The sequence below is a fragment of the Hyla sarda genome, chromosome 6, assembly GCF_029499605.1.
Source record: "Hyla sarda isolate aHylSar1 chromosome 6, aHylSar1.hap1, whole genome shotgun sequence".
Lineage (NCBI taxonomy): Eukaryota > Metazoa > Chordata > Amphibia > Anura > Hylidae > Hyla > Hyla sarda.
Window position 1 is genome coordinate 47,041,996 of NC_079194.1, and position 72,089 is coordinate 47,114,084.

Sequence of the window (72,089 nt, forward strand, 5' to 3'; positions counted from 1 at the left end):
CTATAGGGGATGGTCTTATTTAGGCCTACTTAAAAGGAAAACTGTCACCCTGATCACCCACACTAAACCCAATACACAGGGTTATAGTGCAGGTGACCAGGAATCCAAAGAGGGGTCACTTATCAAATTCCATCTAGTGGCTCCTGTGATATTGTCCAATGAATGTCCCGTTCTCAATTCAGTTACCTACGTGCAGGAGGCGGGGCCCCGATGGCTGTCTGCCCCCTGCAACAATCTGCCTCTATTAATATACTCACATTCTGCACTCTGAGGAAGGAGGGCAAGGGCAGTTAGTTTTCAAACAGCTCTCACAGGCAGAAAGCAGCGGGCGGGGGTATAGGCGGACACCCATCAGGGCCCCACCTCCTGCGCAGGTAACCGAATTGACATTCATTGGGCAATATCACAGGCGCCACTGGATGGAATTTGGTAAGTGACCCCTCCCACACTATAACCCTGTGTATTGGGTTTAGTGTGGGTGATCAGGGTGACAGTTTTCCTTTAAAGCGATACTCCACCCCTAGACATCTCATCTCCTATGCAAAGGATAGGGGATAAGATATCTGATAACAAGGGGTCCGCTGGGATCCCTGGCAATTTCCGGTCTGGCACCCCGGCCTTCTGAATGCTGGGTTCAGCTGGCCTTGACGTCATGGAAGGGGCCGTGATGAGAGACTACAGCCATCATGCCCCCCTCCTATAGACCTCAATGGAGGGGGTGTAGCGTGATGACCACGGCCACTAGAACCCGGCGTTCTGAACTTTACCCTGGATTGGGGATAAGATGTCTAGGGGTGGAGTACCCCTTTAAGGCCCTCTGCTCTAACAGCTATAAGTCACAGCCTTGTTGGAAGTAAGGACACTGATATTGGAGTGTTGTGCTTCTGTGAGGGAGGGGGATTCCAGCAGGACACAGGATAGACGACTGACTTCTTGCCTCTGTAGGGCATTTTGGTAAAGTCAGGGCTATAATACACAAATATCTGTTCACAGATCACCATCCCTAAACTTATCAGAATGAGCTTTAAGATATTCATGTACGTGGTGCAGGAACAACCCTATTCACATGTGTGATGCCGGTCCTTCAGTTGCTGCCTGGTGTGAACTTACATTTAGGCTATGTTGACATGACAGAATGTCTGCATGGAGAATCTCCGTGCGGACATTCCGGACACTGCGGGCACCGACATAAAATGCCAGAGATAGGATCAGACAGGAATGCGCCATCTCATAGATGACAATGCATTCGGCGCAGACGCCGCACCAAGAATGAACATCAGCGTCAGATCAGCAAATCGCCAGTCGCAGCGATGTCGCACCTTGGTGTGAGTGGCAGTGTGATGCATTGACCAATGGCACTGGTCTTTCTGGTGTCAAAGCTCAACGCATCACACTGACACTCACCCTATGGTCAGCCGAGACAGGGCACCGCTGTAGCAGCTGATTTTCTGATCAGCCATGTGACGCACCAACCAGAAGACTGCACCTGAGGACTGACACAGCAATACCGGGGCACAGACGGAGCAGCCAAAGTCCAGTTTGTTGTTTTATATGCCGGCAGCTCAGAAATGATGGCTGCCAGTATGTGTCTGTGAGGAGACATTGGGAGGAAAAAAATTATTTATTTAAGTCTTAATTCTTCATGTCAGTATGATTAGCATACCCAATTTCGTTTTTATTGTGATTTACTTGAGACAATGCGTACATTTTCTAAAACAAAAATGCAAGTGGAATCCTAGCATCTCTTTTATAACTTATGAATCCGCCTATCAAGCTCTGTGTGTTTTTTTTTAACCACATTTTATATTTGTTTTTCATTCCCCCCCCCCCCCCCCAAAATATGGAATTTTTTGTCCCCCATTTACACCATGCATATTTACTTTGAACAGTTCAGCACTTGGTTATACCAAATATTTATTTCGTTTTTTTCATTAGAATAATGCAAGGGTTCTTTTTAGATTTGCATTTTTTTTTTATTTTTTACTTTTTACGACTTCCTACAGGACTTGAATAACCAATCATTGAATTGTGGCGCTGATTTTATTTTTTGAATAATCAGCTCTTTCTAATCCTGGATAACCCTTTTGAAGGGTTAAATAGTTTTACAGAGAGGACACAAATCACTATTAAAATGAGTTGGATGATCTGAAACTTTTTAATGTGGAAAATTAGCAAAAAAAAATTTAATAAAAACTTAGATTGAGGCAAACACTCACTGTCATAGCTCTGGATAGGTGGTTTTACCACTACTCTTGATTTACCACCCACATACGCTGGAAGTTTCAACCATCTACTACCTTTTCAGTAAAATAATTTATTAATGGTGAACTTTTGGTGAACTTCAACTTTTATGCCATGCAGTTAGTTTAAAGGGGTCCTCAGCCCCTAGAAATCTTATCCCCTATCCAGAGGATGTGGGGATAAGATTCCTGATCGTGGTGGGTTGCCTCCCAGTATCTGCATTGCTATAACGCTGCTGTGCGCGGTGGAGGCAGGGACCCGGTTTGCCGAGCTGCCCTGCCTCCTCTTTATACAGACACTATGCCGCCCATCAATATTTACATTTCTTCACTCTCACATCCGGAAGACGCAAAAGCAGCATCTGCGCTCTGCCACAAGATCAGAGCGCTCACGTGCCCGCAGGCTCTCAACACTAGGATGTGAGTGAAGAAATTAGAATATTCATTTTAGGGGGCTGACATACATCACGTTAACATTTTTTCAACCTTTCTTGGCACAACCATGTTATTACATTACAGGTCGTGATACAGAAACTCAGTTTATTCAAGTAAAATTTTATTTAAATTTTTTTTTTCCAATGTTGGTACTTTTTTCATATTTGTGGCACCCAGATAGCAGATCACATAATAACTTGATCCATCTAAGTGTAGATGTCTGTAAGAATCAAAAAATCATCAAAAAGAAACAATATCACAGGAAAAAGTAAATACAATAAATATCTGCCAACTTCAAATATAAATGATAAAAAAAAAAAAAAAAAAAAAAAAAAAATTCCCCTGTCCACACCCCTGGCATGTGAAAATGGGGCAAGATTTTTGGTCTGCCAAGTTGAGAACCATCTTACTTTACATACGGCTGGGTTCACACTGTGGAATTTCTGGACAGAATCTCTGCCGGAGATCAAGCCGGCGGCACTAGGACCGCGCGGACTGCATTGCCATATCTCCATAGATGTCAATGTATTTCTTAGCAGATCTCCCAAAAGATCCACCCAGAAATGCATTACCGTCTATGGGGATGGCAATGCAGTCCGTTCGGTCTTCGTGCCGCCGGATAAATCTCCGGCAGAAATTCTGCGCAGAGATTCCGTAGTGTGAACCCAGCCTAAGACAACCCCAGTCTAAAGCCTCAAAACAGAATCTAATGGAACTTTCAATGCCTACTCAATTCCAAGTAAGACCCAATACATGCTCGCCATTTCCCCCTCAATGAACACTTCGAATGCCGAACCTCTGAAAAACACTTTTGTGGCAAATAACTGAATTGTACAGAAATTTACAAGGAGACGAAATACAAATAAATGGAGATGCACATAGTCACTGTAAAAAGTGTTCAAGTTTTGATAACCGTAGCCACCAATACCATTCCCCCAATTTAGTTAAAAAAAAAAAAAAAAAAACAACAAAAACAAAAAACACCCATCTGCGTACTAAGCCGCTGATATTTAACTCCCGCACAGACACCAGCAAATTCCAGCAGGTTCGGTTCTAGTTGCAGTAGTCAAGTAACACTTGTCTTGCGGAGCACTTCTCAGCACGTAAATATGCTGTAGGACATTTTGTTTGCTCCAAATAAAAAGCCTCAATCCTAGTCTCTCTCCATGGTACGGCTGCAAGGAACATGTATTGTTTTAGGTGTAATACAGATTCCATTTTTCGCTGGGCACTTTAGTGAGGTCGGCTGCTGGACTCTGAGGAATGCCTGCTCCGGTGCTGGATGCTGTAACCGTTCGTGTAACCGCTGGTCTGCCGCTTCGATAAACCACCATTCAAAATATCCTGGATGTGCTGGACTATCAGGTTGATCGCAACTGAGAAAAGAAGATGACAAAAACGTCTTTAAAGAGTTATTATTGCAATAATATCTATACAACAAATAGATCAGCGTTTCCCAAAACAGGGAGCCTCCAGCTGTTACTAAACTAGAACCCACAGCATCCCTAGACAGCTGAAGGTCTTTTTTTTTATTGCCCCTCTCCCCCTAAACTGAACAAAATACAAAATATTGGTGTTTTCTTGGGGTTAGAGTACTAACCTTCACTAGGTACTGTGCCTGGAGGCTCTAAGGCCAATTCCTCCCGACCACGGGGGTCGGAAGATCGTGACATCATGACTCCGCCCCCTGTGTGTTGTCACGCCCCGCCCCCTCAATGCAAGTCTATGGGAGGGGGCGTGACGTCCACCACACCCCCTCCCATAGACTTGCATTGAGGGGGTGGGGTGTGATGTCACACGGGGGCGGAGTCGTGATGTCAGGATCTTCCGTCCCCGTGGTCGGGAGGAATTAGCCTGAGAGCCTCCAGCGTTTCCGGAAGCAGTTACAGGTGGGTGCAGCTTGCTATATTGTGGTGTCCCCAGTGGCGGGACCCCGGCGATCTGACATCTTATACCCTATCCTTTGGATAGGGGATAAGATGTCTAGGGGCGGAGTACCCCTTTAAACTGTGGACCTCCAGATGTTGCAAAACTTCAACTACCAGCATGCCTGGACAGCCGTTCTACCTTAGGGGCAAGCCATGGCACGGAGATTCGAGAAATATCGAAAAACCCGCAGAATGTCACATTACGTTGTGGAAACTCTGTGGAGTTCCCTGAAAAAACTTCAATGGAGAAGACTACATTGGCAAGAAATCCAACGCTGTGGAGGATTCTGCATCAAGCACCATTCTGCGAATTTTACTTTATATTTGCACCAAAATCCACAGTGACAGATGTGCAACAGAATTCACACAATTCATGAGAATTTGGGGTGTAAATGCAGATCTTTTCTGAAAAAAATCCACAACATTTCCACTATTTGTGCCCATTCCTTAAGGGTTCTAATAAGTACTTCAAGACTAAAGGGGAGTTTCACGAGCGCTCTGCACATCAGCAGATTCCAGGCGACAAGCTGCCGTCCCCACACAGTTCATTGTTTTATCAAAGATTTTATGTTGAAGGCAGATCTTTTAGACAAGGCATAATTATGTCATACTCCTGATTTTTCTAAGAAGTAAAAGAAATAACTGAAATCTTATGGAACGTGGGCTGTAAACTAGAAAGAAAAGAAAAAGAAAGAAAAAAGGAACAGAAAGCATCTGTGGAGGATCTGCCCCATCCCTTTATCGCATGGTTGCCAGATATGGTGTATCCAGATATGGCTTCCCTCAGCATTACGCGCCCCCCCCGATGAAGCGACTAGACTGTCAAACGTATTATGTTGGGATACGTATGCGGTGGGTTTGTGGTACTATACATGGCTGGCAAGTTGATGGACGCATGTCTTTTTTTTTTAACCATACTAACTATAACTATTTGTGTTTTTAACCTGCGACTTTAAAAGAGTACTCCGGATTAGGGAAATGTATCCCTTAGCCTAAGGATAGGGAAAAGGTGTCTGATCGCAGAGGGTATGACTGGGGCCATCTACAATCTCCGGTACAGTGACCAGGCTCTCCTCATCAATGAAGCTGTGTCGACCAGCGCAGGAAGCGGTGGATGACAAGCCCCCTCCATGTATCTCTATAAGAAAGCTGGAAATACCGAAGTACAGTGTTCCGTGTGAGGTGCAGACCTGCGACCTATGCAATTCTGAATTTGCTCCTCCCCTCAGATGTCCGGAGATTGCCAAAGATACATACAGCGAGGGGAGGGGTAGGCAATGCTGGGCAGGACACAACTCTACACCTCCCTCAGCAGGAGGGACGAAGATCTTCACACAGCCCCGCTCCTGTCAGGGGGACGTAGATCTTCACACAGCCCCGCTCCTGTCATGGGGACGTAGATCTTCACACAGCCCCGCTCCTGTCATGGGGACGTAGATCTTCACACAGCCCCGCTCCTGTCATGGGGATGTAGATCTTCACACAGCCCCGCTCCAGTCATGGGGACGTAGATCTTCACACAGCCCCGCTCCCGTCATGGGGACGTAGATCTTCACACAGCCCCGCTCCCGTCATGGGGACGTAGATCTTCACACAGCCCCGCTCCAGTCATGGGGACGTAGATCTTCACACCGCCCCGCTCCTGTCATGGGGACGTAGATCTTCACACAGCCCCGCTCCAGTCATGGGGACGTAGATCTTCACACAGCCCCGCTCCTGTCATGGGGACGTAGATCTTCACACAGCCCCGCTCCTGTCATGGGGGACGTAGATCTTCACACAGCCCCGCTCCTGTCATGGGGGACATAGATCTTCACACAGCCCCGCTCCTGTCATGGGGATGTAGATCTTCACACAGCCCCGCTCCAGTCATGGGGACGTAGATCTTCACACAGCCCCGCTCCTGTCATGGGGACGTAGATCTTCACACAGCCCCGCTCCTGTCATGGGGACGTAGATCTTCACACAGCCCCGCTCCTGTCATGGGGACGTAGATCTTCACACAGCCCCGCTCCTGTCATGGGGATGTAGATCTTCACACAGCCCCGCTCCAGTCATGGGGACGTAGATCTTCACACAGCCCCGCTCCCGTCATGGGGACGTAGATCTTCACACAGCCCCGCTCCCGTCATGGGGACGTAGATCTTCACACAGCCCCGCTCCAGTCATGGGGACGTAGATCTTCACACCGCCCCGCTCCTGTCATGGGGACGTAGATCTTCACACAGCCCCGCTCCAGTCATGGGGACGTAGATCTTCACACAGCCCCGCTCCTGTCATGGGGACGTAGATCTTCACACAGCCCAGCTCCTTTCATGATAGGAGGGACGTAGATCTGCACAGTCCCGCTTCTGTCATGGGGACGTAGATCAACCTCCTGCTGAGTGAGGAGCCAGGAGTGAGCTGTGTACGGGGCGGAGGAGGTGCAGAGTTGCCTAGCTCAGCCTTTCCCTCCCCTCACTGTATCTTCGGCAATCTCCGGACAGCTAAGGGGAGGCGCGAACACAGAATTGCATAGGACGCACTTCTGCACCTCACACCGGCTCTCCCATAGGGATGCATGGAGGGGGTTTGTTGGCCACCACTTTGTGCGATGGTCTACACTGCTCCATTCATGAGGAGAGCTGGGGCATTACCTGCGAACCCTGGGAGACCGGATTTATTTAGGTAAATAAAAAGGGCTCTCGATATTCCATCACTTTATGAGATTGGAAAAGCTCTGAGATCTTTACACTTACTGTGTACTTTTAGAGCAATACAATGTGTAATTAGTCATGTGTTTTATACACAAACTTGACACAAGTGGAGATGAATGGCTAAGTAAGCTGTAAAAAAGAATGAGTCATAAAAACAACAAAGACTGTGGATTAACGCTCCTACCTCCTGAATTCACCCTGTTCGCCCCGTGCCACTTACCCAGGTTGTCAGCACCTCTGGGAATGATCACATCAGCATATTTCTTGGTCTACAAGACAATGGAGGGGAAAACCGCAGTGATTAGAAAGCATTAAGGGCTCTCGTGCTCGCATTCTGTCTGCGGCTGCTTTCTTTGGGGCGTTCTAGGAAGGCAGACGCTAAGTATACAGGGCATCTGCTATATAAGCAGATTCCAGTATTTCTGATACAACGGACTTATTTAGGCCAGAGAATTTAATGACCTAAAACAGCATATTACAGTTGGGCAAAAAAGTATTTCGTCAGCCACCAATTGTGCCAAAGTTCTCCCACTTAAAGATGAGAGAGGCCTGTAATTTTCATCATAGGTATACCTCAACTATGAGAGACAGAATGAGAAAAATCCATAAAATCACATTGTCTGATTTTCAAAGAATTTATTTGCAAATTATGGTGGAAAATAAGTATGTGGTCAATAACAAAAGTTCATCTCAATACTTTGACCTCTGTCATTGGCAACAAAAGGTATAGAACAAACGCTTTCTGTAAGTCTTCACAAGGTTTTCACACACTGTTGCTGGTATTTTGGCCCATTCCTCCATGCAGATCTCCTCTAGAGCAATAATTGCTCCCACAGTTGATTTCTTCACACCAAGCTGCTTGCCTATTGCAGATTCAGTCTTCCCAGCCTGGTGAAGGTGTACAATTTTGTTTCTGGTGTCCTTCGACAGGGCTCTTTGGTCTTTGCCATAGTGGAGTTTGGAGTGTGACTGTTTGAGGTTGTGGACAGGTGTCTTTTATACCGATAACCAGTTCATAACAGGTGCCATTAATACAGGTAATGGGTGGAGGGCAGAGGAGACTCTTAAAGAAGTTACAGGACAGTGAGAGTCAAATCTTGCTTGTTTGTAGGTGACCAAATACTTACTTTCCACCATAATTTGCAAATAAATTCTTTAAAAATCAGAATATGATTTTATGTTTTTTTTTCTCATTATGTCTCATAGTTGAGGTATACCTATGATGAAAATTACAGGTCTCATCTTTTTAAGTGGGAGAACTTGTACAATTGGTGGCTGACTAAATACTTTTTTGCCCCACTGTATAATAGGAATTTTCTTACTGTAAAAAGCAACAGGATATGTCAGGATATGCCATTGCTTTCTAGGAATAAAGAAGCATTCGTGCAGTCGCGCTTAGGCCAGTGTTTCCCCAATAGGGAGCCTCTTGCTGTTGCAAAACTACAACTCCAAACATGCCCAGACAGCCAAAGGCTGTCCAGGCATGCTGGGAGTTGTAGTTTTGCAACAGCTATGGGCACCGTGGTTGGGAAACACTGGCTTAGGTTTAGGTTGTTACTCACTAGGCCATGCAGATTCTTTACTTGTTTTGTTAAAGGTGTCTAGCTTCTTTATTTGGCTCACAAATCCCTCTGTTCTACTGCTCACTCATTCTGACATCCACTGCTAAGGAAGAGGAGTGTCCGAGGCAAGCACTGAGCCCACCCTTACTCACCATGAATTCACTTCCTCTCTAAATCTGCTGTGCTGGGTCTCTTCATCCAATCATTGAAGGCTTTTCTGTAACCCCCTCCTCTCTGTTTTCATGCTGCAGTCTGATAGGACAGGAGTGAGCACAGAGGAGTGCTAGTCCCGCCCTCATTTCCTAAACTTTGTCCCAGCCTGTACTTAAGCTGGGACAAAGATGCTGCTGCAGCAGGACTGGATTTGTTATGGATGGTATTGAGACACCTAGTTTATTTTTATTTTTTTAAACCTCTTAAGGACACAGGGCGTTTATGTACACCCTTCACCCGGTTCCCTGCTATGACGCGGGCTCACAGGCTTACCCTGCGTCATAGCCGGGTGGTCCCAGCGGCAATCAATGATCACAGTGATGCCCGGCATTAACCCCTTAGACGCAGCGATCAAAGTTTTTCGCCGCGTCAAAAAGGGAAAGTAAAACTGTTCCCAGCTGCTCAGTCGGCTGTCCGGGACCGACTCTGTGAAATCGTGGTGTCCCAAACAAAAAAATTAACCCCTTCAGTACTAAAAGTTTAAATCACCTCCCTTTTCCCAAATTCCATAAATTAAACCGCATGGTCAATGGCGTATATGTAAAAAAAAATTCCAAAGTCCAAAATTGCGTATTTTGGGTCATGTTGTACACTAAAAGTATAAAAAGCAACAAAAATGGCACAGATCAAAAGTGTGTGGGGGGGGGGGGGGGGGGGGGGGAAGTTATAGGGGTCTGAAGACCATTTTTAACATTCTAATTTTGGTGCATGTATTTTTTTTTTTTAAGTAGTATAATAAAATAAAACCTACATAAAATCAGGTATCCTTGTAATTGTATGGACCTAAATAATGAATATAAGGTGTCAATTTTACCGAGAAGTGCACTGCGTAGAATCGGGAGCCGCTAAAAATTACAAATTAGCGGGGGTTTTTTTTTTTCTTCAATTTTGTCCAACAAATAATTTTTGGGGGGGTTTCGCCATACATTTTGTGGAGAAATGACTGATTGCATTACAAAGGAAAATTGGCAGCGCATAAAACAAGCCCTCATATGGGTCTGTAGGTCGAAAACTGAAAGAGCTATGATTTTTAGAAGGTGAAGAGGAAAAAACTAAAGAGCAAAAAAGAGAAACCTGAGTACTTAAAGGGTTAATAAGCCATGATTTCTATACAAAAAAAAAATTAGATGACTAATGAAAACTAAGCTCTACAGAACCAAAGTGTGAGCCTATTGTAAATTTCTGTGACCACAGTTAAAACTGAAAGATTTCAGGATTATAAATACTCAAACACATTAATATGGAAAATAAATATATATTTTATATATTATACATGTATTTACTTACAGGTAAACAGAATTCTTCAAAGGCTGGCTTCACAAATTTTATGTATTGTGAGAGAACCTGCTCTAAATCCCTTCCTCGTTCATTTATGTCTCTCAGTACTGCAAAAATAAAGGGGAATAATATGCAATGTTAACAGCTTCTACAATAAAACACTATAAAACAGTATGAAAAAATATCTACACAGAACTAAAGGGACCAGAACGTACAACCCCAGGCACTGGCGGGAAGGGGTTAACTGTGCATACTCCATTCCCCGTGCCCATTAGCTACATATGGGGGAAACAGGTAGCTATGCTCCTAAATCCCCCATAAAAAAAGAAGAAGGAGAAAAGAACCTACAAACAGGCCCCAGCTATAAAATAAAAAAAGACCACCAGGTCTGGAGAACTCCAGACCTGTGTCTGCCTCCTACGGACACTAAGCTAAAACTGATTAGTTCAGAGTCAGTAGGCGGGGTATATCATGCTAGGAGGGGCTGACTTTTTGTATGCCTAGTGTCAGCATGATATACCACGGTCTGTGTCCCCCAATGGAGACGACCGAGAAAGGTGTTATTTAAAGGGGTACTCCGGCCCCGAGACATCTTATCCCCTATCCAAAGGCTACAATCTTGTATTTGCCACCCACCTGTCTGAGCTGCACGCCGCAGTGCCAGCTCACAAACAGTCGAGTGGCAACCACAGGGCCGGAGTATCGTGAAAGGATAGGGGATAAGATGCCTGATCGCGGGAGTCCCGCAGCTGGTGCCAAAATTGCCGATTTTGGCGCCAAATTTTACATCCTGGACAAGTGATAAGTGTATAAATAAAACCTTTCTAGGGCTTAAAGGGGTACTCCGGTGCTTACACATCTTATCGCCTATCCAAAGGATAGGGGATAAGATGACTGATCGTGGGAGTCCCGCAGCTGGGGACGCCCGGGATCATGCACGCGGCACCCAGTTTGTAATTATTCCCCGGAGTGTGTTCGCTCCGGGTCTGATTACGGTCAACCGCACAGCCGGCGGTGTGTGACGTCACGCCTCTGCCCCCGTGTGACGTCATGCTCCGCCCCTCAATGCAAGCTTACGGGAGGGGGTGTGATAGCTATCACGCCCCCCTCCCGTAGGCTTACATTGAGGGGCGGAGCGTGACGTCACACGGGGGCGGAGGCGTGACGTCACACGCTGCTGGCCCTGCGGTCGCGAACCCGGAGCGAACACACTCCGGGGAATTATTACAAACGGGGTGCCGCGTGCATGATCCCGGGCGTCCCCAGCTGCGGGACTCCCACGATCAGGCATCTTATCCCCTATCCTTTGGATAGGGGATAAGATGTGTAAGCACCGGAGTACCCCTTTAAGCCCTAGAAAGGTTTTATTTATACAGTTATCACTTGTCCAGGATGTAAAATTTGGCGCCAAAATTGGCAATTTTGGCACAAAAATTGCCAATTTTGGCTGCAACCTCTGCAAATTTGGTGCAAAAAAAAAAAGAATATCCAATATGGCAGCACCAAAAAAATAATTTGGTGCCAAATCTGGCAATTTTTGGCAAGAAAAAAAATCTGAAGTGGCATGAAAATGAACACACATTTTCATATTTTCGAAGCAGCACAAGAGACCTTTGAAAATGTGAGAAAAAAAAATATTGTTGGAACAGAAATGACAGTAGTTTGGAAAACACAGGCCTAGTGATTGACCAGAGAGAGATAAGAAGTAATAGGCGATAGAATACACATGCACATCCACATGACGGGACACACCTCTTCTCGACAGCCTGGTGTCCGCATCCGTGTCCACAAACAATTTCATCTGGAACATGTCCCTGATGTCCTGAACGTAAAACGCCAAAATCCCCTCAAAGAGAATTACGTCTGCTGGATAAACAGTCACAGACTCCTCTTTCCTTGGGGAGAAAAAAAAAGCAAAATAAAAAAAAAATAAATAAATAGTGAAAGGAAAATGGGAAAATAAGAGATAAAAGAGGATATGGCATTATAAACAGTGTCCAGAGAAAGTGTTAAAGGGGTTATCAGGGGAAAAAACTTTTTGTAATATATCAACTGGCTCAGAAAGTTAAACAGATTTGTAAATTACTGCTATTACAAATTTTAATCCTTTCAGTACTTATGAGCTGCTGAAGTTGAGTTGTTCTTTTCTGCCTAAGTGCTCTCTGATGACACGTGTCTCGGGAACTGTCCAGAGTAGAAGCAAATCCCCATAACAAACCTCTTCTACTCTGTGCAGTTCCCGAGACAAGCAGAGAGCACTGTTGCCAGACAGAAAAGAACAACTCCACTTCAGCAGCTGATAATTATTGGAAGGATTAAGATTTAATAGAAGTAATTTACAAATCTTACATAAAAAAAATAAATAAAAAAAAAATAGACCAGCTCACCGCCCTGTAGAAGTAGCCACTGGAAGGGTAGTTGGTGGAGGAGCACGGATGCAGGTCAAGCCGTGTAGCCAGTTGCAATAGAATCCAGGAAGGAAAAGGAAATCCAGCTCCCCCGAAAAATATAGTATGACTGTATAAAAACACTAAAAATGTATTTCATCCTTTTAATTCTCACCATCTCACTGATTTTTAAAGCATAGATGAAACGCTGACGCGTTTCATCTATGCTTTAAAAATCAACGAGATGGTGAGAATTAAAAGGATAAAATAAATTTTGTCACGACTAAGAACCATATGGTTCGAAACGCGTCGGCGTTTCATCTATGCTTTTAATTCTCACCATCTCATTGATTTTTGTGTGTTTTTATACCGTCATTCTATATTTTTCGGGGGAGCTGGATTTCCTTTTCCTTCCTGGATTCAATTTACAAATCTGCTTAACTTTGACCCCGATAATATAAATGATTTGCAGATTGTGACATCACAGCATTGTCTACAAGCGACACTGAGGCTACCTGGGGTGACATCTACAGTTGGAAAAGTGAAATAGTGAATCAATTTCCAGATCCGGTCTGAAGCCAATTTACATATTTCATTTTCTAAAAAGGTTGCAATAAATTTTCCATTTTTCAGTAAGTACATTGCTTCCTAGGTATTAATGGGGTACTCCGGGGGAAAACATTTTTTTTAAATCCACTGGTGCCAGAAGATTAAACAGATTTCTAAATGACTTCTATTTAAAAATCTTAATCCTTCCAGTACTTTTTAAGGGCTGTATACTAAAGAGAAATCCAAATGTCATGACCACAGTGCTCTCTGCTGACATCTCTGTCCATTTTAGGAACTGTCCAGAGCAGTATATGTTTGCTATGGGGATTTTCTCCAGCTCTGGACAGTTCCTAAAATGGACAGCAGAGAGCACTGTGGTCATGACATCACAGGAAATGCATTTCTTTTTTGGATTTCTCTCTAGTATACAGCCCCTAAAAAGTACTAGAAGGATTAAGATTTTTTAATTGAAGTGATTTACAAATCTGTTTAACTACCTGGCACCAGTTGATTTAAAAATTAAAAAAAAATAGGTTTCCATGGGAAGTACTCCATTAAACGCTGGAGTAACCCTTTAAAAAAGGTTTATTATGATCATTTAGTTTTGGCAGCTGGTAAGAGGGGTGGGGGGGTACAGCGGGTGTAGAGTTACCCCGTTAATCTGTGTAACATTGACTTTATGGGAGTTGTGCAAACCGTGAACCCCCTGATCTAAGTCATTTACGTAATTTGGGAATAGCTTGCGGGGCTACACCAATGAAGTCAGATTGTGCAACTTCCCAGCTTCTGGCTTCCCGACGGCCGCAAACAGGCCGTTGGGTGCCAGAAAGCCGAAATTAGGAGATGGGAATACCCCTTTAAGCCCTTGTTTACACCAATTGCATAAAAGGCGTATGCTTCACATTAGAATATTCTCTATTTTACACGTAAGTGACAAGCACAAAGGCTGAAGGTTAGAAATATTAATAAAGAATAATAAAAATGGTCAATAATGGAGGAGAGGTATAGTAAAGGCATTCTATAAAAACTATACCGAGAGGCAATGTCAAATAAATGAATTCTAAGTGATCCAGCTTGAACATTTTGCATTTATAAATGAGAATTACAACAGGAATAAAGGAGGGATGCCAAGAGGGGGCAGCACCTCTGACCGAGCCTGAACCACTCAGGTTTTCCCCGCTTTGTACTATTACAGTTGACAAGAAGAACATTGTGTGACACGGACTGTCCGACCACTGGTATTTGTCCACCCACCGCAGGATTCCATGACTTGTGGGTGGTGATCTCTGCAAAATCGCTAACTTGTCCAAAGCCAGAAAGATCATTTTAGAAGTCAGCTATAATAAATATCAGGTAACACCCGATAAAAAACCTATACAACTCTGATCGCTGTTAAAGGGGTACTCCGCCCCTAGACAGATTATCCCCTATCAAAAGGATCACGGCATCTGCAGCATTGTGGTAGTTTGAATGGACGATCGGATCGCCCGCAGAGCTGCCGCGGGGATCCGATCATCCAGCATGGCGGCCGGAGGTCCCCTCACCTGGCTCCGGCCGTCTCCCGGGGTCTTCTGCTCTGGTCTGAGATCGAGCAGCCCAGAGCAGAAGATCACGGATAATACTGATCAGTGCTGTGTCCTATACATAGCACTGCACAGTATTAGCAATCAAATGATTGCAATGAATAGTCCCCTATGGGGACATAAAAAGTGTAAAGAAAAAAAAAAAAAAGAAAAAAAAATTTGAAAAATCCCCTCCCCCAATAAAAAGTAAAACGTCAGTTTTCCCCATTTTACCCCCCAAAAAGTGTAAAAAAAATTATGAATACACATATTTTGTATCGCCGCGTGCATAAAAGTATGAACTATTAAAATATATTGTTAATTATCCTGTACGGTGAACAGCGTAAACGTAAAAAACTAAAAATAAAAGTCCAAGATTGCTGCTTTGTCACATTTTATAAAAAATAAATAAATAAATAAAAAAGTAAAACCTAAGCAAAAGTGGTACTGATAAAAACTACAGAGCATGGCACAAAAAATGAGCCCTCATATCGCCCCATATACGGAAAAATGAGGAAGTTATAGGTGGTCAAAATAGGGCAATTTCAAGCATACTAATTTTGTTAAAATGGTTTGAGATTTTTGTTAAGCGGTACAATTATAGAAAAGCATATAACATGGGGATCATTTTAATCGTATTGATCCACAGAATAAAGAAAACATGTAATTTTTACAGGAAAGTGTACAGCGTGAAAACAAAACCTTCCAAAATTTGCTAAATTGCGGTTTTCTTTTCAATTTTCCCACATAAATAATATTTGTTTGTTTGAGCCGTACATTTTATGGTAAAATAAGAGATGTCATTACAAAAGTACAATTGGTGACGCAAAACAAGCCCTCATATGGGTCTGTGGATGGAAATATAAGAGAGTTATGATTTTTAGAAGGAGAGGAGGAAAAAACAAAAATGCAAAAATAAAATTGGTCTGGTCCTTAAAAGGAGTAGTCCAGTGGTGAACAACTTATCCCCTATCCTAAGGATAGGGGATAAGTTTGAGATCGCGGGGGGTCCGACCGCTGGGGCCCCCTGCAATCTCCTGTATGGAGCCCAGACAGCCCGCGGGAAGGGGGCGTGTCGACCTCCGCACGAAGCGGCGGCCGACACACCCCCTCAATACAACTCTATGGCAGAGCCAAAGCGCTGCCTTCGGCAATCTCCGGCTCTGCCATAGAGATGTATTGAGGGGGCGTGTCGGCCGCCACTTCGTGCGGAGGTCGACACCCGCTATCTGGCCAGAGAGCCTGGCCCCCGTACAGAGAGATCGCATAACAGAAATTGGTCATCTGTCATCATCCGTTATATTCAGTTTTGTCTATGGTTTCATGACCTCTTTTAGAAAAACGGCTGTCAAAATGCAGGAGCATGACGGTAGTGTGAAAGAAGCCTAATGCTGCTGGCACCTGCAAGTGATGGTGCATGTGTTGTTGCTATGACCGCACTGTTAGGCTAGGTTCACACTACAGAAATTTCCAACTGGAATTCCACTTGCAGCAGAGTCCCATTGCCTGCAACTTAACACAATGTGAAGCTCTAGAGCAGTGGTCCCCAAACTGTGGCCCTCCAGACGTTGGAAAACTACAATTCCCAGCATGCCTGGACAGCCAACGGCTGTCCAGGCATGCTGGGAGTTGTAGTTTTGCAACATCTGGAGGGCCACAGTTTGGGGACCACTGCTCTAGAGGGGACACAACCCTGCTTTTGCGGCTCTGGCCAGGCCTAGCCCACATTCAGCACTGCTCCCCGCACTACTAGATATCAGGGATGCCAGGACTGCAGCAAATTAACCCTACACCTGCTGCTGATCACTCCCCACCCTCCAGGGAAGTAGTTGTCTTCTGTGGTGGGGTACACAGTGATCGCTGCAGCTGTAAGACTAGGTTCACACTTCGGAATCTCCGGGCAGAAAATTTCCGCCCGGAGATTCAGAGTGCGGCTCGCGCCAAATTAATCTGTCAGCGCTAGGACCACGTGGACAGCAGTCTCCAATAGACTGTAATGTGTTCCGCGAGTATTTCCGCCTGAAGAACGAGCAACGCCATTCTTAAGGCGGAAATTTTCAAGCAGATTTTCCATTCACAAATTCCGAAGTGTGAATTTGTGAATGGAAACTAGAGATGAGCGAACTTACAGTAAATTCGATTCGTAACGAACTTCTCGGCTTGGCAGTTGATGACTTATCCTGCGTAAATTAGTTCAGCCTTCAGGTGCTCCAGTGGGCTGGAAAAGGTGGATACAGTCCTAGGAAAGGGTCTCCTAGGACTGTATCCACCTTTTCCAGCCCACCGGAGCACCTGAAAGCTGAACTAATTTATTCAGGATAAGTCATCAACTGCCGAGCCGAGAAGTTCGTGACGAATCGAATTTACTGTAAGTTCGCTCATCTCTAATGGAAACCCATTCACTACACTGTACATTTTAGTAAGCGGAATTTCTGCTTGCAATTTCAAAGCAGAATTGCAGGCGGAAATTTCGTAGTGTGAACCTAGCCTAAAATCGGTTTGACGGCCGTCTGCCTCCAAAAAAAAAAAAAAAAAAAAAAAAAAAAAAAAAAAAAATTCACCTACCCGGTACCCAGAACTACATACCCTGGGCATGGGGCAATATCACTTCCACACCATTGTCGTGGTATTTGATAACCATGCATATAAAATATTGTGTGTGTTTTTTTGAAGGGGACATAGGGGGAGATTTATCAAAACCTGTGCAGAGGAAAGTTGTCCAGTTGCCCATAGCAACCAATCAGATCGCTTCTTTCATTTTTAACAAGGCCTCTGCAAAGTGAAAGAAGCAATCTGATTGGTTGCTATGGACAATGGTGCAATTTTTCGATTTGCGCTGGTTTTGATAAATCTCCCCCATATTCCTTGTGGTTTGTGCCCCTGATTGTTTATGACACCCTGCCTATATTGGCTGAATGTGACAGCATTGAGGGTACAATATATTACCATTTGGGGCCCACTTTTAATTCTGCCCAGGGCCACACATTGTCTAAAACCGGCCCTGCCACCCTCAAAGTACTATGCATGTTGAGTTGATCAAATGGTAGAGGCGGCTATTTATATACCAGTTTGTAACCGTAGCAGATAGTCCAGAGGGGGTGAATACTTATGCAAAGCACTGTATAGTGAAGTCTCTAACAAAACCATCTCTGATTGTATTGAAAAGTGGTCTTCTGCAAGGGTGGTCTGAAAAGATGGCCAATATGCTTAATATATGATGGAACAGAAGCTTCGGGGGAAATTTATCAAATCCTGTGCAGAGGAAAAGTTGACCAGTTGCCCATAGCAACCAGATTGTTTCTTTCAGTTTTAAAAAGGCCTCTGGGAAACGAAAGAAGCGATCTGATTGGTTGCTATGGGCAACTGGTCGACTTCCTCTGCACAGGATTTGATAAATCTCCCCCATCGTCTTTGGAAAATTTGGTCTAAATAAGGGACAGTGTAACCGTAGTTTTTAAGACCAAATGTATTTGCAAAAAACCCTCAACAACCCCCTGATCAATTGTATATACGGAATATAAAAGGTAATCTATACAAGTCTATTGATAATCATTAATAATCATATTACAAAACACTAATTCTATAGGATTACCTGGAGTGGGAAACAAAGTCATAAACCGGGATCTGCACTGTTTTCCCTTCCATGAGCTCTCGGAGGGTCTTCAAGATTAGTTCATTGTCGAAGGCATCTGTGAAGGAAACAGTAAGGATTTCAAAGTCAATTTATAACTCTACATCAGCGTTTCCCCAAACCAGGGAGCCTCCAGCTGTTGCAAAACCAAGACTCCCAGACAGCCTTTGGCTGTCCGAGCATGCTGGGAGTTGTAGTTTTGCAACAGCTGGAGGCACCCTGGTTGGGAAACACTATAATAGACCAACCAATAAGACTAGAAAAAACATCTGTCGGCTGTGTGGGCATTCTGGGAGTTGTAGTTTTGCAACAGCTGGAACACACAGGATTAAAAAGGGCTACTTCGGCTTTATACATCTTATCCCCTATCCAAAAGGACAGGGGATAAGATGTATGATCGCAGGGGTCCCGCTGCTGGGGACCCCCGCAATCTCTGTGCAGACCCTGGGATTCTGTGCCGGGCGCTGCCTCCCGAACGGGAACGTGATGTCCCGGCCACTTCCCCTAGTGACGCCACGTCCCCTTAATGCATGTTTATGGGAGGGGCCGTGACGTCACGTCCCAGTCTGAGGCAGCACCCGGTACAAAATGCCGGGCGCTGCACCAAGATCGTGGGGGTCCCCAGCGGCGGGACCCCTGCAATCATACAGGCTATCCCCAATCCTTTGGATAGGTGATAAGATGTATAAAGCCGGAATACCCCTTTAATGCATTGCTGGCTGTCTAGGCATGCTGGGAGTTGTAGTTTTTCAACAGCTGGAGGCACCCTGGTTGGGAAACACTATAATAGAGCAAACAATAAGACTAGAAAAAACACATTGTCGGCTGTGTGGGCATTCTTGGAGTTGTAGTTTTGCTACAGCTGGTAAACACTGGATTAAAAGGGGTATTCCGGCTATATACACCTTATCCAAAAGGACAGGGGATAAGATTTATGATCGCAGCTGTCCCGTTGCTGGTAGGGCAGCCCCTGGCATTCTGTGCAGAGCGCTGCCTCCGAGACGGGGACATGATGTCACGGCCACGCCCCCTAGTGACGCCACGTCCCCTTAATTTATGTCTACGGGAGGGGCCGTGACGTCACGTCCCAGTCTATGAGGCTGCACTGAGATCACAGGGGTCCCCGGCATCCTTTGGATAGGGGGATAAGATTTATAAAAGCAGGAATACCCCTTTAATGCATTGCTGGCTTTCTGGGAGTTGTAGTTTTGCAACAGCTGTAGGCACCCCGATTGGGAAACACTATAATGAACCAACCAATAAGACTAGTAAAACAGCTGTGGGGGCATTTTGGGAGTTGTAGATTAAAGAATTGTATAAACCAGGTTATATAAACCCTGACAACCCCTTTATGAACTAGAGAAGAAGACTCTCGCCATCCGAAATTTGTTTGTGGGTTTGCCGACGCTTCGCTCCTTCCCACAACTCTGTTGCATAATTCACTGAATCACGGATCTTTATTGTCTATAAGCTGAATGGGCCGAGTTATTACAGAACGGCTCGAAGGGTTTACGACTCTCCGGGGGCGAATGAGTCACTTTCCTTCTAGCGGCCGAGGCGATCGGTGCTTTGTGATATGCGTCATTTCTTGGAACATACAGAAGACTGGGTGACAAAAGGAAAGACAGCGTTCGCATTGAACTATTCAATAAAAAGAAGAAGAAAATAATAATAATGATGACACACACGCCAGATGTTGTGCGCTTACTAGAGACTCACTTGCCAGGAAACCTTGTTCTGGCCTCAAGGAAAGTAGGGGGAAAAAAAAAAAAAAGTGGGCTGCGTGAAAGTATACGTGTATACACTGCAGCAATATACAAGAATATCGTATATATCACATTTATAGACTTCAAAGTCAATGTATAACTCTACATCAGCATTTCCCCAGACCAGGGTGCCTCCAGCTGTTGCAAAACTACAACTCCCAGCACGCCCGGACAGCCAACGGCTGTCCGGGCGTGCTGGGAGTTGTAGTTTTGCAACAACTAGTCCGGTGGAAATTTTTTATATTTTTTTTTTAAATCAACTGGTGCCAGAAAGTTAAACAGATTTGTAAATTACTTCTATTAAAAAAAAATCTTAATCCTTCCAGTACTAATTAGCTGCTGAATACTACAGAGGAAATGCTTTTCTTTTTGGAACACAGAGCTCCCTGCTGACATCCTGACCACAGAGCTCTCTGCTGACATCTCTGTCCATTTTCAGAACTGTCCAGAGTAGGAGAAAATCCCCATAGCAAATATATGCTGCACTGGACAGTTCCTAAAATGGACAGTGATGTCAGCAGAGAGCACTGTGTTCAAAAAAGAAAAGAATTTCCTCTGTAGTATTCAGCAGCTAATAAGTACTCAAAGGATTAAAAGGAGATGTCCGGTGCTCACTTTTCTTATTATATCCCTTCCGGGCTGAAAAATAAAAGAAAACAAATTTTCTCTTACCTGTCTAGGCTCCCCCGGACCTCCGGTACACTCCGGTACAGGTGTTCGGTCCCCGGGCTGTATTCTTCTTACTTCCTGTTAGCCCGGCACGTCACACGGAGCTTCAGCCTATCACCGGCCGCAGCAATGTCCCGCCTCTGCTGGTGATAGGCTGAAGCTCCGTGTGACGTGCCGGGCTAACAGGAAATAAGATGAATACAGCCCGAGGAACGAACACCTGTACCGGAGTATACCGGAGCTCCGGGGGCTCGTTGGCAGGTAAGAGAAAGTGTGTTTTCTTTTATTTTGCAGCCAGGACAGGATAAAAGGAAAAAAGTGCGCACCGGACTACTCCTTTAACAAATAAATATATTAATATTATATAATTAAAAAAAAAGGATTTCTAATATAAATAATTTTTTTATTTAAGAAAAAATAAGAGTCCAATCAAAACAGAAATGTTACCGATAAAAACTACAGATCACACAGAACAAAAAGGATTCCCGTATAGGGAAAAATAAAAAGTTATAGGGATCAGAAGACACCTTTAGGCAAACAATTTGTTTTAAAAAGTACACCACCACAAAAACTATATAAAGTTTGGTTTTGTTTTATTCGCATTGACCTACAGAATAGCGAAAACCTAATTTTTGCCATAAAGTGCACTGTGTAAAAACAAAACCTGACAAAGTTGCAAAATTGCCCTTTACTTTTCTCCCTCCCACACATCAGCCACACCATCCACTGAAGCACAGGGGAACTCCATTCAACACAAGAGTCCAGCGTCTTCTGACCAGGGTGCCTCCAGCTGTTGCAAAAAACAGAATAATCTTCCTCCCACCCAGCGGTCGCTCCACCCATTGAAGCAAAGACAGGCTGCTCTCTCTGATCACCTGACTAGTGATGTCATGCCTCAGCCGCAGTGCAACCTGGGAAAACCTGATACCTGAGTCATTTTGTATGCTGTTGAAAATATTGGGGTAAAAATTTTGAGAAGAATTGCAAGACCACCATGAAACACTGGTGCAGACACTATATTATTATTAACTACATTAACTTTACAGCCTCTGTAGCATACTCAAAATAGAAAAAATAAAAATAAATCCCGGAATTCCCCTTTAAAAGGGTTACTCCGCTCCCCAGCGTCCGGAACGCCCCCTCGTGATGTCACGCCCCGTCATGTGACATGACGTCCCGCCCCCCTCAATGCAAGTCTATGGGAGGGGGCGTGACGGCCGTCGCACCCCCTTCCCATAGACTTTCATTGAGGGGCAGGCCGTGACGTCACGAGGGGGTGGGCGTGAACACGGAAGCCCACACACAGCGTTCAGGAACTCAATGTTCCGGACGCTGGGGAGCGGAGTACTTCACTTGCCAGCATGGAATTAAATGTTCCAAATGCTGTTTTTGCACTACGGGGGTCGGCCACGCCGACCCCCACAGCGCGAAAACAGCATTCGGAACATTTAGTTCCATGCTGGCCAGTGGAGTACCCCTTTAAAGGAGCAGAGAATTCCATAGTCTTACTGCTCTTACTGCAAAGAATCCCTGTCTGTGATCATGATAAAACCTTCTTTACACTAGATGTAGAGGATGCCCCCCGTTGTCACGTATAAGTCAAGGGTCACCAAGCCAGAAAATAAATATGGGCCAAAGACTAGGTCTTACCTGGGTGATCAAAGTTGAACTGGCCCTTGAGAGCTTTACTCTTCTGCTCAGGGGTCAGTATGCGGTAAAAGCTGTCCTGACTGATCATAACCACCTGCTTCTGATGATGATCCACCTCATTCTGTCCCAGGAGCTGCACGATCTTGGAACATACAGATGACTGTGGAAGAGTAAGAAAACAGATGTTTATCATAGATTTATATCCTATAAGGATCTCACGCATACACAGTACTGGCATTCTGCCCAATATCTTGATATTCCACCACAGCAGGAAATGTGCCTAAAGGAAACTACAGAAACCCGTCAAGAATACAGGAACTCAAATGTCACCTGTTCTCGGGATTGTAAAAAGTTATAATAATAGTTATTATAGGAAAAGTTAGATGGCGAATAAAGATAATGAAAAATATAAAGGATATATCAATCCAAGGAAGTTGCTTTAGTTTTTAAACGTTTTGAGGGTGCAAAACTACAGTATGTATAAAAGGTCACTTATTCATGACTTATTCCTCATCTGTATATACGCTGTCCAGGCATGCTGGAAGAGGTCGTTTTGCAACAGCTGGAGGTCCACAGTTTGGAGATTATTGTTCTATGTGGTAAAGTATGACCCTTCACAACTTTTACCTTTCTAAGGCTGGGTTCACACCACGTTTTTCAAGTATGTTTCCCGTATAAGTTTTCATTATTGAAACGTATGGAACCGTATTGAAAACGGTATAAACCGACAAAATTGAAAACCATATGTACTCGGATGCATCCGGTTTACTTGCAATACGGTTTTCTCCCGTACTCAAAACCGTGGTTGACCATGGTTTTGTCTCCCGTTTAAAAAGCGTACTGCAACCGCATACTTTTTTTCACATGGACGTCAATGGGAAACGCACAAGTATACTGTTCCATACGGGAAACCGTATACGGTTTTTATTTGCACCCTAAAGTCCCCACCCAAGACCCCTCCCATTAAAAAATGGACAAAATTTTCAAAAATGTATTTTTTTTTTTAAATAAAACGGACAAAACTGTATGCACTTTGTAAACAGTTTTTTTTTTTTTTTTTTTTTTTTTTAGTTTACTTTTTCCGATACTGTTCCATCCGTTTTTTTAAATTTTTTTTTGCCATACGGTTTTCTTTAGAAAAACGGATTGAAAACAGTATGGCAAAAACCTGATGTGAACCCAGACTAACCTGGTTGTGCATATACATTAAATGGGCGCTGTCAGATTCAAAAACTTTATATGTTGCACATCTTGGTAAAAACAATAACCTAATATACTTTTTATATAAAGTTTTTTTTATGAATCTCCTTTTTATAGTAACCAAGGGGGTCACTAGGGGCCCCCATACCATCCAGAAAAGGTTGTATCTTAATAGTAAAACTGAATGCATTTTTAATGGCAATTTCCTTCTTTCTAAGCCCCATAAGGAATTTGCCTTTCAAAAATGAGTTATTTGAAAACGTATGTTTTTTTTCATACACTACGAACTGCTTATTGCCTCATATCCAGGGCACGACACTACAATGATGATTTTCGTACTTTTTGGGCTATGCTACTATTAGCGATGCTACTTTATAACTTGGAGGTTACAGATACAACATAGCATGACGTTCTCTCCCATCTAGTTCCAATTTCCATAAGCAGCAACCTGGGCCTATAAACTGATGCCCTCAAGACGAGTGCAGGTCCAAGGTGGGACGCGAATCCAGATACCCATGAAATGTTCTCTGAATATGCCCCCTTTAAAAAAAGACAAAGGAAAAAAAATATATAGTAAGAAAGAAAAAAAAAAAACCTGTAGGGACTATTCACACATACAGTATTATGTGCAGATTTGATGCGCAGGATTTCAAGTCATTCAGTTTACATTGAAATCTGCAGCAGAAAATCCTGCACATCAAATCTGCACAGAATACTGAACGTGTGAATAGACCCGTAAAGTGCACAGGGAACTAGTCCACGGTGACCACCAGCAGTGAAGAAAGTGACATGGAGGCCCTAGTGAATTTTTTTTTTTTTTTATAGCCCGGAAAATGTTACAATATACAGTCCAATTTCCTGTTTTTTCCGGAGTCATAACACCGTCCCTGTAAACGCAGTCAGTGCTTCCTCTTTCATGGAAGATCAGAACATGTAGGAACAGACTATAAATGGTCTTAAAGGGATAGCCCACACACCTTATTCCCCTAAACAAAGGATAGGGGATAAGATGTCTGATCTCGGGGGTCCTACTGCTGAGATACACCCCCTCCCATAGACATGAATGGAGGGGGCGTGGCGTAACATCACAAGGGGTGTGGCGTGAGGTCATGTCTCCGGCCGTGGAAACCCAGCGTTCCTAAACATACTGTAGAGAATAGGGCTGGGCGGTATGGCCAAATATGTGTATCACGGTATTTTTGTAACTTATTGCGGTTCCACGGTATATAATGGCATTCTTCCCCCCCCCCCTCCCCCAAAATTAATTATTAGCCCAGTGCTACGCTGTCCCCATCAGGGTACTACTCACATGTCACCCGCAAGCGCTGCCTCCTGGTCCTTCTGTTTTTTGCGCCCGCTGGCGCCGATACTCTATACTGTGCGGTATCCCTATGCCCGGGCTGCAAAAGGTAAACAAAAACTCATGCATGTTCCGACGTCGGCCTTATGCTGGGGACGGGAATGTCGGACAGCCGTCAGCCCATCACCAGCCGCAGCGATGTTCCACCTCGGCCAGTGATAGTAAGACAGTGCGCTCAGCCTATCACCGGCCGAGGCGGAACATCGCTGCGGCCGGCGATAGGCTAACGGCTCTCCGACGTTCCATTCACTGGGAAGCAGGTCCGACCGACGGGGAAGGAGAATTAAAGTTTATTTTGTTTACCTTTGCAGCGCGGGCATAGGGATGCAGAGCAGTGGTTTGCTATCTGCAGACCTCAAGATGTTGCTAAACTACAACTCCCAGCATTCCCGGACAGCCGTTGGCTGTCCGGGCATGCTGGGAGTTGTAGTTTTGCGACATCTGGAGGTCGAAGACCAATGGTATATAGTGTCAGCGCTGGCAGCCGCAACAAACAGGAGGACCAGGAGGGCAGCGCTTGCGGGTGACATGCGAGTAGTAGCGCTGGGATGATAATTGGGGGGGGGCATAATAGCGCTCGCGGGCCACATATGATTAGTTCCTCGATGGGGACAACACAGCGCTGGGCTGATAAATTCATTAATTCCCAAGGGGGAGGGGCCAAACTAGTATTGCGGTATGGGTTAAAATGCATATCGTGCAGCACAAAAATTTCGGTATGAACCAGCATACCGCCCAGCCCTAGTATAGAATGAGGAGTGCTGCATGGAGACCGCGGGGGGTCCCAGCGGTGAGACCCCTGGGATCAGACATCTTTTACAGGTAAAGCGCTGTTCACACTTCATTAACCCTCTACATTGGAGATGTGTGTATAGGAAAGCTCCCAGCACATACACCAAATGTATCCATAAGGCTCTTATGGAAGCAGAGAGTTGGTCCTATTGGCCACCATCTGGCTGATGTATACCGTATGCTAGCATTTTATTTATTTTTCTCCATTTAGTATTTTTCGCGCCCCCCAAATTAAAAGCACACAACACATTTAGTAAATTTAGCCAGAAACATTAGACAATATTCTTTCCTGGAAGGATTGTTCATGAAAGAAAGATCTGTAGTTCACAAATAATATTTTTCCCTCTCTCCCACGAAAGTTTATAAAAACATAGACTCCAAAGTTATTTTTTATTTTATTTTTTGTTATTTTTTAAGTTGACACAATGACTGAAATCCAACCTATGGTGCCAGTCAGACTATGACAGATTCCCACAGCTTGTCACCTACACACCCCAAATGGCAAGTTATAATATAGGGTGGTGCCAGATCACCCTACAGCTAAAAAGCCTGAAAAACCTGATTAAAGAGAAAATGACCCTAATCATAATACACAGGTTATAGTGCTAGTGAACTGGATTTAAATTAGGTACAACTCATCTGGATCCGTGATACGTTTTCGGAAATAAACCAATTAGCCCGCATTGCTAATATGGTAATAGTCTTTGTGCAATGGAGGCGGGACCTGGCATATTCAGCATCCCTCTTGGGTCCCACCTCCATTGCGCAAAGCTGGCGATTAAACACATTAACAATGCTGGATAATATTGGGTCTATTGGTGGTTACACAGCTATCTTACTATTTACTTAGTATTAAATGGGCACTGTCAGATTCAAAAACTTTTTATATGTTGTACATCTTGGCAAAACATTAACCTTTCTAATATACTTCATCAGAAAATGTTATCTCCTTTTTATAGAAATCATGGCCTATACAATCATGGCTTTGTCCAAGCTGAAGCACAGGCATGAACAAAGTCCAGTAAGTGAGGGTGGGATAGTACTTCTCTGTGCTCTCTCCTGTCTGATAAAAACAGGAGAGAGCACCCAGAGGAGTGCCATCAGACAGGAGAGAGCGCCCAGAGGAGTGCCATCAGACAGGAGAGCGCGCCCAGAGGAGTGCCATCAGACAGGAGAGCGCGCCCAGAGGAGCGCCATCAGACAGGAGAGAGCGCCCAGAGGAGCGCCATCAGACAGGAGAGAGCGCCCAGAGGAGCGCCATCAGACAGGAGAGAGCGCCCAGAGGAGCCCCATCAGACAGGAGAGAGCGCCCAGAGGAGCCCCATCAGACAGGAGAGAGCGCCCAGAGGAGCCCCATCAGACAGGAGAGAGCGCCCAGAGGAGCCCCATCAGACAGGAGAGAGCGCCCAGAGGAGCCCCATCAGACAGGAGAGAGCGCCCAGAGGAGTCCTATCAGACAGGAGAGCGCGCCCAGAGGAGTCCCATCAGACAGGAGAGAGCGCCCAGAGGAGCGCCATCAGACAGGAGAGAGCGCCCAGAGGAGCGCCATCAGACAGGAGAGAGCGCCCAGAGGAGCGCCATCAGACAGGAGAGAGCGCCCAGAGGAGCGCCATCAGACAGGAGAGAGCGCCCAGAGGAGCGCCATCAGACAGGAGAGAGCGCCCAGAGGAGCGCCATCAGACAGGAGAGAGCGCCCAGAGGAGCGCCATCAGACAGGAGAGAGCGCCCAGAGGAGCGCCAGACAGGAGAGAGCGCCCAGAGGAGCGCCATCAGACAGGAGAGAGCGCCCAGAGGAGCGCCATCAGACAGGAGAGAGCGCCCAGAGGAGCGCCATCAGACAGGAGAGAGCGCCCAGAGGAGCGCCATCAGACAGGAGAGAGCGCCCAGAGGAGCCCCATCAGACAGGAGAGAGCGCCCAGAGGAGCCCCATCAGACAGGAGAGAGCGCCCAGAGGAGCCCCATCAGACAGGAGAGAGCGCCCAGAGGAGCCCCATCAGACAGGAGAGAGCGCCCAGAGGAGCCCCATCAGACAGGAGAGAGCGCCCAGAGGAGTCCCATCAGACAGGAGAGAGCGCCCAGAGGAGCCCCATCAGACAGGAGAGAGCGCCCAGAGGAGTCCTATCAGACAGGAGAGAGCGCCCAGAGGAGTGCTATCAGACAGGAGAGAGCGCCCAGAGGAGTGCTATCAGACAGGAGAGAGCGCCCAGAGGAGTGCTATCAGACAGGAGAGAGCGCCCAGAGGAGTGCTATCAGACAGGAGAGAGCACAGAGGAGTACTATCAGACAGGAGAGAGCACAGAGGAGTACTATCAGACAGGAGAGAGCACAGAGGAGTGCTAGCCCACCATCATTTACCGGACTTTGTCTATGCCTGTGCTTCAGCTTGGACAAAGCCATGATTTCTATAAAAAGAAGATACATTTTTTTTTATGAAGTATATTAGAAGGGTTAAGGTTTTGCCAAGATTTACAACATATAAGAAGTTTTTGAATCTGACAGTGCCCTTTTAAGGAGGATATTATCCTATTAAAGCAATGTTGGCGCTACAGCATCCGATGGAGGACGTCATCATTTTATTTCCCCTCAGTTTTGATGAACAGTATGGGCTCAGACTTCAGGGCTCTGCAAGACTTTGAATTGTCACGAAGCTATAATACAGTCATGTGACTGAGGCCTGATAGGATGTGTGTATGATCTTTCTATTGGAATGTCACCCGCCCTCCTAACCTGCCTAAAGCACAATATATACAGTATTTATATATAGAGAAATTTAGACAAACATTTCACATGGCATTTATCTCTGTCTAAACCAGACAAGAATAAATCACAATACGTTCTTCTAGATCAAGTTTCTACAAGTGCAAATAAGGAAAGATTTTCTTTAGAATATTTTTTTTAATCTACGATAGGTGGTCAACAAGGCCAATGGCCCGCTACTTCTAATTAGGATTGGAGGATGTCCGTTTTAAAGTGTAACCCCAATGTTGGTCTGGCGGTAGGATCTTTTTAAATCTCCTGACAACTTCGTAGCCTGAGACTTGCCCACTGCTAAAGCGATCGGGGCACAGATTTGCTGGAAATTTCCATACAAGTTTATGGGAATTCCATTACATCTCCTGATTGTGTTACGCTAAGGCTGCGGAGATTGACTGCGGGCTAGCAAAAAAAAATAAAAAATTGGATGGTGGGAGCTACCCTTTAAGGACAAAAGGCGTACAGGTCCTTGCACTTAAAAGGGTGCTCCACTGGAAAACTTACCGTATTAAATTTTTTTTTTTAAATTAATAAACAGGTTTGTAAATTAAAAATATTCATCCTTCCAGTACTTAGCTGCTGTATGCTCCACAGGAAGTTCTTTTCTTTTTGAATTCCCTTTCTGTCTGACCACAGTGCTCTCTCCTGACACCTCTGTCCATTTTAAGAACTGTCCAGAGCAGGATAGGTTTGCCAGTACTGGAAGGATTAAGATTTTTAATAGAAGTAATTTACAAAGCGGTTTAACTTTCTGGCACCAGTTGATTAAAAAAAAAAAAAAAAAAAAATAGAATAAAACGATTTTCAGTGGAGTACCCCTTTGAAGACCAAGGGCGTACCTGTACGCCGTAAATCCTTAAAGGGGTACTCCGATGGAAAACTAATTATCTCTCTCTCATATTTTTTTTTAATCAACTGGTGCCAGAAAGTTAAATAGATTTGTAAATCACTTTTTAGCAGCTGTATGCTACAGAGCAAATTCTTTTAGAATTTTTTTTGTCTTGTCCACATTGCTCTCTGCTGACACCTCTGTCCGTGTCAGGGACTGTCAAGTGCAGCACAGGTTTGCAATGGGGATTTTCTCCGGCTCTGGACAGTTCCTAATACGGGCATCAGGTGTCAGCAGAGAGCACTGTGGACAAGACAAAAGAAATTAAAAAGAAAAGAATTTCCTCTATAGCATTCAGCTGCTAAAAATTACTGGAAGGGTAATGATTTTTTTTTTTTTAAATAGAAGTCCTTTACAAAATCTGTTTAAAGGGGTACTCCGCCCCTAGACATCGTATCCCCTATCCAAAGGATAGGGGATAAGATGTCAGAACGCTGCGGTCCCACTGCTGGGGAGCCCTGGGATCCCCGCTGCAGCACCCCGCTCTCATTACAGCGCAGAGCGAGTTCGCTCTGCACATAATGACGGGCAGTACAGGGGCCGGAGCATAGTTACGACACGGCTCCGCCCCTCGTGACGTCACGGCCCTCCCCTTTCAAAACAAGTCTATGGGAGGGGGCGCGGCGGTAGTCACGCCCCCTCCCATAGACTTGCATTAAGGGGACGGGCCGTGATGTCATGAGGGACGGAGCCATGACGTCACGCTGCTCCATCCCCCGTCATTACGCACAGAGCGAACTCGCTCTGTGCTGTAATGAGAGCGGGGTGCCGCAGCGGGGATCCCAGGCCTCCCCAGCAGAGGGACTGCGGCGATCTGACATCTTATCCCCTTTGAATAGGGGATAAGATGTTTAGGGGCGGAGTACCCCCTTTAACTTTCTGGCACCAGTTGATTTAAAAAATAAATATAAGGTTTTCCACCGGAGTACCCCTTTAAGAGTCTTAAGAGAGCGCAGTAGCCAGACACTCCCTGCTAATGACAGGCAGTAGTCATTCTGCTGCTGCCACTCATTAGCCCTTTAGCCCTTTAAATGCCAATCACAGCGTCTAAAGTGGAAGCAAAACATCTGCGGTAACTCAGAGGGGCTCACGGAACACTGGTTCTGTGAGCTAAAATGGCGGAGAAAGGTCCCCTTACATGTCTTATCCCACCAATTCACTGATGTAGCCTGGCTTAAGCGATCCACTGTAGAGGTAGCCGGAGGGCTTACTCTTGTTTCCTGGTGTCAATGGCTCTGTCATTGATAGATCCTGGCTGGATCAGGCTTTATCAATGGATCGCAGAGCACACAGATCAATGGAGTTCAATAGAACTGCATTGATCTGTACAAGGAATCTAATGATTCCTCCTAAAAGTCCCCTAAGTTAAATAAAAAATAAAAGTTTAAAAAAAGACACACTTGGCCGTCATGCCCCCTCCCATAGACTTGCATTGAGGGGACCGGGTGTGATGTCACATGGGGGGAGTCGTGGTCGTCAAGCTGCACACTCAGAGCCTCCACAGTGTTGAGAGTAGAGATGAGCGAACTTACAGTAAATTCGATTCGTCGCAAACTTCTCGGCTCGGCGGTTGCTGACTTTTCCTGCATAAATTAGTTCAGCTTTCAGGTGCTCCCATGGGCTGGAAAAGATGGATACAGTTCTAGGAGACCCTTTCCTAGGACTGTATCCACCTTTTCCAGCCCACCGGAGCACCGGAAAGCTGAACTAATTTATGCAGGAAAAGCCATCAACTGCCAAGCTGAGAAGTTCGTGACGAATCGAATTTACTGTAAGTTCGCTCATCTCTAGTTGAGAGCTAGCAAAGGTGGGTGATGAATGACAGATTGCGGGGGTACACGATCAGACATCATAAAAACTTACGCTAGTGGCTGGCTCCAGTTATGTGAAACACGCTCAGGAGCTGAGCGTGCTTCATACCCGGCAGGTCCAGGTTGCCATCAGCAGCCAGGACCCGCGGCTAATACCGGACATCGCCGATAGGGCTGATGCCCGGTATTAACCCTTTAGATGCTGCAAGCAAAGTTGACCGCGGCTTCTAAAACGGGACAAAATCTTTGCCGGTTAGCTCAGTGGACTGTTTGGGACCGCCACGGTGAAATTGTGAGCTGAGAGGACAGCAGGCGGCTTCTTACCTTGTCACCCGCTGTCCCATTGTCACTCTGCTGCTCTGTGCCTGAGATCCAGGCTGGAGCAGCAGAGCACAGATAACACTGATCAATGCAATGCTATGGATTTGCATTTATCAGTGTCTGCAATCAAGGTATTGCATGTTACCTTGAAGTTTGAACCCCCCCCCCCCCCCCCATTTAAAAAAAAAAATTTAAATAAAAATAAAGATGTGGTATCTCTGCGTGCGTAAATGTCCAAACTATGAAAATATAATGTTCATTAAACCGCACAGTTAATGGCGTACACGTTAGAAAATTTCCAAAGTCCAAAATTGCGCATTTTGGTCACTTTGTATACCCTTAATAAATAAAAACAAATAAAATGTATAAAAAGACTATCCAAAAAGTCCCATCAAAACTAAAATGGTACCAATAAAAACTTCAGATCATGGCGCTAAAAAAAAAAGCCCTCATATATCCCCGTATACGGAAAAATAAAAAAAGTTATAGGGGACAGAAGATGACAATTTTACTCATACAAATTTTGGTGCACGTAGTTATAATTTTTTTTAAAGTAGCAAAATAAAACCTATATAAATTAGGCATCATTGTAACCGTATGGACCTACAGAATAAAGATATGGTGTCATGTTTACCGAAAATTGTACTGCATAGAATCAAAGGCCCCAAAAATTATAAAATTGCGTTTCCCCCCCCCCCTCATATGGGTCTGTAGGTGCAAAATTGAAAGTGTTGATTTTTAGAAGGTGATGAAAAAACGAAAATGCAGAAACTGAAAAAACCCTGCGTCCTTAAGAGGTTAAGAAAGGGAGTTCCAGAGTAAAATATTTTAGTGAAGCTAACCTTCAAGCACCATGACGTGGCTTCCAATACAGAACATTTTAAGTAGGGAAATTCCATTAAGTCAGAGCTGCCTAAACATCGAATGATATGAAGCCGGGGGAGAGTCACGAAGACAGTGATGCGGACAATAAATAAACTATGAGAACTGATATGACAGGAAGGGCAAATGCCATGCACCTTAGAATTTAACCCTTCCAGTACTTCTCAAAAGCTGCATGTTCCACAGGAAGTTCTTTTCTTTTGAAATTTCCTTTCTGTCTGACCACAATGCTCTCTGCTGACACCTCTGTCAGTGTCAGGAACTGTTCAGAGTAGGAGAAAATCCCCAAAGAAAACCTCTCCTGCTCGGGACAGTTCCTAAAATGGACAGAGGTGTCAGCAGAGAGCACTGTGACAAGACAAAGGAAATTTCAAAGCAAAAAAAAAAAAAAAAAAAACTAACTGTGGAGCATACAGCAGTTGATAAGTACTGGAAGGGTTAAGATTTTAAATATAAAGTAATTTACAAATCTGTTAAACTTTATGGCAGCAGTTGATTTAAAAAAAAAGGCCGGTGCCAAGTCCAAAGATCAAACTAGACAGGTTGTTAACAGGTTAAAAACTTTACAAATCTCCTATTCAGCCGACACCTGGCACCCCTGCTGACCAGCTATTCTGCCCAGATGTACCCAAAGTATGGGAGCCAAAAGAGTTTTCCCTGGAGAACCCCTTTAATAGGATTGAGACTGAGGCCCACTGCCAGGTACAGCCACTACCAAAAGTATGGAGTTGTGTTTCACAAAACCTTGCAGGGACCCACACTGATCTGATGTTTACCCCTCCCCAAATTTTCACGTACTTTTAGACAGGGCCCAAGTCCTGCAGGAACGCATGGGAATTGAGTTCCTGCACTTTTTCTACAGCAGGAAAGCTGTTCCCATTAGCAGTCCTGCAGGAACAGCATTTGAGGGGAAATCATGGGTTACCACACTTGTTTCCCCCAGGACTTGACCCCTGCCATAATGGAAGGGAGTTAATCCCCTTAGATGCTGTGGTCAGAATTGACAGTTGCATTTAGTAAGTCAAAGATCTCCAAAGCTGGTTGCAGACAATGAGTGTCAGCTATAGATAGCAGCTGGAATCCACTGGATATGGAGAGGGCTTATCTCCTCATCTGGCACCCTATGTGGTGGGCTCCAGCTGCTATCTGCAGCTGACACCCACTGTGTGCGGCCGGTTTTAAATGCCACTGTGGAGTGGACAGGTTTCAGTCCTATAAATAAAAAATACCCCCTAATAAAACTTAAAATCATCCCCCAATTTCTCTTTTTTTTGCCATGTAAGTCTAAAATATTTTGTATTGCCAGATGGGAAACATCTGAACTATTAGAATGTAATGTTATTTATCCCGCACGCATATCGCTGGGAACGCTGGCCTATGTTCAGTTTTTACTGTCAGCACTACATCAGAGGAGTCTTGCTATATCACTGGTTGTTTTTGACTCCCATAAAGATACTATATGTAAGGTCTCACCTGGGTAGCACAGATTGCCTTTATTATGTATTTGATTTTATTTTTATTATACTGTTACTCCTGTTAATCCTTCCCTGATGAACTGTGAAAACACGTTGGAAGCTGAAGCTAAATCATTCTTAGCTGTTATTTGAGGCTAGTCTTTATCATGTCCTCAGGGTGCCACAGATGAACATGTAAACAGGCCGGGTCACATATGTAGAATTTTTTTAATATAAAGTGTTTCATGTAACTTAACTCACTAGAGGTTAGGTATATTGTTGGCGTTTTCTTGTTACTGTATACATTTAAGACATTGATTGTGGTTCTACCTGTTATACCACTTTCAGTACCTGGCACAGATAGCACTTTGCGAAAATACTCGCCTTGTCTTACTGTATCTAGGTTAGTTTGTACAGCTATACGCCACCGATAACCCGACTAAACCCCGTAATTGTGAGCAGCCGGGGAATTTCTAGGGTTCCTGCGTGGGATCTCCCTTATCAGGGTGTAATAGGGACACCGGTAGGTCCCTCAGACTCCACACTGGATGGTGTCCCCCTTTGGTATACAGCATCATACCTTTTGCTTTTAGTTTTTTCCCCCCTTAAGACTGTCACAATAAAAAGTTACAGGAGATTATTATGTTAATAGCTTTTTTTACGTATACGTTTTAACAGTGCATATGTAGACTACAAAGACAATGTGAACACAGCCAAAAAGTGTCTTGAAAGGAAGCAGACATCCATTCCCGACTAGGTACTTAAAGGGGTATTCCAGCCAAATACATCTTCTCCCCTATCCAGAAGGATAGGGGGATAAGATGTCTGACCGCCGGGGCCTGCCGATGGGACCTCCGCTATCTCCTTGCAGAACCCACATTCTATACAGGCTGCTTCTCCAGTCTCTGAAACCTCTTTGTTTACGAGACTGGGGACGTGACGTCACCTTGTGATCACACCATGCCCCCTCCATTCATATCTATGGGAGGGCGCGTGATGGCCGTCACACTCCCTCCCATAGACATAGAGGGGGCTTGACGTCATGTTTTCAGTTCCAGAAACAAAGAGTTTTCTGAGACTGGAGATTCAGCCCTGCATAGAATGCGGGTGCTGCACGGCTATAGCGGCTATTTTGTAAATTACTTCTATTAAAAAAATCTTAGTCCTTTCAATAATTATCAGCTGCTGAAGTTGAGTTGTTCTTTTCTGACTGGCAACAGTGCTCTCTGCTGACATCTCTGCTTGTCTCGGGAACTGCACAGAGTAGAAGAGGTTTGCTATGGGAATTTGCTACTAAACTGGGCGGTTCCCGAGACACTTGTCATCAGAGAGCACTTAGACAGAAAAGAACAACTCCACTTCAGCAGCTCATAAGTACTGAAAGGATTAAGATTTTTTAATAGAAGTGTCAGGGAGGCTAGTCCTGAACTGGCACACCCCAACAAGTTTGCCCGCTTGGCAGATGAGGGGGATGCCTTTTCAGAGCTAGCGGTACTGCAGCAGGACTCTGCCTCTGACCGCCAGGGGGGGGGGGGGGGGGTCTGCTCCAGTAAGGAGGAAGGGAGGAGTGCAGGGCAGGCCAGAAAGGTACTGGTAGTGGGGGACTCAATTATTAAGGGGACAGACAGGGCCATCTGTCACAAAGACCGGGATCGCCGAACAGTGTTTTATCTTCCTGGCGCTCGAGTTCGGCATATCGCGGATCGGGTTGACAGGTTGCTGGAGAAGACCCAGCAGTCATGGTACATATTGGCACCAATGACAAAGTAAGAGGTAGGTGGAGTGTCCTTAAAAATGATTTCAGGGACTCAGGCTGCAAGCTTAAGGCAAGGACCTCAAAGGTAGTATTTTCTGAAATACTACCAGTACCACGAGCCGCACCAGAGAGGCAGCGGGAGATCAGGGAGGTAAACAAGTGGCTCAGAAGCTGGTGTAGGAAGGAACGGTTTGGGTTCATGGAGAACTGGGCTGACTTCACTGTCAGTTATCGGCTCTACCGTAGGGACTGGCTGCACCTCAATGGGGAGGGGGCAGCGGTGCTTGGGGAGAAGATGCCTAGAAGGGTGGAGGAGTGTTTAAACTAGGGACTGGGGGGGGAGGGAACCTACAACATAGAGGGGGAAGATAGTGTAGATAGAGAGGGGGGGGGGAACTTAATGTACCTGGGGGTGGAGCGGAGGGAGGGGTTAGAATAGATAATAGGGATAGGCATCATAGGAAAAAAAAAAAAAAACACACACCATTGAATTGCATGTTGACTAATGCCAGAATTCTGACCAATAAAACAAACTGGAGTTGAAAATTTCTGAGGAGGATTATGACATAGTGGGTATAAGAGAGACTTGGTTGGACGATACCTGTGACCGCCCAACATACAGGGTTATAGTCTATTCAGGAAGGATCGGCCAAAATGGAAAGGGGGAGGAGTCTGTCTTTATGTAAAGTCCAATTTGAAGTCCGTACCGCAGAAGGATATTTGGGAGGGAAACGATAATGTGGAGTCATTATGGGTAGAAATATATGGAGATAAAAAAAATTCTGATAGGGGTTTGCTATAAGCCACCAAACATAATGGAAGAGGCAGAAGATCAATTACTGAGGCAAATAAACAAAGCAGCAAATCAAAATGATGTGATAATAATGGGGGACTTTAACTATCCTGATATAAACTGGGGGACTGAGACCTCTGAATTTCATAAGGGAAACAGGTTTCTGACTATAGCTAAAGACAATTATCTGTCCCAAATGGTGCAGGGACCAACCAGAGGGGGCGCCCTACTAGACTCAATATTAACCAACAGACCTGACAGTAACTAATGTGCAGGGAAAAGGACATCTGGGAAATAGTGATCATAATATAATACATTCTAACTTGTTCTTCAATAAGGGAATCTCTCAAGGGGCCACAAGAACAATGAACTTTAGGAAGGCAAAGTTTGATCAACTCAGAGAAGCCCTTAACAATATAAAATGGGATAATGTCCTCAAAAAGAACAATACTGACACTAAATGGGAGACTTAAAAATATCTTAAATTTTCACTGCAAGATGTATATACCTTATGGGAATGAAAGGGTTCTTCTCCACTGTGTTCACTGAGGAAAATGAAATGCCAGGTGAAATACAGTGAGATAAGGTAAACTCCCCAGTACAGGTCACCTGTCTAACCCAGGAAGAAGTACAGTGCCACCTACAAAAAATCTAAATAGACAAATCACCAGGACCAGATGGCATTCACCCCCGTGTTCTAAAGGAGTTAAGTAATGTAATAGACAGACCTCTATTTTTAATATTCAGGGACTCTATAGTGACAGGGACTGTTCCCCAGGACTGGAGCATGGCAAATGTGGTGCCAATATTTAAGAAGGGGTCAAAAGGTGACCCCGGAAATTATAGACCTGTTTAACCTCGGTTGTATGTAAATTGTTTGAGGGTTTCCTAAGAGATGCTATTTATGAATATCTTGATAAAAATAAATGTATGACTCCATATCAGCATGGCTTTATGAGGGATCGATCCTGTCAAACTAACCTGATCAGCTTTTATGAGGAGGTGATCTCCAGACTGGACCAGGGACAATCGCTGTATGTCGTATATCTGGATTTTTCCAAAGCATTTGATACAGTTCCACATAAAAGGTTGGTGCATAAAATGAGAAGGTTTGGCCTGGGGGGGGGGGGGGGGGGGAATGTGTGTAAGGGGGTAAGTAACTGGCTCAGTGATAGGAAACAGAGGGTGGTTATTAATGGTACTTATTCTGATTGGGTGACTGTTACTAGTGGGGACCACAGGGGTCAGTCTTGGGTCTTGTCCTATTTAATATATTTATTAAATGACCTTGCAGAGGGGTTGAATAGTAAAGTAGCAATCTTTGCAGATGACACTAAACTCTGTAAAGTGGTAAACACTATAGAGAACAGTGCACTGTTACCAATGGATCTGGATAGGTTGGAGGTTTGGGCTGGGAAGTGGCAGATGAGGTTCAACACTGATAAATATAAGGTAATGCACATGGGGAAGAAAAATCCGGGTTGGGATTATGTATTAAATGGGAGAACACTTGGGATGACTGACATGGAAAAGGACTTGGGAGTCTTAGTTAATAGTAAATTTAGCTGTAGTGACCAGTGTCGGGCAGCTGCTGCCAAGGCTAATAAAATCATGGGGTGCATCAATAGGGGCATAGATGCCCACGACAAGGAAATAATTCTACCGCTGTACAAATCACTTGTCAGACCACACATAGAATACTGTGTACAGTACTGGTCAGACCACACATAGAATACTGTGTACAGTACTGGGCACCAGTGTACAAGATAGATATAGTGGAGCTGGAGAGGGTTCAAAGACGGGCAACCAGAGTAATACGGGGAATGGGAGGACTACAGTACCCAGAAAGATTATCAGAATTAGGGTTATTTAGTTTAGAAAAAAGAAGGCTTAGGGGAGACCTAATAACCATGTATAAATATATCAGGGGACAGTACAGAGATCTCTCCCATGATCTATTTATACCCAGGACTGTATCTATAACAAGGGGGCATCCTCTACGTCTAGAGGAAAGAAGGTTTCTACACCAGCACAGATGGGGGTTCTTTACTGTAAGAGCAGTGAGACTGTGGAATTCTCTCCCGGAGGAGGTGGTCATGGTGAACTCTGTAATAGAGTTCAAGAAGGTGCTGGATGCATTTTTGGAGTGTAATAACATTACAGGTTATGTATAATAGATTTATATGGACAGAAGGTTGATCCAGGGATTTATTCTGATGCCATATTTGGAGTCGGGAAGGAATTTTTACCTCTAGTATGAGGGTTTTTTGCCTTCCTCTGGATCAACTCAACTCAACTCAACAGGGACTTGGGGTTATAGGTTGAACTTGATGGACTCCGGTCTTTTTTCAACCTTATGAACTAGGTTACTCTGTAAGTAATTTATAAAATCTGTTTAACTTTCTGAAGCCAGTTGAGATTGAGAAATTTATATAATATATATATATATATATATATATATATATATATATATATATATATATATATATATATATATATATATATATATATATATATATATATATATACACATATATATAGTGGCAGTGTGGCAAGGAAGGGGTGTATTTCCCTTGCTAACTCTGCAGAATGCTCCACCTGTGGCCTGATTAATGAGGTATCAGGAAGGAGAAGTGTGTTTAAAAGGAAAAGAAACAGAATAGTTGGGGCTCTCCCTGGGTAACAGCACGTCGCTGTAGGGGGAGACACACGGACCCTGTTGAGGAAACACACAGCGAACTGTGAGTGGTCCAAGAAGTGATGAAGTGGTGTGAACTGTGAGTAACAGGTTGCAGGGGCACATGTTTTATGCTGGCTGAGGGTAGCTCACCAGATAGTAGTCAGGGCATGCTGATCTGTGTAGTCAGTGACCAGACGGTCTAGGACTTTGGTTTGTTCCCGAGTTATGTTTTGTTTTACCTGCAACCTGTCTAAATAAAGCTGGCAAGGTGCCAGGCTTGCATGATTAACCGTTGTCTGGAAACGTGTCCCGTGGCAGTGTCCAGGACGATCCCAGAGCTAATCCCCAAGGAGGAATCCTTACAATATATATATATCTGTAACATTTTTCCTGGATAACCCCTTTAACCTCCCAGCATCCTAATAGATTTATTATCAGTAATACTACAGAGACCTAATGATCCACAGAGCAACTCAGACAACGAATAGGAGCCTCAGGCCTAGGGATGTACAATACAGCCGCCCCGGGTCACCAGCTCTCTAACACCGCCGGTAGTAAATCTGTTAGACAGCTCAGCGACTTCTGTGTCTAAGGAACAGGTCACGGTCACCAAAGTCATGACATGTTCAAAGGGCGGATTATAAATCACAACCCCGACAGCCTGCCTAAGCACTAAAAAGTCTCACAAAATAAGGGTGTGTACCCGGATGTAGGCGGTGCCCCTATAAAGGCACCAGTCACGTATCACCACCACCAGATGTGTCCCCAAGTGCCAGCAGACTTACCCCATAAACAGCCAGTGTCATATTTCACCTTTCCTTCTAACCGCTTCAGGATCTATATATTTTGGGCATTTTCCATAGATTAAGCTGTATGATGTTTTACCAGTAAGATCGCGCTGCCATTGGCTATTCACACGTGATCCTGCCTGCAGAACTGTGGCATCACAGGCAAAACCATTCAGCCGTCAGATACGTGTGAGGTTTTATGTACATGGGATAACTGCGCCGTGACATTGCGCCACAATTCATCAAACTAACGCAATGACCTTAAAAATAAAAACGCTGATAGTATTAAATGTAATTAGTGTCAGTATAAGCATCATAGGCATTGCTGCCACCAGTGGATATATAAAAATAAAAAATAAAAGGGGGAGGTTTTCCACCGGATTACCCCTTTAATAACCTGATTGGTGAGGGTGCAGGAAGTCAGACCCGAATAATCTGAGTATGCCAATGATAGAGCCTCAATATTAGGGAATCCCATGATGGGCACCTATGAAGAATCCAGCACATGCCATATTACAGGAAACACAGGACTGCAAGACAATATACTTAAAGGGGTACTCTGGCCCTAAGACATCTTATCCCCTATCCAAAAGATAGGGGGAATAAGATGTCTGACCGCGGGGGCCCCCACAATCTTGCATTCGGCACCCACCTCTGAGCTGCACGCTGCCAGCTCACAAACTGCCGGGTGCCGACCACAGGGCCGGAGTATCGTGACGTCACAACTCCATCCCCGTGTGACGTCACCACCCGCCCCTGCAATGCAAGTCTATGGGAGGGGGCGTGGCGGCCGCCACGCCCCCTCACATAGAATTGCATAGCGGAGGTGACGTCACACGGGGGCGGAGTGTAGTGACGTCACGACTCCACCCCCGTGTGACGTCACTACCCGCCCCCGCAATGCAAGTCTATGGGAGGGGGCGTGGCGGCCGTCACGCCTCCTTCCATAGAATTGCATGGCGGGGGTGACGTCACATGGGGGCGGAGTGTAGTGACGTCACGACTCCACCCCCGTGTGATGTCACTACCCGCCCCCGCAATGCAAGTCTATGGGAGGGGGCGTGGCGGCCGTCACGCCCAGTCCCATAGAATTGCATGGCGGGGGTGACGTCACAATACTCCGGCCCTGTGGTCGGGAGGCAAAAGACTGAGAACCTCCAGAGCTTCCGGCAGTACCTACAGGTGGGTGCTGCATGCTAGATTGCAGGGGTCCCCAGCAGCGGGACCTCCACAGTCAGACATCTTATCCCCCTATCCTTTGGATAGGGGATAAGATGTCTTCGGGCCGGAGTACCCCTTTAAACCCATCAGTAACTAAGAAATCTGGGAATTTTCTGGCCTCCTCACATTACACCGCAGGTGTCTCTCCATCTGACCCAGCTACTAATAAGGTTAAGTCTTGCGTCACTCACATTATGTCTGCACAGAAAAATAAAAAGGCGACTGGAGAGGAATAATGTGAAGACTTGACCTAATTCCCCAAGGCTGCGATATGTAACACAGTTTACTGTGACAACGCACGGTGCAGCCCCCACCCCTCTCCTCAGAGCCAGTCTGGCCTACATCCGTCACCCGAAACACCAACGCCGCCCACCGTAATAACATCACAGACTGGCGGCATCTCAGGACGGCTGGATATAAGATGGGCAAGAAGTCTGATCCCATCCCAACAAGGGACTAAGGTGCTGGAAAATCTTCAGATGCGGCAGAATATTTCACCGCAAATCTGCAGATTCCTCCCCATCGCCAAACTGCGTACGTGTAGTTTTACCATAAATATCCTCCTTATACAGTGAAGGAATAAAATCCGTGGTGAAGATCGGAAAGTCTATGGCACTTACAGTAAATTCGATTCGTCACGAACTTCTCGGCTCGGCAGTTGATGACTTTTCCTGCATAAATTAGTTCAGCTTTCAGGCGCTCCCGTGGGCTGGAAAAGGTGGATACAGTCCTTGGAGACTCTTTCCTAGGACTGTATCCACCTTTTCCAGCCCACTAGAGCACCGGAAAGCTGAACTAATTTATGCAGGAAAAGTCATCAACCGCCGAGCCGAGAAGTTCGTGACGAATCGAATTTACTGTAAGTTCGCTCATCTCTAATCTAGATCAGTTGTCTCAAACTGTGGCCCTCCAGATGTTGCAAAACTTCAACTCCCAGCATGCCCGGACAGCCGTTGGCTGTCCGGGCATGCTGGGAGTTGAAGTTTTGCAACATCTGGAGGGCCACAGTTTGAGACAACTGATCTACAGGAATTTTATATATAGTGTGTGAAAAATTTCCATGATACATGAATGGATCTCATCACGTATATCTGTACCGTAAATTACTGAAGATGTACAGGGTGTAACCCACGGCGAAAATCTTCAGCAGATTCATCTCTGAGATTTACCCTTAAAGGGGTACTCCGGTGCTAAGACATCTTATCCCCTATCCAAAAGTATAGGAGATAAGATGTCAGATCGCTGGGGTCCCACTTCTGGGGACCCCCGGGATCTACCATGCAGCACCCACCTTTAGCTGCTTCCGGAACTGCTAGAGCTCTTCAGGCACAGTCCAAGAGGACGGAGCATAGTCACGCCACGCTCCGCCCCCTCAATGCAAGTCTATTGGAGGGGCGTGACAGCTGTCACACCCCCTCCCATAGGCTTGCATAGAGGGGGCGGAGCGTGACATCACACGGGGGCAGAGCCGTGACGTCACAATGCTCCGTCCCCGTGATCGCCAGTAATCAGACCCGGAGCGAACATGCTCCGGGGACTGATTCTAATGGGGTGCGGCGTGGAAGATCACGGGGGTCCCCAGAGATCAGGCACCTTATCCCCTATCCTTTGGATAGGGGATAAAATGTCTTAGTGCTGGAGAACCCCTTTAAGACAAAAAAAAATTTATATATATATATATATATATATATATATATATATATATATATATATATATATATATATATATATATATATATATATATATGTCTCTCTTCCCCACACAACCAATTTTTTTATTTTATTTTTAATTTTTTTATGAAAAATAAAATAAATAAAACGCAACAATAATACAATCAGAAATACCAAATGTGATATATCACCAGTCAAGAACATGAAGGCCGTTTTCTCTATGAGAACGAAAAGAGAAGGGATGTAATTCCCGTACCCCCCTAAGCCCCATGCTGGCATAGAAGCTGCATAACATAACTAATCAGGACAGTAATATTCGTGAATTGCCAGCTAGTAGTTCTCTTATTCTGTCTTACTGAGAACATAATCCTGCGCCTGCAGCGTAAGACTTGTGTGTGGATGCCGTCCAAATATAGAGAACCCCCTTAAAGGGGTAGTCTGGTGGAAAACTAACTTTCTGGCACCAGTTGATTTAAAAGATAAACAGATTTGTAAATTACTTCTATTTAAAAATATTCATCCATCCAGTACTTAGCTGCTGTATGCTTTACAGGAAGTTCTTTTGTTTTTGAATTTCCTTTCTGTCTGACCGCAGTGCTCTCTGCTGACACCTCTGTCCATGTCAGGAACTGTCTAGAGCAAGAGCAAATCCCCATAGCAAATATGGGTCAGCAGAGAGCACTGTGGCCAGACAGAATGAAAATTCAAAAAGAAAAGAACTTCCTGTGGAGCATCCAGCAGCTGATAAGTACTGGCACTAGTTTAAAAAAAATAAAGAGATAAATAAAATAAAAAAATTCCAATGGATTACCTCTTTAATATGTCAAAAGAGGGACACTGCAGGTCGTATTCTATAGGCATTCTTGAGATGGCCTAAGAATATACACTGCTCAAAAATAAATAAAGGGAACACTTAAAGCGGTTCTCCGGTGCTTACACATCTTATCCCCTAGCCAAAGGATAGGGGATAAGATGCCTGATTACGGTCGACCACAGGGCCGGCGGCGTGTGACGTCACTCCTCCGCCCCCGTGTGACATCACGCTCCGCCCCTCAATGCAAGCTTACGGGAGGGGGCATGATAGCTGGCCCTGCGGTCGCCGGTAATTAGACCCAGAGCGAACACGCAGCAGGGACTGATTACAAATGGGGTGCTGCGTGCAAGATCACAGGCGTCCCCAGCGGCGGGACTCCCGCGATCAGGCATCTTATCCTCTATCCTTTGGATAGGGGATAAGATGTGTAAGCACCGGAGTACCCCTTTAAACACCACAATGTAACTCCAAGTCAATCACACTTCTGTGAAATCACACTGTCCACTCAAGAAGCAACACTGACAATTTCACATGCTGTTGTGCAAATGGAACAGACAACAGGCGGAAATTAAAGGCAATTAGCAAGGCCCCCCCAATAAAGGAGTGGTTCTGCAGATGGTGACCACTTCTCAGTTCCTATGCTTCCTGGCTGATGTTTTGGTCACTTTTGAATGCTGGCGGTGCATTTACTCTAGTGGTAGCATGAGACTGAGTCTACAACCCACCCAAGTGGCTCAGGTAGTGCAGCTCATCCAGGATGGCACATCAATGCGAGCTGTGGCAAGAAGGTTTGCTGCATCTGTCAACGTAGTGTTCAAAGCATGGAGGCGCTACCAGGAGACAGACCAGTACATCAGAAGACGTGGAGGAGGCATTAGGAGGGCAACAACCCAGCAGCAGGACCGCTACCTCCGCCTTTTTGCAAGGAGGAGCAGGAGGACTGCCAGAGCCCTGCAAAATGACCTCCAGCAGGCCACAAATGTATATGTGTCCACTCAAACTGTCAGAAACAGACTCCATGAGGGTGGTATGAGGGCCCGACGTCCACAGGTGAGGGTTGTGCTTACAGCCCAACACCATGCAGGACGTTTGGATTTGCCAGAGAACATCAAGATTAGCAAATTCACCACTGGCACCCTGTGCTCTTCACAGATGAAAGCAGGTTCACACTGAGCACGCCGAGGAGAACTTTCTGCTGTCTGCAACATACTGCAGAATGACTGGTTTGGCGGTGGGTCAGTAATGGTGTGGGGTGGCATTTCTTTGGTGGCACAGCCCTCCATGTGCTTGCCAGAGGTAGCCTGACTGCCATTAGGTACCAAGATGAGATCCTCAGACCCCTTGTGAGACCATATGCTGGTGCGGTTGGCCCTGGGTTCCTCCTAATCCAAGACAATGCTAGACCTCATGTGGCTGAAGTGTGTCAGCAGTTCCTGCAAGAGGAAGGTATTGATGCTATGGACTGGCCTGCCCGTTCCCCAGACCTGAATCCAATTGAGGACATCTGGGACATCATGTCTCGCTCCATCCACCAACGCCACGTTACACCACAAACTGTCCAGGAGTTGGCGGATGCTTTAGTCCAGGTCTGGGAGGACATCCCTCAGGAGATCATCCGCCACCTCATCAGGAGCATGCCCAGGTGTTGTAGGGAGGTCATACGGGCACGTGGAGGCCACACACACTACTGAGCCTCATTGTGACTTGTTTTAAGGACATTACATAAAGTTGGATCAGCCAGCAGTGAGGTTTTCCACTTTGATTTTGAGTGTGACTCCATATCCAGACCTCCATGGGTTGATAAATTTGATTTCCATTGATCATTTTTGTGTGATTTTGTTGTCAGCACATTCAACTATGTAAAGATGAAAGTATTTCATACGATTAGTTCATTCAGATCTAGGATGTGTTATCTTAGGGTTCCTTTTATTTTTTTGATCCGTGTATATTGTCTGTTTCCCAGCTTCCCTAAGAAAACAGGTTTAGCCAGTTTGACTTTCAAGATATTTAACTGGGATGTAAGGAGTCTGGTTGGAATTATGCATGCAGAGAATCCAACTTTGTATTGTCCTTAAAACAAGTCAAAATGCTCAGTAGTGTGTGTGGCCTCCACGTGCCCATATTACCTCCCTACAACGCCTGGGCATGATCCTGATGAGGTGGTGGATGGTCTCCTAAGGGATGTCCTCCCAGACCTTGACTAAAGCATCCGCCAACTCCTTGACAGTCTGTGGTGCAACGTGGCATCTGTGGATGGAGCGAGACATAATGTCCCAGATGTGTTCAATCGGATTCAGGTCTGGGGAACGGGCAGGCCAGTCCATAGCATCAATGCCTTCCTCTTGCAGGAACTGCTGACACTCCAGCCACATGAGGTCTAGCATTGTCTTGCATTAGGAGGAACTCAGGGCCAACCGCACCAGCATATGGTCTCACAAGGGGTCTGAGGATCTTATCTCGATACCTAATGGCAGTCAGGCTACTGCTGGCAAGCACATGGAGGGCTGTGCAGTCCCCCCCCCCCAAAGAAATGCCACCCCACACCATTACTGACCCACCGCCAAACCGGTCATGCTGGAGGATGTTGCAGGCAGCAGAACGTTATCCACGGCATCTCCAGACTGTCACATGTGCTCAGTGTGCCAGTGGCGAATTTGCTAATCTTGATGTTCTCTGGCAAATGCCAAACTGCACGGTATTTGGCTGTAAGCACAACCCCTACCTGTGGACGTTGGGCCCTCATACTACCCTCATGGAGTCTGTTTCTGACCGTGACTTCTTACCTCAGAAAAAAAAACAACTAAAAATTCTTGACCATTAAGTGTCTCACTTTTCCACAACCTGCCATTTACTTCATTGGGCTTAATTTGCTGTAACAGAGACCAAGACAGGACACAAATTGGTTATAGTATCCTGAGCTCTCCTGTCTCCTCCACAGGATCCACACTGTCCCTGAAAGGTATATCAAGTCTTTCCTTGCATCTCTGACTACCCAGAGTGCTGGACAAGAGTTCCTTGTGTTCCTATTAAGGTATGTGTACATTGCCATGTACTGACTATAATTTACCCCCATTATGATCACCATCAGCAGCTCAGTGCTTAGCGTAACTTCATCCTTGCTGTGCTGCTGCTGTTTCTGTAACTCCTTTCCCCACATGCCATCTATAGTATTGTACTATAAATAATCACGCAGAACAGTACAGTGAAACCTGTTCAGTCCAGTGCACTTTCACTAGCACTATGTCAGAGCATAGCAGAAATGAGTAGGTGTTGTGCTGCAACTGGGCAGACACGTAAGGGAAAAGACGCTACTGCTGGCATACAATCCAGCTCTGGTCCCATCCCCTGAAAGAGAAATAGGTGGAGGGGGCTCAACAACAGGGGGTTGTCGGGAGAACATTTACTTTTTAATTGTGATAAATACACCTAGTTGCTGCCAAAATATAAAATAACCAATTCACCTGTCCAAATCCCCTTCCGCTACCATTCTGAGGCCGGTCTATTGTGCACTTTATCAAAAGTCGCAAGGCTCTCGATAAATTCTGCGCATGGACTTCGGAATCTATGGTTTAGGGTACATTCACACTGGCGGATTTATTTGCGGGTTTCCTGAAAGGGGGCGGGCTCTTCTCAGCTGTCCGCAGCAGATTTTCCGCCGCAGAATTTACGCTGCAGAAAATCTGCCGCAAGCCGCATTGAAGTGAGTAGGGTGTGCGGCGGATTTTCCGCAGCGGAAATTCCACCGCAAAAAATCTGCTGCGGACAGCCGAGAAGAGCCCGCCCCTTAGACTGTATTTAAACCTGCTCCAGCATGGTCTGACATTTCAGTGTACTTTCAGCCGATGCAAATGTTTATTGAACAGTAGCCATTGATAAATTCAGCACCAATGCATTTTTCCCCTTCTAAAATAGCCACAATGCATCATGTAGTACAAGTCCTCCAAAAGAAAAAAAAAAGTCACAAAAGTCGCCTTATTTAGACTGCGACAATTTTAGATGGGGGAAAAAAAATCCTTTGATAAATCTCCCCCATTATGTCTCATAGAGCAACATGTGCATGGCATGTGTTTTCAGTCCACCCAAAAGATGCTATTTGACAGTGTTTCCCCCACCAGTGTGCCTCCAGCTGTTGCAAAAACTACAACTCCTAGCATGCCTGGACAGCCGAAGGCTGTCCAGGCATGCTGGGAGTTGTAGTTTTGCAACAGCTGGAGGCACACTGGCGGGGGAAACACTGCTGTAACACTTGGAAAACTAAGGCTGAGTTCACACCCCGTTTTTGCCATACTGTTTTCAAATCAGTTTTTCTAAAGAAAACCGTACGGCAAAAAAAAAAAAAAAAAAAAAATTCAACAATATGCGTTTAAACCATAAATATACTGTTTTTAAAAGTGCATATGGTTCCGTCCGTTTTTAATTAAAAAAATATATAAGTATTTTAAAATTTTATTTAAAATAAATTAATTTTTTTAAAGGGGTAGTCCAGTGGTGAAAAGCTTATCCCCTATCCTAAGGATAGGGGATAAGTTTGAGATCGCGGGGGGTCCGACCGCTGGGGCCCCCTGCGATCTCTCTGTACGGGGCCCCGGCTCTCCGCCGAGATAGCGGGTGTCGACCTCCGCACGAGGCGGCAGCCGACACGCCCCCTCAATACATCTCTATGGCAGAGCCGGAGATTGCCGAAGGCAGCGCTTTGGCTCTGCCATAGAGTTGTATTGAGGGGGCGTGTCGGCCGCCGCCTCGTGCGGAGGTCGACACGCCCCCTTCCCGCAGGCTGTCGGGGCTCCGTACAGGAGATCGCAGGGGGCCCCAGCGGTCGGACCCCCCGCGATCTGCAACTTATCCCCTATCCTTAGGATAGGGGATAAGTTGCTCACCACTGAATCACCACTGGACTACTCCTTTAAATTTTAACTTTAGGATGCAAATGCGCATGTGCAAAGTAAAAGTCATGTACGGTTTCCACCGTATACTTGTGCATTTCCCATTGACGTCCATGTTAAAATAAAAAAATTTTAAAAAAAACGTATGCGGTTGCAATACGGTTTTTAAACCTGAGTCACGGTTTTGAGTACGGGGAAAAAACGTATTGCAAGCAAAGCGCCTGCAACCGGTTTTCAATTATTTGTCTATGTATATGGTTTTCAAAACGGTTCCATACGTTTTCAATAATGAAAACATACACGGGAACCGTACTTGAAAAACGTGGTGTGAACCCGGCCTAAAGCCAGAAAACAAAAAAATAAAAACAAACAAACATTTGGGCTGTATTGGCTCCACACAACCATTGAGGCCGGGTTCACACCACGTTTTTCAAGTACGGTTCGCGTATACGTTTTCATTATTGAAAACGCATGGAACCGTGTTGAAAACCGTATGCACCCGGTTGCGAATGGTTTGCTTGCAATATGGTTTATTCCCTTATTCAAAACCGTGGTTGACCACGGTTTTGTCTCCAGTTTAAAAACCGTACTGCAACCGCATAGGTTTTTTTTTCTCTCCACTTGGTTTTTTTCTGGCAGTATTTGGAGATCTGTCACTGCAGTTTTTGAGCCAAAATCAGAAGCGGGTCCATAAGGGAGGATAAGTATAAGTCCTTCCTTTATATGTCCTATTCCTTTTGAATACATTTCTGGCTTTGGCTCAAAAACTGCAGTGGCAGCTATCCAAAAACTGCCAGAAAAAAACCAAGTGGGAACCTAGCCAAACATGAACGTCAATGGGAAACGCACAAGTATACGGTGCCATACGGGAAAACCATATATGGTTTTTACTTTGCACATGCGCATTTGTAGCCTAAAGTTAAAATCTAAAAAAAAAAATTACATTTATTTTAAATTTTAAAAAACGTATGGGTTTTTTTTTTTTTATAAAAATGCACTTTTAAAAACGCATACGGTTTACTTTTTCCCCCACACTTTTTTTTTTTGCCATATGATTTTCTTTAGAAAAACATTGAAAACAGTATGGCAAAAATGGGGTGTGAACCCAGCCCGACAATGAGGGCCCCAGGCGCCTCCAGCAAAAACGAACAATTCCTCCTTGTTTTACTGGAACTTCCCAGTAACTCTCAGAACTACAGAGTCACTTGTCAGAAAGGAGGGTGCACATGGCAGATAAAGGCATCACTGCAAGTCATACAGTCCTGGTATGGGATTACTCATGTGCTCACCCAGGGGCCCCTGTGAGAGTCCTCCAGAGCACATGGTATGAAATAAGGCAAAAAAAAAAATATTATATATTCACACACACACACACATTACAGTATGAAGGGGACAGCATATGGAAGAGTCCAGGCCACATTATTCTATAAAAAAAAAAAAAAAAATAGGGGAAGACCTGATTGCTGTCACCTGAGCACGCCTACAAGGGGTTAACCAGCTCTGGTGCCTGACTACAGGGGGTTAATCAGATCCTTGTCGCCGCACCGGATGCCGCATGTAGAACACGTTAGCAGGGCTCTGTTCGGTTACATTGTATCACTGTTTATTGTTTAGAATTTGATACATTTGTTAAATCAAATCTCAACCGCCAGATGTGACCGTTGGGCGCCGCGTCACCTGTGATGGGAACAATTCAGACTGAAGATATAATTACCGATGGCGTCACTGATTGCACAATCACCCGGTGACGTGTAGTGCTGGCTCCCCGTGCCCATGTGTGGCGCCCACACTCCCGGAGGAGCCCCCTTTGTTGCCCGCTGACCTCCATCCGTGCCATGTGCTGCCCCCAGATGCATTGTCTGCCGCTGCCCATTGTTATCAGGACAGCAGCCGGCGCTCACCATTCATCCCCCCCCACCAGCAACGTGCTCGGCTGTCACCCACCCCGGGCCTCCCGGCCTCCTCCTTCCCAGCACCACCAGCCCTGGCTCCGGGGAGTGGACACTCACTTTGCCGCTGGCCGTGCCCCCGCTGACTCCGATCAGGAACGGCTGTCCGTCCGGCGTGTGATCCGGCAGTGCTTGCTCGCTGTCCCCGGCCATGCTTCCCCGAGTGATCCCTCCCTCCAGTGTGTGTGTGAGTGAGCTGTGTCCGCTATGAGTGAGTGTGCCTGCTCCTCCTCTTCATGATGATGCCCTCATCTCTTATTTGAGTAGTCGGTGGGGGCCGGATCTAGACCCTGTCACTGTGCACCACCCTCCTCCTCCACCACCAGACACCGACTAGTGGGCACAATGCCAGGCGGCTGCTGCTGCTTCTGGCAGGGAGGGGGATGTGGGTGTCAGCGCCGGTCACATTGGCTTTGATCCTCCTCTTCCTGGAGATATGTAGCTGCCAGGATGAGGACTCCTTGGGGGGGGGGGGTCGTCTGGGGACAGTGATGGTGGTGGGCACAATCAGTGCCATATTTACAGATTGTTTTGCCCTAGGTCAGTGTGTCTCAATCAGGGTGCCTCCAGCTGTTGCAGAACTACAAATCTCAGCATAACTGGGGTGCCAAGAGTCAGACCCTGACCAATCAACTGATTGAAGAAAAATTAAAGGGGTATTCCAGGCAAAAACTTTTTAAATATATATCAACTGGCTCCGGAAAGTTAAACAGATTTGTAAATTACTTCTATTAAAAAATCTTAATCCTTCCAATAGTTATTAGCTTCTGAAGTTGAGTTGTTGTTTTCTGTCTAACTGCTTTCTGATGACTCACGTCCCGGGAGCTGTCCAGCTCCTATGGGGATATTCTCCCATCATGCACAGCTCCCGTGAGGTGACATCATCATTGAGCAGTTAGACAGAAAACTTCAGAAGCTAATAACTATTGGAAGGATTAAGATTTTTTAATAGAAGTAATTTACAAATCTGTTTAACTTTCCGGAGCCAGTTGATATATAAAAAAAAAAGTTTTTTCCTGGAATACCCCTTTAAGGCTACAGACTGCCTAGGCCTCTGTTTCCCAACCTGGGTACCTCCAGCTGTTGCAAAACTACAACTTCCAGCATGCCTGGCTGTCCAGGCATGCTGGGAGTTGTAGTTTTGCAACAGCTGGCAGTGTAATGAAGAAAACTGTGTCCCTGACCCTTCGCACACCATGGCACTGTCAGATACAAAAACGTTTGATATGTTGTAAAGCATGTATAACCAGTAGGTTTTGCAATTGCTTTCATTAGAAAATTTAAAGTATTTCATAGTGAAAAAGCCAGTCAAACAACTGCCCCCCCCCCCCCCCCCTGCCTGCTTGGACACATACTAGTCCTGCTGTGTCCATGCGTCATCACCTATGTCATGGACACACTTCCTTGATTGACAGCTGTGAGTCCTCCCACTGTCAGCTTGTGTCCTGCTACTGTCAGTGAGGACAGGCTGGGAGTTGTAGTTTTGCTAATGCTAGGGGAGATGTGAGCAGACAGCATACTGAGGGAGGGGGCGGAGACCTGCACAGTGAGGCCACGCCCCCTCCCTTTGAGAGGAATTCAGACTAGTGAGCTAAATTAAAAGTGTAATAAAAAAATAAATAAAAATTAGATGTACATGGTCAGGATTAGGTACTGAGTGATAGATTTAAAAAAATAATTTGGGACTGTCAGGATTCGGCAGGCTGGAGGTGGATCCTCTGTGTCAGAGAGGGATTGGCGTGGACCGTGTCGGTGGACCGGTTCTAAGTAGCTACTGGTATTCACCAGAGCCCGCCGCAAAGCGGGATGGACTTGCAGCGGCGGTAGCAACCAGGTCGTATCCACCAGCAACGGCTCAACCTCTCTGACTGCTGAGATAGGCGCGGTACAAGGGATTAGACAAGAGCAGGGTCGGACGTAGCAGAAGGTCAGGGCAGGCAGCAAGGATCGTAGTCAGGGGCAACGGTAGGAGGTCTGGAACACAGGCTAGGAACACACAAGGAAACGCTTTCACTGGCACAATGGCAACAAGATCCGGCAAGGAAGTGCAGGGGAAGTGAGGTATAAGTAGGGAAGTGCACAGGTGAACACACTAATTAAAACCCATGCGCCAATCAGTGGCGCACCGGCCCTTTAAATCGCAAAGACCCGGCGCGCGCGCGCGCCCTAGGGAGCGGGGCCGTGCACGCCGCGAATCGCATCCTGGCTCGGGACATTATCGCAGCGCACCGGTCGGCAGGTCTGACCGGGGCGCTGCGAACAGGAGAACACCATGAGCGCTCCGGGGAGGAGCGGGGACCCGGAGCGCTCGGCGTAACAGTACCCCCCCGCCCCCCCCCCTTGGGTCTCCCCCTCTTTTTAGAACCCGAGAACTTGTGGATAAGGTCCTTGTCAAGGATGTTGTCCTCGGGTTCCCATGACCTCTCCTTCGGGCCGCAATTCTCCCAATCTACAAGAATTTTTTTTAAACCTCTGACCGTCTTGGATGCCAGAATTTCTTTAAGGGTGCGTTCCCACAGGGCGTATACGCAGCGTATTTGACGCTGCGCAAAATGTATGACAGCAGCGGGAAATACGCTGCGTATCCCTTGCTCACTATACACACAGAGCTTTCCGGCGGTAGCCCTATGTGTGTAGCGAGTTTTGGAGGCGGAGCCGCGCGTCACAGATACGCCGGCACACGGCCCCGCCTCCAAAACTCACTACACACATAGGGCTGCCGCCGGAAAGCCCTGTGTGTATAGTGAGCAAGGGATACGCAGCGTATTTCCCGCTGCTGCCATACATTTTGCGCAGCGTCAAATACGCTGCGTATACGCCCTGTGGGAACGCACCCTTACCGAGAAGATGTCAGAGGACCCGGAGACAGGAGTAGGAGCAACAACCTTAGGAGAGAAGCGGTTAAGGATGAGTGGTTTAAGGAGAGAGACATGAAAAGCATTAGGAATACGGAGAGAAGGAGGAAGAAGGAGTTTGTAGGAGACAGGGTTAATTTGGCATTTGACTTTAACCCCTTAAGGACTCAGCCCATTTTGGCCTTAAGGACTCAGACAATTAAATTTTTACGTTTTCATTTTTTCCTCCTCGCCTTCTAAAAATCATAACTCTTTTATATTTTCATCCACAGACTAGTATGAGGGCTTGTTTTTTGCGCGACCAGTTGTCCTTTGTAATGACATCACTCATTATATCATAAAATGTATGGCGCAACCAAAAAACACTATTTTTGTGGGGAAATTAAAACGAAAAACGCAATTTTGCTAATTTTGGAAGGTTTTGTTTTCACGCCGTACAATTTATGGTAAAATGACATGTGTTCTTTATTCTGAGGGTCAATACGATTAAAATGATACCCATTATTATATACTTTTATATTATTGTTGCGCTTAAAAAAAATCACAAACTTTTTAACCAAATTAGTACGTTTATAATCCCTTTATTTTGATGACCTCTAACTTTTTTATTTTTCCGTATAAGTGGCGGTATGGGGGCTCATTTTTTGCGCCATGATCTGTACTTTTTTTTGATACCACATTTGCATATAAAAAACTTTTAATACATTTTTTATAATTTTTTTTAAATAAAATGTATTAAAAAAGTAGGAATTTTGGACTTTTTTAATTTTTTTTCGTTAACGCCGTTCACCGTATGGGATCATTAACATTTTATTTTAATAGTTCGGACATTTACGCACGCGGCGATACCAAATATGTCTATAAAAATGTTTTTTACGCTTTTTGGGGGTAAAATAGGAAAAAACTGACGTTTTACTTTTTTATTGGGGGAGGGGATTTTTCACTTTTTTTTTACTTTTACTTTTACATTTTTTTACTTTTTTTTTTACACTTGAATAGTCCCCATAGGGGACTATTCATAGCAATACCATGATTGCTAATACTGATCTGTTCTATGTATAGGACATAGAACAGATCAGTATTATCGGTCATCTCCTGCTCTGGTCTGCTCGATCACAGACCAGAGCAGGAGACGCCGGGAGCCGCACGGAGGAAGGATAGGGGACCTCCGTGCGGCTTTATGAATGATCGGATCCCCGCAGCAGCGCTGCGGGCGATCCGATCGTTCATTTAAATGGCGAACTGCCGCAGATGCCGGGATCTGTATTGATCCCGGCACCTGAGGGGTTAATGGCGGACGCCCGCAAAATCGCGGGCGTCGGCCATTGCCGGCGGGTCCCTGGCTGCAATCAGCAGCCGGGATCAGCCGCTCATGACATGGGCATCGCTCCGATACCCGCGGTTATGCTTAGGACGTAAATGTACGTCCTGGTGCGTTAAGTACCACCTCACCAGGACGTACATTTACGTCCTGCGTCCTTAAGGGGTTAAAAGGACTAAGATAATGTGGTCCCAGTTTATAACTGGGGACACGAAAGCGGACATACTTGGCGGAGAGCCACACTTTGTCTCCAGGAGAAAAGACAGGAGGAGTTCTTCTTTTTTTGTCGGCATGCTTCTTCATCTGGGATGAGGCCTGTAGGAGAGATTTTTGAGTCTCTTTCCAGATGGTGGAGAAGTCCCGAGTCACCTCATCAACAGCGGGCAAACCAGAAGGCATGGGAGTGGGGAGGGGGGGAAGAGGGTGACGGCCGTACACCACAAAGAATGGGGATTTAGCGGAAGACTCAGAGACTTTGAAATTGTACGAGAATTCGGCCCATGGTAGGAGATCGGCCCAGTCATCCTGGCGGGAGGAAACAAAATGTCGCAAATAGTCACCAAGAACCTGATTAACTCTTTCCACTTGCCCATTGGATTGGGGATGATAAGAAGACGAGAAGTTTAATTAGATTTTAAGCTGATTACAGAGGGCCCTCCAGAATTTCGACACAAATTGAACGCCTCTATCCGAGACGATATGCGTGGGAAGCCCGTGAAGGCGAAAAATGTGCACGAAAAATAGTTTCCCCAACTGAGGTGCAGAAGGAAGACCTGGAAGAGGAATAAAATGTGCCATCTTAGAAAAACAATCAACGATCACCCAAATAACTGTGTTGCCATGGGATAAAGGTAAGTCTGTAATAAAGTCCATAGCAATCTGAGACCATGGTCGCTCAGGAACAGGCAGAGGATGGAGGAGACCGGCAGGCTTCTGGCGAGGAGTCTTGTCCCGGGAACAGACTGTACAAGCCCGAACAAAATCAGCAACATCCGTTTCCAGGGTAGGCCACCAATAAAAACGAGAGATGAGCTGGACGGATTTCTTGATGCCAGCATGGCCGGCGAGGTGTGAGGAGTGTCCCCACCTGAGAATCCTGAGGCGCTGGCGTGGAGGGACGAAGGTCTTTCCTGGAGGAGTTTGTCTGATGGAAGCTGGAGAAGAGGAGATCAGACAGTCGGGAGGAATAATGTGTTGCGGGGAGGCTTCCATTTCAGAGACATCCGAGGAACGAGAGAGAGCATCAGCCCTAATGTTCTTGTCAGTGGGGCGAAAATGAATCTCAAAGTTAAAACGGGCAAAGAACAACGACCACCTAGCCTGGCGAGGGTTCAGCCGTTGGGCAGACTGAAGATAAGAGAGATTCTTGTGATCGGTGTATATAATAACTGGGTATTTGGACCCCTCCAGCAGGTGCCTCCATTCCTCGAGAGCCAGTTTTATGGCCAGTAGTTCTCGATCCCCAATGGAGTAGTTTTTTTCCGCCGGAGAGAAGGTCCTAGAAAAAAAATCACAAGTAACAGCATGTCCGGAAGAATTTTTCTGTGGGAGCACAGCTCCAGCTCCCACCGAGGAGGCGTCTACCTCCAGTGAGAAGGGTTTAGATGGATCAGGTCTGGAGAGTACGGGAGCAGAAGAAAAGGCAGTTTTGAGACGGTTGAACGCCTCTTCCGCTTGAGGAGGCCAGGACTTAGGGTTGGCGTTTTTCTTGGTTAGGGCCACAATTGGGGCCACAATAGTGGAAAAATGTGGAATAAACTGTCTGTAGTAATTGGCAAACCCCAAGAAACGTTGGATAGCTCGGAGTCCGGAGGGGCGTGGCCAATCCAATATGGCTGATAGTTTGTCAGGGTCCATTTGGAGTCCCTGGCCAGAGACTAAATATCCTAGGAAGGGAAGAGATTGACATTCAAAGAGACATTTTTCCATTTTGGCATATAACTGATTGTCCCGAAGTCTCTGAAGAACCATGCGGACATGCCGGCGGTGTTCTTCTAGGTTGGAAGAAAAAATCAAAATATTGTCCAGGTAGACCACAACACAGGTATATAAAAGATCACAAAAAGTTTCATTTACAAAGTCCTGGAAGACGGCAGGGGCGTTGCAAAGCCCAAAAGGCATAACCAAATATTCAAAGTGTCCATCTCTGGTGTTAAATGCGGTCTTCCACTCGTCCCCCTCCCTGATGCGGATGAGATTATATGCACCTCTTAAATCCAATTTGGTAAAGATGTTGGCGCCACGTAGGCGGTCAAAGAGTTCCGAGATAAGAGGTAGGGGATAGCGGTTTTTTATAGTGATTTTATTAAGACCGCGGTAATCAATGCATGGTCGTAAGGAGCCGTCTTTTTTGGAGACGAAGAAGAATCCAGCTTCAGCAGGGGAGGAAGACTTGCGAATAAATCCCCTTTTTAAAATTTCTTGGATGTACTCCGTCATGGCTTGTGTTTCCGGAGCGGACAGAGGATAGATTCTGCCCCGGGGTGGAGTAGTACCAGGGAGGAGATCAATAGGACAGTCATAAGGCCTGTGAGGAGGCAAAGTCTCTGCTTGTTTTTTGCAAAAAACATCAGCATAGTCCAGATAGGCCTTGGGGAGACCAGGTATCGGAGGAGCCATAGGGTTTTGACTGACAGGACTGGGAGCAGACATAAGACACTTTTTGTGGCAAGTATTACCCCAGTTCTTGATTTCCCCGGTGGTCCAATCGAGGGTAGGGGAATGGCGTTGAAGCCAAGGTAGTCCAAGAAGAATTTCAGAAGTGCATTTAGAGAAGACCAGAAATTCAATCTTTTCATGATGGGGTCCAATGCACATTAAGATGGGTTCCGTGCGGTAACGCACAGTACAGTCCAATCTTTCACCATTAACAGAGGCGATGTAGAGGGGTCTGGCAAGACTGGTCACTGGGATGTTGAACCTGTTAACGAAAGAGGCCAAAATAAAATTTCCTGCAGATCCGGAATCCAAGAAGGCCACAGCTGAGAAGGAGAAAGTAGAAGAAGAAATCCGCACAGGCACAGTAAGACGTGGAGAAGCAGAGTTCACACCTAGAGCTGTCACGCCTTTGTGCGGAGTCGGAGTGCATCTTTCCTGACGTGGAGGTCGGATAGGACAATCCTTCAAGAAGTGTTCGGTACTGGCACAGTACAGGCAAAGGTTCTCCATGCGGCGGCGTGTCCTCTCTTGAGGTGTCAGGCGAGACCGGTCTACTTGCATAGCCTCCACGGCGGAAGGCACAGGAACAGATTGCAGAGGACCAGAGAAGAGAGGAGCCGGGGAGAGAAACCACCTCGTGCGAACAAAGTCCATATCCTGGCGGAGCTCCTGGCGCCTTTCGGAAAAACGCATGTCAATGCGGGTGGCCAGATGAATAAGTTCATGCAGGTTAGCAGGGATTTCTCGTGCGGCCAGCACATCTTTGATGTTACTGGATAGGCCTTTTTTGAAGGTCGCGCAGAGGGCCTCGTTATTCCAGGACAATTCGGAGGCGAGAGTACGGAATTGGATGGCGTACTTGCCCACAGAAGAATTACCCTGGACCAGGTTCAGCAGGGCAGTCTCGGCAGAAGAGGCTCGGGCTGGTTTCTTCGAATCTCCGTGAAGAAAGAGTGTACTGAGGCAGTGACAGGATCATTGCGGTCCCAGAGCGGTGTGGCCCATGACAGGGCTTTCCCAGACAGAAGACTGACCACGAAAGCCACCTTTCACCTTTCAGTTGGAAATTGGTCCGACATCATCTCCAAATGCAGGGAACATTGCGAGAGAAAACCACGGCAAAGTTTAGAGTCCCCATCAAACTTGTCCGGCAATGATAAACGGAGGCTGGATGCGGCCACTCGCTGCGGAGGAGGTGCAGGAGCTGGCGGAGGAGATGGTTGCTGAAGCTGTGGTAGAAGCTGCTGTAGCATAACAGTCAGTTGAGACAGCTGATGGCCTTGTTGCGCTATCTGTTGCGACTGCTGGGCGAACACCGTGGTAAGGTCAGCGACAACTGGCAGCGGGACCTCAGCGGGATCCATGGCCGGATCTACTGTTAGGATTCGGCAGGCTGGAGGTGGATCCTCTGTGTCAGAGAGGGATTGGCGTGGACCGTGTTGGTGGACCGGTTCTAAGTTGCTACTGGTTTTCACCAGAGCCCGCCGCAAAGCGGGATGGACTTGCAGCGGCGGTAGCAACCAGGTCGTATCCACCGGCAACGGCTCAACCTCTCTGACTGCTGAGATAGGCGCGGTACAAGGGAGTAGACAGAAGCAAGGTCGGACGTAGCAGAAGGTCAGGGCAGGCAGCAAGGATCGTAGTCAGGGGCAACGGCAAGAGGTCTGGAACACAGGCTAGGAACACACAAGGAACGCTTTCACTGGCACAATGGCAACAAGATCCGGCAAGGAAGTGCAGGGGAAGTGAGGTATTATAGGGAAGTGCACAGGTGAAGACACTAATTAAAACCCATGCGCCAATCAGTGGCGCACCGGCCCTTTAAATCGCAAAGACCCGGCGCGCACGCGCCCTAGGGAGCGGGGCCGCGCGCGCCGGGACAACACAGACGGGGAACGAGTATGGTAAGCGGGTCGGGATGCGCACAGCGAGCGGGCGCGTCCCGCATCGCGAATCGCATCCCGGCTGGGGACATTATTGCAGCGCACCCGGTCAGCGGGTCTGACCGGGGCGCTGCGAACAGGAGAACGCCGTGAGCGCTCCGGGGAGGAGCGGGGACCCGGAGCGCTCGGCGTAACAGGGACACCACATTTTCACTGCGGTGGTCCCGATCAGCCCCGCTGAGCATCTGGGCAGCTTTCGTTTTAGACACGGCGTTCAACTTTGAACGCCGCGTCTAAAGGGTTAATAGCGTGCAGCACCGCGATCGCTGCCACGCGCTATTAGCCCCGCAAATATATGTCCTATGCCGTTAAGGGGTTAAAGGGGTATTCCAGGAAAAAACTTTTTTTTATATATCAACTGGCTCCAGAAAGTTAAACAGATTTGTAAATTACTTCTATTAAACAATCTTAATCCTTCCAATAATTATCAGCTGCTGAAGATGAGTTATTCTTTTCTGCCTGGCAACAGTGCTCTCTGCTGACATCATTGCTTGTCTCGGGAACTGCACAGAGTAGAAGAGGTTTCCTATGGGGATTTGCTTCTACTCTGGACAGTTCCCGAGACAGGTGTCATCAGAAAGCACCTAGACAGAAAAGAACAACTCAACTTCAGCAGCTCATAAGTACTGAAAAGGTTAAGATTTTTTTTATAGAAGTAAATTACAAATCTGTCTAACTTTCTGGAGCCAGTTGATAGATCTGGCAGAAGATTTCAAGTGCGGCGCTAGGACCGCGCAGACATTGCCGTCCTCATAGACAGCAATGTCTGCGGAGTGGAGATTCACCAGAACATGGAACGACTTCAATGCTCTGGCAGGATTTTTGAGGAGATTTTCCAGGCGGAAAGTCAACCAAGAAAACTCTGCAGTGTACACTGTGCAGGAGAATCCCATTGCCAGTAATGGGACTCTGCTGCATTGGAATTTCAAAATGGAATTCCGTTCAGAAATTCTGTAGTGTGAACCCTGCCTTAAAGGGGTACTCCGGTGGAAAACAAATGTTTTCAAATCAACTGGTGGCAGAAAGTTATACACACTTGTAAATTACTTCTATATAAAAATCTTCATCTTTCCAGTACTTATCTGCTGCTATATGCTCCAGGGGAAGTTGTGTAGTTCTTTCCAGTCTGACCACAGTGCTCTCTGCTGCCACATCTGTCCATGTCAGGAACTGTCCAGAGTAGAAGCAAATCCCCACAGAAAACCTCTCCTGCTCAGGACAGTTCCTGACATGGACAGAGGTGTCAGCAGAGAGCAGTGTGGTCAGACTGGAAAGAACTATACAACTTCCTCTGGAGCATACAGCAGCTGGTAAGTACTGGAGGGGTTAAGATTTTTAAATGGAAGTAATTTACAAATCTGTATAATTTTCTGGCACCAGTTGATTTGAAAACATTTGTCCATATCCCTTTAATGGAATTTAAAGATACCGGAGGGACCCATTCAGGTCCCAGCAGCTGATCTCAGCGTGGCTAGCACAGATAGGGAGAAACCCGTTAGGGTAGGCAGGGCTGGAAAGCAGCGGCAGGGATAGCCCACCCTCCTGTGATTAGATATCTTGGTCCCAGGGGCATTTTTAGAGTATGTTAACACTTAGGAAATTCAGAAAAAATTTTCTAGCTGAATTTCCTCAGTGGATCCGCTTAATTCAAAATGGTCTGAATAGGTGCTTATGTCCACAGCTCCGCCCCATGGACACACGGCACTTCTGCCCCATGGCAGATATCACATGATTGAACATGTTCAGTTTTCCGCCGGTATCCAAATCCTTGTTGGAAGTGACACTACGGAACTTCCGACGTGTCAACAGAGCAGCAGAATTTCCATTGAGATTAATGGGAGGCTGCTGCAAACAGAACCTGTGCTGGATTTTTGTAGTGTCAACTGGACACAGTCCAGGTGTCTGATTGGTTGCTATGGGGACTGATTACAAACAGGGTGCCGCATGCATGATCCCGGGGGTCCCCATCGGCGGGACTCCCGCGATCAAGCATCTTATCCCCTATCCTTTGGATAGGGGAAAAGATGTGTACGCACCAGGGAACCCCTTTAAAGATTCAGTAATTAGGTCGGAAGGTGGGTGAGAAGGTGGTTAGGTTGGTAGGTGTGTTAGTTAGGTGTTTGGGTGGTAGGCAGATGGGGGGGTAGGGGGGGGAGGGAGTTGGTAGGTGGGTTAGGTATAGAGGTGCAGCTCTAGAATATAATACAGGATATAACTCAGGATCAGTACAGGATAAGTAATGTAATGTATGTACACAGTGACCTCACCAGCAGAATAGTGAGTACAGCTCTGGAGTATAATACAGGATATAACTCAGGATCAGTACAGGATAAGTAATGTATGTACACAGTGACCTCACCAGCAGAATAGTGAGTACAGCTCTAGAGTATAATACAGGATATAACTCAGGATCAGTACAGGATAAGTAATGTAATGTATGTACACAGTGACCTCACCAGCAGAATAGTGAGTACAGCTCTGGAGTATAATACAGGATATAACTCAGGATCAGTACAGGATAAGTGATGTAATCTATGTACACAGTGACCTCACCAGCAGAATAGTGAGTGCAGCTCTGGAGTATAATACAGGATATAACTCAGGATCAGTACAGGATAAGTAATGTAATGTACGTACACAGTGACCTCACCAGCAGAATAGTGAGTACAGCTCTGGAGTATAATACAGGATATAACTCAGGATCAGTACACGATAAGTAATGTAATGTACACAGTGACCCCACCAGCAGAATAGTGAGTACAGCCCTGGAATATAATACAGGATATAACTCAGGATCAGTACAGGATAAGTAATGTAATTTATGTACACAGTGGCCCTCATTTACTAAGAGTGTTGTGTAGGTTTCTTTGTGGGTTTTAATTCCCTACAATTTATTTTCCATGGTATTTACTAATGTTTCCCTACATTTTCCACTTTCCCTACACTTTGCTTTTTTTTACACATGCTCTGATCTGTCTGGTTTTCCTCAGTTCAAATCAACCACATTTTATGTGGAAACCTTAGTAAATGTAATGTTGGGTTTTTGTGAAAATGTCGGGAACACGCCCCCTTTCAGAGACCATGCCCCCATTTCCTGCGGCCACGCCCCCTTTTCGGGTTTTCTCAGCAAAATGGAGAGTTAGTCGGGGTTTTTTCAATTCTGGCGAAAATTCTGGCGCAAAATCTGGCGCAGACAGAATTTCTGGCGCAATGTGACAGAATCTGGCGCACAACCCAACAAAACATGTCGGGTTTGCAATAGTAAATGAGGGACTTCACCAGCAGAATATTGAGTACAGCTCTGGAGTATAATACAGGATATAAATCGAAAGTTATATATCAGACAGGAGACTCATATCTTGCATTAATCTTTCTTTATTAATGCCCATAGCAGAATTATTTTCATTTTAATGTAATTCAAATAAAAAACTTTTCAAATGACTTTAAAGACTACAACTCCCAGCAGTCCTTGTAATCCCGGTAGCCATTCCTAGCCTGGTGGCTCATATATAAGGGACTGCCCGAGTATAACCCCTCCTCTTTCTTTATGCGAAAACACAGCCGCACAGGAACCGCGAACTCCATCTAGACCGCTGTACTGCAACCTGGATCTTCGGCCAGCCGGCCCGCAACACTCCGACTCTGGAGCTGGAACCTGGAAACTTGGTCAACAGTATTACCAACTTCATCCCAACGGGGATTTCAGGGATTTGAACCTCGTCCCAATGGTGACTGAGGAACTAGAACATCTGTTCGAACACGTCAGCCGCACAAATGGACCCACCATCGCCGTTCAGTAGCCTGAAAAGAGAACAAATACTCGTAATAGGGATGGGTCGGGAGGGAAGATACTCGCCTCCTTCATATAACTTATATTTTCCGTCACAAGCTAGGAAAATCTCGATTTATATATCAGACAGGAGGCTCATATCTTGCAAGTTTAAAGCTAACCACACTTAATACAACTAAAACTAATCCGAGAACTGATACAGAAACATGTTGTTCAGGTCTGAAATAGAACTGACGAAAAGTCGTCTCTGACGACCAGTCAGCGGCTAATAATAGATCTGAAAGCGAACCTCCTGAAGTGACCACCTTAGTAGCCATAGCCCCTCTCGAAGAATGGGCACCAAACAGGGAAACATCAATCCCTGCCATCTCCATGGCTGCCCTCACCCATCTGGCCAAAGTGGCCGAAGATACAGGAAGATGGGGTTTAACATATGGCACTAACAATTGGTTATGAGTACGAGATCGCAAAGACGTTGTCCGCGTCTCATATGTTTGAAGGCAGTGTACCACACAAAGTCGGGGATGTGGCGGAAAAAAGGGGTAAAAGACTGTTTGCAGTCCCGTCTTGGTCCTGCGAACAACAGAAAAACGGACCCCTTCAGGCGAAAACTGTCGCCTAGAGATGTCCAGAGCCCTGACATCATATAGGACTCAGTGGTGAAAACCCACTGACAAGGAAAGACAAAAGAAATGGTGCAATAAAGAGAAATCACCTATAGATCACCTATAGAAAACACAGTTATACTCAAATACACAGAAGTTACTTATCTGCCATGAGCAGAAAGAAAGAGGAGGGGTTATAGTCGGGCAGTCCCTTATATATTAGCCACCAGGCTAGGAGTGGCTACAGGGATTACAAAGATGCTGGGAGTTCTAGTCTTTAACGTCATTTGAAACGTTTTTATTTGAATTACATTAAAATGAAGATAATAATTCTGCTATGGGCATTAACCCCTTAAGGACCAAGCCCATTTTCACCTTAAGGACCAGAGCGTTTTTTGCAAATCTGACCACTTTAAGCATTAATAACTCAGGGATGCTTTTACTTATGAATTTGATTCTGAGATTGTTTTTTCGTGACATATTCTACTTTAATATAGCAGTAAAATTTCGACCATACTTGCATCATTTCTTGGTGAAAAATTCCAAAATTTCATAAAAAATTTGAAAATTTAGCAATTTTCGAACTTTGAAACTCTCTGATTGTAAGGAACATAGACATACCAAATAAATTATAAACTAATTCACATATACAACATGTCTACTTTATATTTGCATCATAAAGTTGACATGTTTTTACTTTTGGAAGACACCAGAGGGCTTCAAAGTTCAGCAGCAATTTTCTAATTCTTCACAAAATTTTCAAAATCTGAATTTTTCAGGGACCAGTTCAGGTTTGAAGTGGATTTGAAGGGCCTTCTTATTAGAAATACCACACAAATGACCCCATTATAAAAATTGCACCCCTCAAAGTATTCAAAATGACATTCAGTAAGTGTGTTAACCCTTTAGGTGTTTCACAGGAATAGCAGCAAAGTGAAGGAGAAAATTCAAAATCTGCATTTTTTACACTCGCATGTTCTTGTAGACCCAGTTTTTGTATTTTTATAAGGGGTAAAAGGAGAGAAATCCCCCCAAAATTTGTAGCCCAATTTCTCTCAAGTAAGGAAATACCTCATATGTGTATGTAAAGTGTTCAATCGGCGCAGTAGAGGGCTCAGAAGGGAAGGAGCGACAATGGGATTTTGGAGAGTGAATTTTTCTGAAATGGTTTTTGGGGGGCATGTCACATTTAGGAAGCCCCTATGGTGCCAGAACAGCAAAAAAAATCCACGTGGCATACCATTATGGAAACTACACCCCTCAAGGAGGGTAACAAGGGGTACAGTGAGCCTTAACACCCCACAGGTTTTTGACGACTTTTCGTTAAAGTCGGATGTGTAAATGATTTTATTTTATTTTTTCACAAAAATGCTGGTTTTCCCCCAAATTTTACATTTTTACAAGGGGTAATTGGAGAAAAAGCCCCCCAAAATTTGTTAGGCAATTTCTCCTGAGTATGAAAATACCCCATATGTGGCCATAAACTGTTGCCTTGAAATACGACAGGGCTCTGAAGTGAGAGAGCGCCATGCGCATTTGAGGACTAAATAAGGGCTTTGCATAAGGACGGAACCGGATGCAAGAATGACACTTGCCTCCTATACCAAAAATACCCTATGGCAGGGTTTCCCAAACAGGGTGCCTCCAGCTGCTGCAAAACTTCCAGCATGCCTCGAAAGTCAATCGCTGTCCGGCAATACTGGGAGTTGTCTTGCAACAGCTGGAGGCTCCGTTTTGAAAACAGTGTCATACGAGAAATTTTTTATTTGGAGTGAGGGGGGTTTCGGCTGTGTAGGGGTATGTGTATGTAGCGTTTTACTTTTTTATTTTGTGTAATGTAGTATAGTGTGGTGTTTTTAGGGTACACTCACACGGCCGGGGTCTACAGCAAGCTTCCCGCTGGGAGTTTGAACTGCGGCGGAAAACTTGCTGCATTTCAAACTGTAGACCCCGGCCGTGGGGAGGGGCGCAAACCTCCAGCTGTTGCAAAACTACCACTACCAGCATGCCCTTTTGCTGTCCGTGCATGCTGGGGTTTGAAGTTATGTAACAGCTGGAGGCACACTGGTTGCAAAACATAGAGTTTTTTTACTTAACTCAGTGTTTCGCTACCAGTGTGCCTCCAGCTGTTGCAAAACTACAACTCCCTGCATGTACGTTCTATCAGTGCATGCTGGGGGTTGTAGTTTGCAACAGCTGGAGGCACACTGGTTGCGAAACACTGTGTTAGGTATCAAACTTCACAACCAGTGTGCCTTCAGCTGTTGCAAAAACTACAACTCTCAACATGCAGTGACAACTGAGGGCATGCTGGGACTTGTAGTTATGCAACAGCTGGAGGCATACTACTAACACTCCCAGCATGCCCTTTGGCTGTCCGTGCATGCTGGGGGTTGTAGTTATGCAACAGCTGGAGGCACACTGGTTGCAAAACACTGAGTTTGTTACTTAACTCAGTGTTTCCCAAAAAGGGTGCCTCCAGCTGTTGAAAAACTACAACTCCCTGCATGCCCAGACCGCCGAAAGACATGTTGGGAGTTAGTTTTGCAATATCTGGAGGGTCACAGTTTGGTGACCACTGTGCAGAGGTGTCCAAGCTGTAGCCCTCCAGATGTTGCAAAACTTCAACTCCAAGCATGCCCAGACTGTCCAAGCATGTAGTTCTGCAACATCTGAAGGGCCACATGTTACAGAACTACAACTCCCAGCATGCCTGGACTGTCTGGGCATCCTGGGAGTTGTAGTTTTACAACATCTGTAAGAGCACAGTTTGGACACCACTGCACAGTGGTCTCCAAACTGTGGGCTTCCAGATGTTGCAAAACTACAACTCCCAGCATGGCCAGAAAGCCTTTGGCTGTCTGGGCTTGCTGGGAGTTGTAGTTTGGCAACTCCTGGAACGCAGCAGTGAAGATCACTTACTGCTGATCTTCACAGCTCCGTCCGCCGCTGCCTCCGCCGGGACCATACGCCATCTTCCCCCTGCTCTGCCCCGACATCCAGGGGCGGGGCAGAGCGGGGATTTCACCTCTAACCTCCCGCCCCCCTCCTGCCATTGGTCGCTAGTCCTAACGACCAATGGCAGGGGTTTAGGAGCGAGATGGCAGCTGCCACCTCACTCCTATAACTCAGGATGGATCGGAGCGGTCTCTGACTGCTCCGATCATCCCTATTTTCCGGGCAATCGGGTCACCAGAGACCAGATCAGCTCGGAACCCCGCAAGTCCTTGTCATTAGTCAGTGACTAACTGACTGACTAATGACAATGATCTGCAGCAGGGGACCAGTCTGATTGGTCCCCTGCTGCATAGTGTCATCGGTCAGCTGTCCAGAACAGCTGAGATGACGTTTCTATCACCATGCCAACGGACATGGTGATAGAAAATGTATTGGACGTGTATACACGTTCATTTGCGGGAAGGGGTTAATAAAGAAAGATTAATGCAAGATATGAGCCTCCTGTCCGATATATAACTCAGGATCAGTACAGGATAAGTAATGTAATTGCACATGTGTGTATGTATGATGTGTGTGTATCACACATACACATATCATACATACACCAGCCGCTGCCCACACTACATCATACATTACATACATTCACACATACACACACATACAGTACATACACACATCATGCATACACCCACCGCTGCCCCCCCAACATCATACATTACATAGATTCACACATACACACACATCATACATACACACATCATGCATATACCGGCCACTCCCCCCCCCCACATCATACATACACACAGCATACATATACACATACACACATCATACATCACCCGCTGCTGCCCCCCCAATCATACATTACATACATACACACATCACACATACATATATACAAACACACATCATACATATACACACATCATACATACACACACATATCATGCATACACACATCATACACACTCCTGCCGCTGCCCCCACATCATACATACACACACCCAACATCATATATTACATACATACACATATCATACATCAATGCACATCATGCATACACATATAATACATACACCTGCGGTTGATCCCCCTCCCCCCCCCCCCCTCGGCCTCTTCACCTGTGTCATTGGTCATGGCGATCGGAAGTGGTGCTCAGCCGCTCACAGCTAGGCTGCACGGATTCCTTCCTCACCCACAATGAGGAACACCTCAGGGGCTAGGAGCAGACAGTCGCCTCATGGCAGCTATGGCTCTGCATTTTTTGATGGTATATGAAGTGACCAAAATGCCATTGATTGTGTAGTTTATTTAACATTATATTTTTATTATTCGAACATTTACGCACGTGGTGATACCACATATATTTATGTTTATTTTTGTCTGAATTTTTCAAATAGGAAAAGAAGGTGATTCAAACTTTTATTAGGAAAGGGATTAATTCACATTTATTTATTTATTTTTACATCTTTTTTACTATGTTTTTATCCCCACAGGGGACTATTACATGCAATCTTCTAATGCAATCTACTGTTTAATACTGTCATAACATAGCATTGATCAGTGTTATTGGTGCTCGATTGCTCCAGCCTGCCATGGCTGACTGGAGCATCGGAGCACTGATCGTAAAGCAAAGAGGCAGGTAAGGGCCCTCCCATTGTCCTCTCAACTGATTTCACCACAGTGATCCCGATCAGCCAGACTGAGCAGCTGGAATTGTTTTTTTTTTTTTTCAATTCTAGATTCCGCAATCAACTTTGATCATGGCGCCTAAAGTGTTAGTGCTGGGCATCACCTGGATCGGTTATGTCCAGCATTAGCCACCATCCCACTATGATGCATGCTCCTGAGTGCGCGTCATGGAACGGGAATGGGCGCAGGGCATACATTTATACCATGTGACCTTAAGGGGTTAAATAGAATGTCATCATAAAATGATCTATTGTTTAAATTAAGTTTTCGTTAAACATATTTTTCGGAATTTTCTGTGAGTTTTTTTTTTAATTTTCGATTTTACTATCTAAATAATAAGAAAAACCTAAAATCTTCCAGTTTTCTTTTTGGGCACTAAAACTAAGCTGAGACTTCCTGTTCTGTCTGTGATGATAAGGAGGAGGATGCTGGAAAGCTATCAGTACGACATTACAGTAAATTGGTGATAGCAGTAGATAAGGAAGACAATAGGAGCTCAGCCTCCCCCTCCCTGTACAATGACCTCAGCACAGGTCTCAGAGGTCATACAGCATGCTTACAAACTCACCCCATACAAAGAATAGGGTGTTGTGGTAAAGCATATCACTTAATGTTGTTAAAACAGATCAGGCAAGATGGCTGCCTCCCATAATAAAATAGTGTACAAAAAATGAAAAAATAAATAAAAAATAAACAGTTATAGAAAAAAGAAAAATTAAGTATCTGGCTCTAATGAGTAAATAGAATTCTAAGTGGCACATTTACTTTATTGTACACCACAATAATTGTTACCAAAAGGCTGGCAAGTATTGCCAAATGTTTATCAATAGTATTTGGCATACATGCCGGTATTTTATGCAATAACACTGATGTGTCATACAGTTCTTCATGTTTCCATAATAAAACTGCTGCAATGTAAAGGTGAAAGGGGTCATCCCAAAATCATGCCGTTAACCCCTTCCCATCACAGTGATTTTTGGTGGCAACAGATTGGGTCCCTCTTCTAAGATCTATCATTTTTGTTTTTTTCAATAACAAAAGTCATGTCTGGGGTAGGGAGCAGTGCAACCCTAACACTAGCCCCAACTGCTGACCCTACCTACTTAGACAATTCACCCTAAACGGCAGCCCCCAACTAGGCGATGGTCCCTATTCTGAACTAAGGTATCGGGACATCAAGAATTGTCAGTCAGTCCTGGAAAGCAAAGGTTGGCCAAAAAGGTACCAAGTCAAACAACAAAGGGTTAACCAAGGAAAAGCCAAGAGCCAAAACCAGAGGGCAGCAAAAGTACAAAATGTAAGGCAAATAATAATCAAGTAACAGGCAGACGGTCAGATACACAAGTCAGCAGTATACAATACAAACGAGAGTGCAGGAAAATATTCACCTAACATGGGCAACCACTGAATACACTAAGGGGATTTAAATATCCTGCCTGTGGGGGGTGCAGCCTCCAGCACCCATGCCTCCTCATTGTGCCTCCTCATTGACTGGAGCTGCCACATTACATAATGACGAACGGCCCTGCGACATGCAGGGCAGCTGTCATGGTAATAAGCAACACCGTGGCCAGACCGCAGGAGGAGCTGAATGGCTCATACATTCTGGCTGACATTTTGATGTTCAGAAGGGGTTAATTAATTTTTAAAGGGGGGTATCCAGGGAAAACTGACTCCAGAAAGTTAAACAGATTTGTAAATTACTTCTATTAAAAAAATATTAATCCTTTCAGTTCTTATGAGCTGCTGAAGTTGAGTTGTTCTTTTCTGTCAAAGTGTTCTCTGATGACACCTGTCTCGGGAACTGTCCAGAGTAGAAGCAAATCCCCATAGCAAACCTCTTCTACTCTGTGCAGTTCCCGAGACAAGCAGAGATGTCAGCAGAGAGCACTGTTGCCAGACAGAAAAGAACAACTCAACTTCAGCAGCTGATAATTATTGGATGAATTAAGATTTTTTAATAGAAGTAATTTACAAATCTGTTTAACTTTCTGGAGCCAGTTGACATAAAGAAAAAAGTTTTTTCCTGGAATACCCCTTTAAGCTGCGGAGTACTCCTTGGCATCTTATCCCCTATCCAAAGGATAGGGGATAAGATGTTAGATCGTCACGGTCCCACTGCTGGGGACCCCGGGGATCGCCGCTGATGCACCCCGCCATCATTACTGCACAGAGCGAGTAATGCGTAATGACGGGCGATACAGGGGCCGGAGCAGCGTGACGTCATGGCTCCGCCCCTCATGACATCACGGCCCATCCCCTTAATGCAGGTCTATGGCAGGGGGCGTGATGACTGCCACGCCCCCTCCCACAGACTTGCATTGACGGGGCCGTGATGTCACGAGGGGCGGAGCCGTGATGTAACGATGCTCCGGCCCCTGTATTGCCCGTCATTACGTGCAGAGCAATCTCGCTCTGCGCAGTAATGATAGCGGGGTGCTGCAGCAGCGATCCCCGGGGTTCCCAGCAGCGGGACCGCTGCGATCTGACATCTTATCCCCTATCCTTTGGATAGGGGATAAAATGTCTAGGGGCGGAGTACCCCTTTAAAGTAATTTGTTGCATTTTTAGCACAAAACATACCTTTTGTTTTTTTAAATAATTTTTTGCTTCCATACATCCCTCTTGATGCTGCTGGAAAACAGCTCTGGGTACAATCAGTCTTCTTCCCCCTCTGACAGCTAACCATATGCTACTTCCCCTGCAGAAAGTGTCTTCTCAGGTATATTACCATGTTACTGCAGAGGCTATGCTCCTTCTCTGACAAGCAGATAGAAACCAATTTTTTTTTTTTTTGTAAAACTGTTTATTTATATTTTTACAAAATAACATTTTCATATAGTTACAGCAATGAAAGCAATGAAGCCAAAACAAGTTTACACTATTTGGTTAAGAAACAAAATACCATTTCCCAATGCTAAAGAACATTTGACATAAATGAGGAGGATTAACAAATAAAGATAGATGAGGACTCGGTACGGGTTAGTCAATCTTCAGCAGGCAGTACATAAAGAATTAACCAAGTACATCCTAGAGAGGGAATCCATCCCAATATAAGCATATCTAGGGAAGAGCTTCAAAAAATCACAAGACTATATAATAGGAAAAAAAAGGGGAGAAGAAATGGAAAAATGAAACTGAGAAGGAAAAGGAGTAAGTACAGGGATACCCCCCCGACCTACGATGGCTCCGAAATACGATAATTTCAACATGCAATGACCTCTCAGACCTCTCTTGTGTATGTCGGGGCCATCGCATAAACGGCTTCAGACTGCTTCAGCTGCCTCCGGATAGCCGTATACAGTGCCCCGTGTGGTCCGCTGACGATCACTTACCTGTCCTCGGGGCCCCGGCGCATCCTCTTCTGGATCCCCTCCATCGTCGGCGCTCTCCATCGCCGTCATCATGTCGCTGTGCACGTTATCCCGTCATCCAATAGGAGCGGCGCGCGTAGCGATGTGAGAGCGAGGACTTGCCGGAGCGTCGGGGACGCGGCAAAAGCGATGGAAGGCGACATCCAGTGATGAGCGGTGATGGTCCGGAGCGGCGGGGACACGTGAGTATAACCTCCAATACCAGTGGTCTTCAACCTGCGGACCTCCAGATGTTGCAAAACTACAACTCCCAGCATGTAGTTTTGCAACATCTTGAGGTCCACAGGTTGTAGACCACTGTCCTATACT

The 72,089-nt window shown here is 45.6% G+C and overlaps 1 protein-coding gene across 1 annotated transcript; it reads right to left on the bottom strand.

The window, feature by feature from the left end:
- Positions 1 to 2,751: 2,751 nt before the first annotated feature.
- On the bottom strand, positions 2,752 to 50,930 carry UCK2 (uridine-cytidine kinase 2). Its single transcript, XM_056523599.1, has 7 exons — positions 50,645 to 50,930; positions 22,567 to 22,726; positions 18,443 to 18,539; positions 12,105 to 12,247; positions 10,362 to 10,459; positions 7,520 to 7,568; positions 2,752 to 4,051 (listed from the first exon to the last, which is right to left on the bottom strand). The coding sequence occupies exons 1-7, from the start codon at positions 50,735 to 50,737 to the stop codon at positions 3,909 to 3,911; spliced, it is 783 nt and encodes a 260-aa protein (XP_056379574.1). The 5' UTR covers positions 50,738 to 50,930; the 3' UTR covers positions 2,752 to 3,908.
- Positions 50,931 to 72,089: the final 21,159 nt, after the last annotated feature.

Coding starts and splice junctions, on each gene's coding strand:
- UCK2 (XM_056523599.1), bottom strand. CDS start 50,737: ATGGCCGGGGACAGCGAGCAAGCACTGCCGGATCACACGCCGGACGGA. Junction 18,540..22,566: donor GTTCAACTTTGATCACCCAG/GTAAGACCTAGT, acceptor TTTCCTTCACAG/ATGCCTTCGACAATGAACTA. Junction 7,569..10,361: donor TTGAAGAATTCTGTTTACCT/GTAAGTAAATAC, acceptor ATTGTCTTGTAG/ACCAAGAAATATGCTGATGT.